General features: G+C 36.5%; 1 pseudogene; it reads right to left on the bottom strand.

Annotated features, from left to right (window-relative positions):
* Positions 1 to 34,879: 34,879 nt before the first annotated feature.
* LOC132430733 (peptidyl-prolyl cis-trans isomerase A-like) lies at positions 34,880 to 35,442 on the bottom strand (annotated as a pseudogene).
* Positions 35,443 to 72,089: the final 36,647 nt, after the last annotated feature.

Consider the following 72,089-nt stretch of genomic DNA (forward strand, 5'->3'; position numbering starts at 1 on the left):
TGCTATTCTCAGGGGTAGCTTCACTTTTTCTAGATACAATGACTTGATAAAATTTCTTCCTTCGATTTTCATGAAGACAAATTAGGTTAACAGAATAAATTTCATCTCCAATGACATCCCTCTAATTTTAACAGAGCTGTTTCTTGTACCATCTCTCCAAGCAGACCAAGGGCATGATGGAAAGATCAAATAACCTTAAAATACACATTAATTGGTCTCCATTTATCAGCTATATTTCTACTTGAAAGTTTCTATAAAATAGTGACCACTTGGCTGAATAAAAACTAAGAGTGTGTGCACATTTTAATTTTTAACTTAATCACATTTTGATTTTAAAGCCACAGAATTAAAATAATTTGAGCCCCTTTATGATGGTGAGGGAAAATATTATGACAGTTGGCATAGAAGCTGTTGTTAAAATAGGGATTTAAAGTATATTGTCTTCTTTCCCAGAAAGTGATTTTATTTTTAAATTACATATTTTACCTAATTCCAAACAGAATTTGAATTGGCTTACAGTCAAAAGCAAAAGTGCATAGAACCACTGACAAAATAACAAAAGTCATGCAATCATATTATACAAGTTGGGAATAGATGCTTATACTAAAAAAATCAGGCTGAGGAGAGCTATTGCATTAAGTTCCTTGGCAACAAAGGTGACACAAATCTAATTAAATCATAATGGGAAATATTTCAGTTCAACAGGAATAGACATTTTGTTACATTTTGTTACCACAGAATCCAAACTTAACCCATAATTAATTAAAAATTAGCACCAGACTTCCACGTAAAAATGATAGATTTCTCCCTCCTTTATTATAAAAAATAATAACCAGAAGAAAAAACATTCACCAGTCCACAAACAAGTAAAGAAGGGCACAATGCAATGTGGACCTTAGCCACAACCCCACCTTATATAAATGGTACTGAGAGTTGATTAAATATTGACAATTCTCACACACACCATCAATTTTGATTGCTTTTTTAAATTCTGAATGAAAGAACATGGTGAAGTGGGCCTGGAGTAAGTGGAAATCGCTCTTACTGCACAACATGCTTAGACTCCAAGCATCCTCCGTAAACTAAAAAAATGATCCAAAATTCTGGAGTAAATAAACTCTCTTCTCCAAACTCCTACCACCACCTCTGTGGAAGTAGAACGTCTGGTCTTTACCAGGTAAAGAAAACATTTGCACAGGAGTAACGAAATTCTCAAAAGAGCCCTTTCTTGCAGTTTAGAAACACACGTCAGTCAGAGGTGCAAGGGGAGTCAAGGAGAAGTCATTCACTATATATTACGAGAAATGAACTCTCTAGATCCAGTAAAAGTCAAAGAAATGCTCTCACATGCATGCAAAAATACTGAACAACCCTTCCAAAACTCTATATATTAAAAAAGAACAGTTTTTTAAAAATGTTAGCCAAAAGCCAGAGGAAATGTTCCCACTAGTGTTTTGCAATAAGGGAGAAATTAATGCGAACAAGGATTTAATACATAAAAACTCAAATACAAGATGATAAAACAATAGAATGTGATGAAGAGGTTACACTAGAGCCAATGAAATGAATTGAGGGTCAAAATAATACTATTACAGAAATAAAAAAAGTTAGAAATAAAGTACAGAATAGATATGCTTTAACACTGAGATGATAATATAGAAGAATGACTTGAGATAATTAGTGAGTGCAGACAAAAGACTAAGCAATCAGAGCAATTTGAGAGAAAATAATAGATATTGAGGCAAGACAAAAATGGACCATCGTAAAGATAACTGGAACTCTTACAGAGAGAATCCAAACAATTGAGCAGAAAAAGAATTTGAATATATAATATTAACAAAATTCCCATTTTTGGATTGGGTTGTTTGTTTTTTTGATATTGAGCTGCATGAGCTGCTTGTAAATTCTGGAGATTAATCCTTTGTCAGTTGCTTCATTTGCAAATATTTTCTCCCATTCTACCAAATGTAAAACCGATAGCTAGTGGGAAGCAGCCGCATAGCACAGGGAGATCAGCTCGGTACTTTGTGACCACCTAGAGGGGTGGGATAGAGAGGGTGGGAGGGAGGGAGACGCAAGAGGGAGGAGATATGGGGATATATGTATATGTATAGCTGATTCACTTTGTTATAAAGCAGAAACTAACACACCATTGTAAAGCAATTATACTCCAATAAAGATGTTAAAAAAAAATTCCCTGAAATGAAGGAATATCTAAATTGACGGATTAACAGGACCCACCTGCATCTCAGAGAAGGATTAGTAAGAATTGGTGTATAGTTTGATGACCTGAGATTCAAAACTAAAGAGAAAGAAGATAGCAGAACTCTAAATTGCAGTACTATGAAGGTATTTTAATAGGCAGATAAAGAATGACTGCCCCCAAATCATCCTATGTATAAGATCTGGACTGAGATTCTATAAGCCTAAGATCACCCCAAAGGCTATGGAGCATTTAAACAATGGTCATCCAAAAGACAGTTTTTAAAGACAAAATTTGAATGAGAGTGTATGGTAAATACTGTGATTGGCCTTTTCCAATTTCTTTATACCTCCCTTCTGGGAAAAGTTCACCAGCTACAAACAACATTCCAGAGGAATTCTGCTTCTATCATGCCCAAGTAACTGGTGTTAGACTTATTTTCTTGTAATAAACGAATAGAAAACTGGAAAGAATACATAAAACAACTGTTTTCAGACATCAAACAAGAGGCAGTGTAACAGGGGGATCAGCTCGATGCTTTGTGACGACCTAGAAGGGTCGTCACTGCCTCTCTTTTATATATATATATAAAAGAGAGGCAGTGTAGGAACTCTGTGATATCTGAGAGAAGGGTAACAAAGGAGATGAGTCCTACAGTCTCCCTGATTTTCTGCCTAGAGGCAGTTTCCAGAGAACAGTGCAGGAAGGGGTTCCCAAGATGAACACAATCTCTTCTTTCACCTACAATGTGATCTCTTAGAAACCTGGTCGCTCTGAGCTTCAATTTCCTGACAATTATAATAACCTTGTTTAGATTTGATGCAAAATTTAAACATGCTGCACTGGAGTCACTGTAAGTGCCCAGTACAATTTAGCTATTATTACTATTAATTAGATATATCACAATGTTTTCATTTACCGTGAGGTTACCAGATTTAACTAAAGAAAATTTAGAATTTCATGAAAACTCAGCGCTTATCACAAGACCACAGAATTGGGAGAAGCATGTCAAAATCCACATAAAGGTAAATCATAGTAAATGGAATTTTTTTTAACAATTAGACTTTTCATGGGATATAAAAATAGAAATATTTTTAAATGTTTGCAATTGTGTTGTACAGTTTATGAGCTGATTAGTGAGGGTGTTTGCTTAGCAAAGGAGCCTAACAAGAAAAATTCATACTACGTCGTGAAAATAAACTGCATCATCTTGAACAAAACTCACCTGCTGTGAGTCACAATTTGTAACTGAAAACATCAGAGGAAGGCCCTTGTGGAGGATCTGTGCATGAAGACGCCTTAGGGACGCCATTCCTCTTAATTAGCCCAAGAAAGTGAGGGAAGATCTTTTACATATTACTCTCAGGTGTTTGACAATGCTTGACGGACTGAAGAAGCTGATCATATGAAAACTTTTATCTTCTAGGGGAGATCATTATCCTTCACAAATTGGTTGCTCGAGAGTAATAATTCAACATTTAATTGAGTTTCCTTTATTTCTCCTAAGAGATAAATCTAGGAAAATCTGAATTGCAGTGTTGTTGAAGCTTCAGTAGACTTTAGCATCAGAATAATGTTCCCAAATGGCATCTTTCCTATTATTAGTCAACAAGAGGAGCTTTGAGTATTTGAGTGCAACATTTACAGGACGTGGTGCCATAAGGTAGTACAGCTTTCGTCGTCTCCCCTGTGAGGTTTTAACAGCTTTAAAGTAGTTCTGCTCTCTGGAAGCAGCAGAGCATACAGACAGTACATATATTGTGCGGTGGTGAATACAATCCTAGGACAATCACAGTGGTAGATTGCAAAATGGCTCTAATTCTTTACTTCTTCCTGTATTCATGCTCTTTGCCATGTAGCCTTGCAGGGCCCTCCCACTCTGACTCTGGGGTCAGCCATGTGACTTGCCCAAACATAGGGTTGAATATCATTGGCACAATTGGGCTTCTCTCCTGTTTTCTGTCATCCATGAGAAGGACATGCTGACGTTAGTTTGTTGGAAGATGAGACACGTGGAAAAGAGATGAGCTATCTCAGTCAAGGCCATTCAAGATCACCCCAAAGCAAGCCCACCCTAGACATCTGGGAAAGCCTAGTTAAGAGAAGAATAGTGCCCCTTCCCCCAGCTAACCTACAAGTTTGTGAGCTAAATAAATACTTTTTTCTTAAGCCATTGAGTTTTGGAGAGGATTGATATCCAATATTTATGGTGACTAACTCCCATCAAAACCAATCTCTGTAAGTTGAATTAAATGGAAAATACGAGTCAGTTTCTTGGGGTCATTTCCATCTTCAGAAACGAAATTCCTACAGGCTAGCCTGGCTTACTTAGGTGCTGGGTATAACTCAGGTAATCTGCAATAAATGATGTGGCAGAACAAATACCTTCTTTTCTGTGTATCTCCCAACTTGATTTAAAAGTGTTTCTATTGGCATAAGGAAATCTTTTCAAATGAGGTTAAAAATAAGCTGGATTACATTTGGAGAGAGCTGGGTAAACTAAAGCTGAGAGATCTCAACAAATAATCATCAAAAGACTGTAAAGAGTCAGCCGGATGTCAAAACAATTATGTGGATTTTGGCACTGACCGAAAGATTTTAGTTTCCAAGAAAGAAGACTTTCTCATTCACGACAGAAAGTTACCTCTCCATTTCCAAAAATCTCGGGTGATTAATGAATGTGCCTAAGTAACTATAGAAATTTTGTGAATTTAAAAAATAGTATCTTAAAATTAAATGCTATAGTTAAACCATGCACTGGCTCACAATTTACATAATTTTAATACTTGATCTTACAGTGTTTGTAGCTAATTTTTTAATATCTTTGAGCATTTATCTTTCAAAGATAAGTATGGGTGATATGTTCAATATTAAAGTTACAACACATGTCTTTAGCAAGTACAAAACATAAGAATATTTCTCAGAATTTGCATTCATGTCCTGCACATAAAGGTTAATCTTACTTTAATAGGCAATTATGTTTCTCAAATTATTTGAAGTCTTATTAATTTTCATTCCCTTATAACTACTTAATTTCATCTCTAAATGGAAGTACCAGAATTTTATCATTTTGATTTATAAACCACGTGACAGTACAGCTAAAGTATGTCCAGTGTCATTGAAAATTCTTAAAAGAAGGAAAGTGCTTTTCTCTGGAGATCTGTTCTCAAATTAATAAAATTATATGCTGAAACCCATAATCTTATGTTGCCGCTCTTCAGGTTTATTTATTCTTTCTTAATAATATTTATCATTTCCTTTTTGTCCTCTTTTGTTGGTTAAAGATACTCCTAATATATATTTCGTGTTTTAATACTACAAACATGCAAAATGCTCCAATTTTCTTAATTTTAATAATCCTGTATTTTTCACTACATCTCCTTAAATATAATAGAACTATATGCCAAATAAAAGTGTATAACTAATATTTTAGGAAATCTACCACTTTCTTGAGCACGTATAGTGAAATAATTTCAATTAATGAGAAAATGTATATAACAACATCTATCTAGAAGTCAAATTTTAATTTTACATCATTATTTGCCAAATGATAATAAAATCTAAGTGTACTCTCTCCCCACCCCCAGAAAAACACATTAATTATATCTAGTTTACCATATAATATACTCAAAACCATTAGAATAAATTTGTTAGGACTTTCCTCAGATAGCTGTAAATTATAAAGTTTAAACCCTTGATATGGAGCTATAAATATTCCAAAATTTAGGTTTCTTACAGATCCATGACATTAACCACCACTTACCCAGAACAACATCACATATTGGGTAGCTTACCTTTACAACTTAAAATCTAATTTAGAGCAGGTATATATAGTGGAATATGTTTCAGGGGTCTGTAATTATCCAACAAAACGTATGCATTGATATGTCTGGTTAACTTGTCCCATGATGTGACATAGTCAGGAACAATCTCTACCATCTCATATCGGCGGATATAGAACATAGAAAACTAGCGGTAATTACAAGTGAGTCTTCAACATTTCTGAGCCAGTTATGTTCATTCTAACGAGGCTTCCATAAAAGACAATTATCAGAGAATATTAATGAGATTAATGAGAAAATTAAAAGTTGAGCAAGATAAAAGATGGTCTACAAATACCTTGATAATATATTGGAGGGAATCTCAGTTTTTAGAACTGATAGGACATAATCCTTTAAGAGAAAATTTATATATATATATTCAAATACTACAGAAATTTTGTATATTATAAACTTGGTACTTCAAATTAGTGTAGGGGGTAGGGGGAGGAGGGAAGAATGAAATTATTCAGTAAGAGGTGTTGAGCCAACTACATTCTAGTGGAGTCTCATTTGGAAAAATTAAAGTTGGATCCAAACTTCCTGTACTACAATAAGAAATATCCTCAGTAAATATTTAAATTTAGTAAGTGAAGTCTAAAAAACCTAGAAGAAATCATGCCTGAATTTTTTTTTTAATCCCCTAGTTTTCAAGGTCTTACTAATTATGATAAAAAGCCCAGGAAACATTTAAAAATGATTGATACGACTGCATATAATATGCATGCAGAAATCAACAAGTACAAATTAGAAGAAAAAAATGACAAACAGTAATAATATGTATGGAAATATTATGAGTGCTCTCCCAATACAAAAATTCTCACAAACCGATAGCAAATGGCCATAAAAGTATGAGCAATAAATAAATAAAATAGTCACGTAAGTTAAAACAAAAGTGGGTCTCTAGTTTATTGAAAGATACTCAACCTCATTAATAACTGGAGAAATGCAAATAAAAACTATACTGCATCAAACTGGAAAAGATGAAAAAACCTGATGAAGCACTATGTTGGAAAGTCTATAATAAACCTTGAATTCCCGTGCATGGTTAGTAACTCTGTAAACTGGTAAGAGTCACATATAACACAGTTTGGAAATACTTTTGAAATTATGAACGCACATATCCATTGGCAATGCATTCAGAATTTATTACAGAAATATGCAAGCAGAGATATGAAGTAACATGTATAAGGCTATTCATTACCTTTTGCCACCTGTCATAGCAAAAGGTTGTTAACAAGCTAGATGTACAGCAACAGGAGATTCATTAAATCATCAGAGTAGAACTACACAATGGAACACTGTACTGATAAAAAGAATAAAGAAGCTTTTATGTATTTCTATGGAAGAGCACTCAGACATCCTTTTAAGTAAAAAAATGTTAAGTCGAGAGTAACATCAGTGAAAATGACAGAGCGGGGACCTCCAGCGGCCTATCATGCCTCAGAAACACCAAAAATTCTGGCAAAAAATGTGTAGAAGCAACCTTATCAGAACTCTAGAATAATATATAGTCCGAGGTTTACAGTAAGCACGTGAATGCTTAATCAGGAAAACAGTGACTGAAACCCAGTAGGAGACTTGTGTGGTGTTTTGACTTGCCTTGGTCCCTTCTCCCCTCCACAGCTTGGCAGTCCCCATTTCCTGATATTGGTTCTGGTCTGGAGAGAGCAGAGAGAACCTTGTTCTCAAAAAACAGTGTATCTCTTCTGACCTCTCTGGGAGCCCCTGAAGGACTAGTGCAAAAGGCTTGCCTTTATTTTACCTAACTCAGAACTCTCTCAGAGGAGCAAGGGGGCTATATGCAAGGAAATTCCTCGAAAACACTGAGAAAGGAAAAGAAACTAGCTACTGAGACCTGAGGCAAAGGATAGCAGTTGGGGCAAACAATGGACATGCTGAAAATTCCAGCAAGAAAAGCTGTGGAGTGAGATACTTTGGGGAATAAGGTCTTCGAAACGTTCCCACGTATCCCAGGTAATCTAGAAGACGGCATGCAACAATTAGGCTGTTTCATTAGGGATTAGTAAAATGTCAGTGTCAGAAGATCTTTTTTTTTTCTTGCTTAACCATTTCTTCAAAGAACCTTCTGGGACTTCCCTGGTGGCACAGTGGTTAAGAATCCGCCTGCCAATGCAGGGGACACGGGTTCGAGCCCTGGTCCGGGAAGATCCCACATGCCTTGGAGCAACTAAGCCCGTGTGCCACAACCACTGAGCCTGCACTCTACAGCCTGCAAGCCACAACTACTGAGACTCGTGCTGCAACTACTGAAGCCCGGGCGCCTAGAGCCTGTGCTCCGCAACAAGAGGAGCCACCGCAATGAGAAGCCCACACACCACAACGAAGAGGAGCCCCGCTCACCACAACTAAAGAAAGCCGGCGCACAGTGACGAAAACCCAACACAGCCAAAAATAAATAAATAAATAATTTTTTTTAAAAATCCCCTTTTCAAAAAAAAAAAGAACCTTCCAACTCTACCGTACTGTCTTTTATATCTGTGTTCTCTGTTAGACTGCAAGCTCTAGCCATATCTCTGCTATAGAGCCAGTGTCTAGCATAGTAATTAACTCAGAGTTCATATACACATTCACATGAAACAGACAAAATCAGAAAGATTAGAGTTAAAAGTGAATAAAATAAAGAATGTGGGGCTTTCCTGGTGGCGCAGTGGTTGAGAGTCCGCCTGCCGATGCAGGGGACACGGGTTCGTGCCCCGGTCCGGGAGGATCCCACATGCCGCGGAGCGGCTGGGCCCGTGAGCCATGGCCGCTGAGCCTGTGCGTCCGGAGCCTGTGCTCCGCAATGGGAGAGGCCACGAAGGTGAGAGGCCCATGTACCGAAAAAATAAATAAATAAATAAAAAATAAAAATAAAGAATGTGGGTCTTTTTCCTAGGTAAACTATCTCATGTAGTAGACATGGGTTAGAAGATAGATGAAGGAAGAGGGATTCACTTGTTACCAGACTCCTAGCTCTTCAATAAAGACCCAAATTAAATGATATTCTGTTACCTTTAAAGCAAGTGTAGGGTGTATAAAAATCACAGATACAGAGGAATTAAACTGGACCACAAAAAAACACATAAACCTGAGCAAGAACGTGGAAGGGACTTGTGATTAAAAAAAGGAGAGAAAAACTATGTAGGTGTTTTGTTTTTGTTTTTTTTTAATTTTTTTTTTTTTGCGGTACGCGGGCCTCTCACTGTTGTGGCCTCTCCCGTTGCGGAGCACAGGCTCCAGACGCGCAGGCTCAGCGGCCATGGCTCACGGGCCCAGCTGCTCCGCGGCATGTGGGATCCTCCCGGACCGGGGCACGAACCCGTGTCCCCTGCATTGGCAGGTGGACTCTCAACCACTGCGCCACCAGGGAAGCCCCTGTAGGTGGTTTTTTAATCAAATGAAACTAAAGCTGCACATCAAAATATTAAATAAAAGTTAGACCCAAAAAAGGCATATAGAAATTTAAATATTTTCCCCAAATGCTTATATATTGAAGAAGAATTTAAAGCTGAAATTATGCCTTTTAATGCAATTACAAGTAAGACATTCAAGGAAGAGGAAGAATTAAGAAGGATTTTGGGGAAGTGTATGTTGAGAATTATAATTTTTTTCATGTAATCCAATGGTCCAGAGTCTCAGAGAAACAGATTATGAGAGTAGAAGAGTAGATGAGTATTTATCAGACATGGGAAAATGGACTGGAGTATATTTCTCACCAAGCTCTAGTCACGGAACTGAGGAAGGGATCCATACATTCAGCTCAAGAAGATAGACTACAGAGCTAAGGGACCGTGGGAAAAATCTGCACAGGATTGAAAAGAGAGAACAGAAAATTAACAGGAGCCTAAGAAAAATCCCTGCAGAAACAAAGAAAGCAAGCATCATCCTGTAGGCTCAGAGAAAATGAAAAGCTGACACTCAAAATAACAACCCATGTTGTCATTAATGGATGAAATTAAGAGAGAGCCATTCACAGACATAAAAGATTTCAGAAAAAATACTGCTTGCATGTTCCTTTTGGAAAATAATCATTAAAACTGTATCCCAAATAACTGAGAAGGGAAGATATCAAATCTGCAGCAAGCTTTGAATCTAGTCAGTAAGTATAAAAAATTTATGAAAATAACTGCAAAACTGAATTCAAAGATTTTCCTTAAAATATTTATGAAAAAATATAATATCAGAGTTGAAATGCCAAATTGTATAAATAAAGACTCACATAGGTGTTTATATCACTATAAACAAAACTTTGCAAATTAAAAATGGAAAATAGTAAAACTGACAGATAATGGAATAAAAAGAGCCATTCTCTATATCTGAATTAATTATACTTTGCTTGCATTACTTCAAATCAGTAGGGAGATGAATTTAGTGCTGGGAGAACTGATTAAAATTTTTGGAAAAAAGTAAGTCAGATTCTTACATCATAACTCACACAGGAATAAATTCCAGAAGACAATATTGAAATGCAATAAAAATAATGGTATTAATAATAATGTTGTTGTTGTGGGCTTCCCTGGTGGCGCAGTGGTTGAGAGTCCGCCTGCCGATGCAGGGGACACGGGTTCGTGTCCCGGTCCGGGAAGATCCTGCATGCCACCGAGCGGCTAGGCCCATGAGCCATGGCCGTTGAGCCTGCGCGTCCGGAGCCTATGCTCCGCAACGGGAGAGGCCACAACAGTGAGAGGCTCGCGTACCGCAAAACAAAAAAATAAATAATAATAATAATGTTGAATATTTTACAGTATTGGAGAATGGGAAACATTTTTAAGAAAAGTTGTAAAAGTTATTCAAAGATAAATGTTTAATTTCATTAATATCAAATACATTTTCTAAATAAAAAACAGAAAAATCTATAGAAAATAATGAAGACTGAGGAGCAAATTCACACACAAGCTCTCTCTCCATCTCCTTCTGTCTCTGTCTCTCACACACGCTCACACACACACAGACGCAGCCCCAAACGTGAAAGCTCACTGGTAATCAAAGAAATAAATGCCAAATAGAAACAACCACACAACATAATTTTCACTTAAAGCGAGGCCAAAATGTATAAATGATGTTGGTAAGAATCTGAGGAAATGTGATTTTATACTGCTGGGAGGGAAAATTTGTGGATATTTTCCAAAGACCAATTGAATAAGGTCCATAAAAAGCTTTAGAATTGCATATGCTCTTTGACAAGAAATTTCATCTTTAAGACTTTATCCTTAGAAAATTGATGAGAATATATACAAAGATTTATTATCAGGAATACTCATCACAGTCTACATAACAAAGAATATAGAACTGGCATAACTAACCAATAACAAGAAATCTCTTTTTTAAAATTAAGTCATACAAAAGAATACTGTATAGATATTAAAATTATATTGTAGAAAAATAATGAATGATATGAATAATGATTATGACCTATTTTTAACTAAAAAAATTCTAAAAATAATATGTACAGTATAACCTTATTATATTTTAAATCTTAAATGTAAAAAAATACAGGAAATATATGCACTATGTTATTAAGATTAAATTAATAACATTGTTTTCTGGGTTGTGGGTTATAATTTTTTCGACTTTTCAATGTTTGCATTTTATATATTTTCTAAAATATATATTTTTTGTTAAAAGAAATATAAATGTATAATATATATCGTATGTATGTGTAAACTTATGGCTGTTTAATTAATCTCTTCTAGGCATTTATCTAGAAGAAATTACCAGAGGTACTGAGAATTATTTGGCTATAATTATTTTTGTCATGAGATTATTCACAATAGCCCAAATTTGGATATATACTTAATCTGAGAATTTGTTACATAAGTTATGTTGAATCTATTTTATAGTATACATGCAGCCATTAACGTTCATATTCTCCCATATTTTTTCACGACTTTGGAAAATGCTAAAAAAAGTAAATGAGAATAAGATAAATTATTATAGATCATATGATCCCAACCTTATATAAACAAGAGATGTGTATGTGTGTGTGTGCATGTGTGTGCGTGTGTGTGTGTTTAAAGAGAGAAGGGACATGTAGCTATTAGTTAGGAGTGAGCCAGGAGAAACAGTCACACAACTGGTTCCGTTCTTTGAATCGAATTGCATGTGCTTTCTAAATTTTCTAAGTGAAAATTAGTTTTTAAATTTTCTGCAATGAATGTGAGTGTGTGTGTGAATGTGTGTGTATGTGTGTGCATGTTTGTGTTCAGAGCAAAACTTTAACGCTGAGGAAAGGTGTGGAAATAGTAAGAGAGTACACATATGCTTTAAATGAGTCCAGCGTTCCAGTCCTAATGATTTACATCATAGAATGATGAAAGATTCACCAGATTCATTCAATAAATTACCCAATTAGAAAAACTATCAGTGATGAGAGAGGTAAAATAATGCTAGAGACCGAATGATATTGATTATTGTTCATTTCCAACCTGAAGAGAGATGTCTAGCATGTCAGCCACCTGTATATAAAGCTTTGATTTGATCTACTTCTTTATCAGTAGGGTTTCCACTATTATACATTGTATTTTAAAACATCAGATGTCCCAATGCTGAGATCAAATACTAATATATAATATAATACATATAATATAATATAATAATATAGATCGACAACTCTCAATACATGAGCAATGACATAAAAGTAATATAAAATTTGACAGATAAAAATATGAAATCCTAGAATTAAGTTCAAAATACATTAGAGCAACTACATGATGAGGAAACCTGTTTTAACAACAAGTCGTTCCAATTTAAAAAAACTCAAATACGGGGGAAGGGATAACTTAGGAGTATGAGAGTAACAAATACACACTGCTATATATAAAATAGATAAACAACAAGATTTACTGCAATATCACAGGAAACTATATCTTGTAATAACTTGTAATAACCTATAATAATAACCTGTAATATCTTGTAATAACCTATAATGGAGAAGAATATGAAAATATATATATATATAAAACTGAATCACTTTGCTGTACACCTGAAATTAACACATATTATAAATCAACTATACTTCAATTTAAAAAAAACCTCAAATATTGTCATTGAATTCAAGCCCAACATCCAATAGGACACCAAGACTTTTCCAAAATGAATACAATTGTATCCTGCATTAATGGAAACAGTGTCCACAAGAGGGGGAAATCCCATAATTCTTTACAACACCTAGAATAGCATGTCCTGCTCTGAGACCACTTTAGGATGCTGTGAACAGAGGAGAGTGACCAGGATGATAAATGTTTGGGAAAACAGTTATCAGGAAGGCTTGTAGGAACTGGGTGTGTTGAAATGGAAGAGAGAAGTTTTATGTGAAACACAATGGCCATTTTTAAATATTAGAAGGTTTGTCCAATGACCAGAATGACTAAGCAGTCAGTGCAGGCCAGGCAGCAGGAGTAGGGAAGTTAAAAGGAAGATATAAAAAAGCTGACTTCGCTTTGGTATGAAACAGAACTTTCAAACTGAGAGACTAGGACAATCCTGAATCCTCCCTCTACCTCCACAGTATTTCCTCACGCCCTCAGCTGCCAGATGCTGCATCCATTCCGTGGATGATAAGCACTGATTAAAGGGATTAGGCCTCTTGCTCTGGAAAAACAACCATTAGAAGATGATGAAGTCCATTTCAAGTTAACAAAGATGTATGCACTAAATTTCAAAAATAATAGGGCCTCACCTATGAACCAATAAATTTAAAGAAAAAAATGATTGTGTTAAGAGAAAGCTTTTGCTGAACCCAGAGTATATTCCAGGAACAATTCTAAAGGCTTTACCTAAATTGTCTTATTTACTGCTCACAAGAACTCAATGTGCTAAACAGTTATTTTTATTTTATAGATTAGAAAAATAAAACTGGGAAATGTCACGCAGGCTCAGCGGCCACGGCTCACGGGTCTAGCCACTCCGCGGCATGTGGGATCCTCCCGGACCGGGGCATGAACCCGTGTCCCCTGCATCAGCAGGTGGACTCTCAACTACTGCGCCACCAGGGAAGCCTGCTCATGTTCTCTTTACTTCAACATTATGTCCTACTGGCACATAGGAGGTGGAATTAGAAAATACATTAAGGCATAGGCAAAAACATGAGTATCATTTTTGAAGAAGATAATGAAATCTAGAACATAGATTAGTGATTTATTCTTTGCAAGAAGTTTCTAGAGTACAAGAAAGTGACCTTGAGACTTTTACTTCTATCATTTTCTCAGAAACAGCACATATAATTCTATTTATAAAGCACTTTACATTAACATACTTTTTTTACTTTTAAACATAAAGCATATTTCTCAGAGAATCTGAAAACTCTGTTAACTGACACTCCTGCATATTTACCATAATATGCCATGAGGTCCCTGAGCTTTCTGTGTGATCTTGAATTGCCTTCTGAGTCATCCAAAGAAAGTATAAATTAGGCGTAGAACAGGATTATTATTAGGTATAGTCTACTATACCCTTATTTCTTGAATGTGTGTAGCTTGAATTTTTTTTTCTGGTAACCAGAATACTTTATTACTCAATTATGCAAAATGACACAAAATTTCTTGTAGTACTTTCCCCAGCAGGAAGCAAACACACCAAACTCTTTACTTCAAGAGATAGCAGAAGTGAAAAAAAAATTACAAAGGAAAAAAATAATTAAGTTTAAAAATCTAGAGAAGTTCACAAACAAAAGAAAGAAAATATGTTGTAGTAGGAAGCTAACCTATTTGAAATATATTCTTTAAAACTGAAGTGATTATGAGGCAGAATAGACACATTCTTGGTCAGAGAGAGAAAACTTGATTGCACAGAATATCTTGGACCTGACCACATGTCTGTGTTTTTTTTTTAATTGAAGTATAGTTGATTTACAATGTTGTGTTAGCTTCCGGCGTACGGCAAAGTTATTCAGATATATATTAATATGTATACACATATATGTCTATATATATACATATTCTTTTTCATATCCTTTTCCACTATGGTTTATTACAGGATATTAAATATAGTTGCCTGTGCTACACAGTAGGGCCCTGTTGTTTATCTATTTTATATACAGTAGTGTGCATCTGCTAATCCCAAACTCCTAATTTATCCCTCCCCGCCTTCCCCTTTGCTAACCATAAGTTTTGTTTCTATGTCTGTGAGTCTGTTCCTGTTTTGTAAATAAGTTAACCACCTGGTTTATTTTTATGCTCTTACTTTTACAGGTACTCTGAAACTTGATGATCCAGGCAGTGTCACATGCTTGCTATGGACAGACTTCAAGATCATAGGAACACATCTGGGGAACTCTCACCCCATGGCTTCTAAAAACAAAAACAAAACAAACAACTAACTTTGAGAATTCTTGTAGATAAGCCATAAATACACATAGACTCTAGTGACTACCTCCTTCCCAATATTAGATTTTCCCACTTGAACAGGAGAAGGGTTTACGAACGGAAGGTCTTTTCAATTAAGGCCCCCAGTTGTAGGAAACACAGAAAAGTCTGTTAACTATGATCAGGGAGTTTCAAAGAGTAAAAGATAGAGATCAGGACTGGAAGGCAGTGCCAAGAGGAGCAGCATTAGGACAGATCAGGGGCAGGAGGCCTAAGGTGAGGCTGCAGGAAAGAGGAGATAACAGGAATCTGTATACTGGGTGGTGACCAGAGATAATAATAATATGAGCCCTAGTGGAGTAAATTTACCACAGGTTGTCAAGTGATTTAATCCCTGCAGTCTGTTGATGGGTGGAGTATAGATGTGGGGAGTACCAAGGCCTTTCCAGCATCAGTCTGTGGCCTTGCTCACCAAAGGATATCCTGTTTCTGGTGGACAGAGAGACTCAAGTTTCCTTAGAAAGATCCAGCAATGACCTGGATTGACTTGACTATGAATACACTTATCTCTGTGTTTTAGAAACACCATTGATATCTCTCTCAACCAATGGTGAGGTCGGGGAACATTCTGCATTCATCTTGGTGCCTTTAGTACACTGCAGGAGCTCAAAACTATTCACTGAATACACCACTGAAGGTGAAAGACAAGAAAGATGCGAAGAATTCAGAGAACCATAACTACTCACACCACAGCTTCAGAAAATAATGACATTCAAAACTAGGAACAAGACGCAAGAGGGAAGAGATATGGGAACATATGTATATGTATAACTGATTCACTTAGTTATAAAGCAGAAACTAACACACCATTGTAAAGCAATTATACCCCAATAAAGATGTTAAAAAAAAAAAAAGAACCAATAAGTGGCTTTAGGAAGGTTGCAGGATGTAAAATCAATATACAAAGATCTGTTACTTCCAAATACTACTAATGAACAGTTCACTATTGACATTTTTTTAAATTCCAGTTACAATAGCATTAAAAAGTGTTATATTCCTAGGGATAAATCTGGCAAAACATGATTAAGGTCTGCACATTTAAAACTATAAAACATTGCTGAGAGAAATGAAAGGCCTAAATAAATGGAGTGATTTACAAGTTTCATGGGTCAGATAATTCAATATACCAAATATGTCAAATTTCCCCCAAATTAATCTGTAGAAAAAAAAGCATTCCCAATGAGAATCCTTTTTGTATAAACTGACAAGCTGATTCTGAAATTCATTTGGAAATATAAAGAACCTAGGGAAATCAAAACAACTTTGAAAAACAGGAGGGAAAAAACCCCAAAAAACTAGGAACAGCAGAAACTAACACAACATTGTAAAGCAACCATACTCCAATAAAGATTAAAAAAATAGGAACAACTTTGAAAGTCCCAATAAATATTAAAAAACAAAGGTAGAAGGCATAGATCAAAAAGCTAAGGGTTATGGTATTTTAAGGCATTAGTAATTAAGGATATGACATGATTTTGAAGTGAAAGCTATTTGCTCTGGGAGACCCTTTTGGTTCTGATGGGAACTGATGTCAGAGAATAGAAAACAGATTCCAGGGCAAGCTCAGAAGTCTCACTAACAAATCGGTTCATGCTGTGGTTGTGGTAGTGTCTACAAAAAAATTAATCAACTATCAAAGAAAGAGACGGAAAATTTTATTTGAGCCAATCTGAGCATTATAACCTGGGAGCCAGTCTTTCAGAAAGCTCTGAGGACTGTTCCAAAGAGGTAAAGGGGGAGGTCAGCACACATGTTATTCTGGCAAAGGGGGTACATGCAATCAAGCACACATCTCAGTAGAAGGTTGCTGCTAGTCATGAGAAACAGACGTCTTCATTGACCATTTTAGTGCTTCTCCAGGTATGGCAAGATGTAAGAATCCAGTTTCATAAAAGATTTCTCCTAAAAATATCTAACTATTTGAAGGCCTGTTCTGTCAGTTTTCCCAGAGCACAGATTACCTCATCCTGATCTTCACCCCAAGTTCCTTTCAGAGTGTCTGGTAGGTCAGTGACTACAGTGGATGATAATTTGATTATTGTAGAACAAGATGGTGGGCAACATTCTTTATAATCCCTTCCCTTTCGCTCTTAATTTCCACCAAGGTTTGGGAGGCAGTTCATAACCAATTTGTCCCATGGCACTACGAATGCCCATTCCCAGGTCAAGCAAGAATTTCGTTGATAAGCCACTCGAAGTGCTATTACTGGACTGGCCCTGTTAACAGGAGCCAAAAGCTTTTGGACCGCCTGTCCTACTAGTTTGTTAAGGTTCAGGAAATGGTTCCCTCTGGTTGCTTCTTCCCATATCTAGAGTTACACTATTATAATCATTGATCTTATAGGACTATATATTTGGTCAATTGTTTCAAGTCACCTAATCACATTAGTTTTATCTCAGGATTAGTCACACATTTGATAATGCAAGAAACAACAATCTTGTAAAATAGGCAAAATACAAGTAACATAACTAGTAACATTACTAAGGTCATAAGTAAGTATTTAAGCTGGAAAATTCTATTAGGTGTGGCCCAGTATCTCCCCAGGTCATCTGACCAGTCTGTTCTGCACCAATTGCTATCTCTAAGGGAAATGATATATTGTCACTGTACATAAAGTTCACCAGAGTCATCTGCACACACAAGGCAAGTGGTGGGTCACCATGATCCCTACAAGATTGAGAAAGGAATGTTATCTCCTAAGGAGTTTCATGACTAGCTCCAGAAGAAGAAAAATGGATCTTTATGCTTAAGCAGCTATTTCTGCCATTGGGGGGTCTGGCTGACGCATAATGCAGATGCACAATGCACACTAGAGGGGAGGGAGGAGGCCCAAACTGGCAGAGAAATATTTTATGTTTAAATTTTCTTGTCTTGCCTTAAAATAGAAATTTTTATCTCATTGGCAGGTAAGTGAAATGGTGATTGGAGCAAGAGTAAGAGAAATTCTTTGTTGTAGTTACTTTTTCTCCCTCTAATTTCCTTGCTCCATCTTCTCCAAGTAACAACTGTGTAGACAAACCCCCTCACCCTACAGTACACACTTCCCTAAATGTATTGTCTTAAGTTTGCTTGAGTGAAACACATCTGCCACATCTCTGCCCTGCCAATGGTAATAAATATTTCTTGCCTCTTCAATTTTTAAATCCATTATAAAATCAGCCTCCAAAATGATTTTTAGGTCAGCAGGGGAAGGGTATGTGATTCCTAACAATGACCGTAACAGTGGCACTCCTAATAAGTGAATTGGAGCAATTAACTGATACTCGATTTTCCTGTTTTCCTCAAGTGTAAAAGAAGGTTAAGAAAAATACCTCCCCTCCCCTTATGAGATCATATATGGGAATCACAGGGTAAATTATAAAGAGTTTAAAAACATTAGCTACAAGTATCTTGCTGGTTACACTTCACCACCTGCAGAAAGGCCTGTTAATCCCTGTCATCCCATCTGCTAAGGACTCCAGATACTGACTATAGACCCGGACTCTTGACCAAAGGTTTGAAGTGGAAAGTCATTCAGAAAAAAAAGAGAAAAATATATTAACCACTGGTTTTTATAGAACTGCAGGGGACAATAAAAATTTTGTTCCCAATCAATTACTTGAAGTTTGCCATCTTTGCCACTGGCAAGCATGCAAACATTTAAAAAGTATCTAATGAGAGCAAGTGATTGCACAGACCCTGCACACTGCTCGATTGTTCTCTGATGTGCCCTAAATGTGCTGACACCAGCTTTCCTTTATCTGTGAAGGAAACCTCCAGGCCAGGAACCTCAGATGGCTCCATCAATAGAAAGTGCATTGTGCTTATTCTAATTCAGTAAAGATGCACAAAAGACCAGAATCTTGGGAGTAGTGAAAAGTACTTCTCAAATGTCAAGAAGAACATGGAAGTGGAAATATAAAATAAAAGCCTGATCAAAAATAAGCTTTGGATGGTTTCTTTTGTATTAAAATAGTATCAACCATGAAGCAAATCTGAAGGCAAAAAATGGACACATCTGAAGTGTTGCTTATTTACTTGATCTCATCCTGAAACTATCATTGACCTGCAGCATTTTTCTCTCCTCCTTAGATTCAATTCCATACACTTTGTTCATTCATTCACTCAGTTTTTTATTCATTTAAAAATTTCATTAGTATTCAATTTTAGGCATTGCATTAGTTGTAGTATCACATTCACGAAGCAATTATTGTGTCCCAGGTATCCTAGTAAGGGCTTTCTATTAATTATCTTATTTAACCCTGCTAACAACTCTGTGAGATAGGCCCTTTATTCTGTCCATTTTACAGATGAGGAAACTAAGACCCAGGCAGGTCACATTACTTGTCCAAGCTCATCCAAATAAGCTAGTAACTGGTGCACCACTAATTCAAACCAGGTTTGTGTACCTTCAAAGTATGAGTTCTTAAGTTTTATATTAAAATGCCTAGGTGTTGGGGCTCTAAGCACTGAGAGAACAGGGTCCTACTTGTTCGTTCTAGTAGAGGAATACACAGGAGGGGCTGGGAGACTGGGGGAAGGTTGCTGAACCTCCCCTGAGGAGAACAGTGTCAGGAGAAGTGAGAGAGGTAGGGAGGGAGGGAAGGAAAAACCTTAAAAATTATGGTAAAGAGTTTAAATTTTATACTGACAATTATGTAGGAAATCTGAAAGATTAGCCATTTTTGAAGATTGCTGTGCCAGATTTACGTTGGCAGAACTGGAACAGGGCATGGTGGGAGACAAGGGAGCAGATAAGAAGGCTATTGTGATAATTCAGACAAAAAATAATAAGGACTTAAGGCAATGGCTATGAGAATGGAGAAAAATGGGATTTGAGAGACACAAAAGGAGCAAAACTGCTAGGTTTCAGGGACTGGGTGTATATGATGAGAAAGAGGGAATAATCTAAAATTCCCAAGTTTTTTTTTTAGGCTTTCTCTAGTTGCTGCGAGCGGGGGATACTCTTCGGTGCTGTGCACAGACTTCTCATTGCTGTGGCTTCTCTTGTTGCGGAGCACAGGCTCTAGGTGCGCGGGCTTCAGTAGTTGCAGCACGCAGGCTCATTAGTTGTGGCTCATGGGCTCTAGAGCGCAGGCTCAGTAGTTGTGGTGCATGGGCTTAGTTGCTCCACGGCATGTGGGATCTTCCCGGACCAGGGTTCGAACCCATGTGCACTGCATTGGCGGGCGGATTCTTAACCACCACGCCATCGGGAAGTCCCTAGAATTCCTAAGTTTTTGCTTGGTGAGATTAAGTGGTGCATTTACCTGTAAGAGGATCAGGGATGTTGCAAATTTGGGCGAAATGAGATGTCAGCTGAGGAGCCTCTGGCACAGCAGAGGTGCCCAGGAGAACAGCCCTGAAATCCAGCTGGGAGCCACTGCCATATACATGTGCTGATGCAGAGGATTATTCTCAGAGGCCAACTCTAACTAACTGATGCAGTGGCCACCTGGAGCACTGTGCCATTTTGGAGCCTAGAGAAGAGAGATTCGATAAAAGCATTCAAGATGGGGGACAAGATATAAAGATTTGCAGTCCTGAATGAGCACATAGCCTTCTGTTTCAAAACAAAAAAATCGATCTGTCTAGAAAAAGAAACATTTGGAAAAATATGGAGAGTGGTGTGAAATCAGTAATGCTGGTAGGTATAAATGCAGTAGGGTGGTTAAGAAAGTGGGCCCCAGGGTCAGAATCTCAGTTCCCCATTTACTGTTAATGTGACCCTGGGTTAGCGACCGAATCTCATGGTGTCTCCAAGTCTTTACCTGGAAAACAGGCATAATTACAATAATACTTCAGAGAGTGCTGTGAAGAATTAGCTATCCATGAAAAGTGCTTAACCATGTGAAAAAAACCAAGGTTTTTCATTTCATAAAAAAATATATGCACTAAAGATATATATAGTTATATAGGAGAATCTTAAGTACCAGACAGAAACTCAACAGATACGATAGAGGCACTAAGTGCATTAACAGGAGTATTGTGAAAACACCTGTCCTTAAAAAGAACATTTTTCCTCATAAGAAATAATACAGAATGACTATGAATTAGAGATTGTTCGATCAATTTTGTTTTCTTTAGACAGTAAATTTGAAACCCAGAGATGTTCAATGACATAACCAAGGTCACACCCAATCAAGCCAGAGCCAAAATCAGCACTATTTCCTGATCCCCAGTATGATGAATTTTCACTACATGATGCTAGATAATTTTTTAAGAAAACTATTAGTTGAATAAAAATCTTTATAACATCTGTGCCTCATTTTTTTTTTAAATTATCACTTATCTATCAACTTGCTCTTAACATGTAAACTCTCTGAAGCATGGATATTTTACCTTTCCAGAATCAACTTTTCCTGACACTGAACAACGTACTCTGTATGCAGTAGAAAACTTAAAATATAATAACGAGCATTTTGTTCATCTGACTGAAAGGGAGTGAAAGAGTATTTGTCCTCTGGTGAAAATCACACACTGGTAAATTTCAACCTTTTTGTTGCCTATCTCTAGAAAGTTTGCATTTCCTATAAGGCATTTCTTTCAAATTATTTTGGAAGGATTGGAAAGATAGAATCAAAGAAGATGGGGGACTGAGGATGAAGAGGTCAAATGAAAGATCTGGGAAAACCAGTTGTCTCATTTCATTGCCACCCTTCCTTTTCCTTCCCTCACTGTGATATTTCTGTAATTTGTGATTAAATCAGGTTAGAGTACCTACTAAATATAGAATATGAATTTTACCTTGGTCAAGCTCAAAGTCCAAACACTCGTACTTCTTATGCAAAGATTTAACTATGTCTAATCAACTACCATGAACTTTGGAGAGTCTCACTTTTCCCATGACCCAAGGCAAGGTTTTTTTATGAATGTAAAGAATGGGAAATGCCACTTTGTAAAATGTCGTTTCAGGGTTCAGTATTTAAGCTGATTTTTATTCTTACTATATTTTTCAATATTTCATACGTCCCCAGCGGGGCTTGCTCTCTTTATATTTTACACATTAGATTTATGTAGTTCTTTATAGATTAAAAAAATTCAAGGATGTAGGTACACAAGTATTGATTGGACAGTTTAAAAGCATAATATTATATATCCCTCCCTGGCTCAACAAAGAATTTTAGGCATACAAATGGGGCAAGAAAAATGTAACCTAGAAACCTAGGAAAATCATTTCCAAGAAATTCTAACAGTCACTGTTAAGGAATGACCTCTTAACACTTAGTGCTTTTCAGATGCTTCAAGCAATTATTAAAAGAAAATGAGAAATCATCCAATTATGAGATAATTCAGAATAAATAGTCATGAATAAAGAGAACCCACGAAAATGGTTCTTAAATGCATGCTTAAATAATGAAGCATTTATATTTATAGGAAAGGCTAGATGACTTGACTTCGATAAAATTGTTGTTATTATATGGCATTTATCTGGCACTTTCCATCCTAGAAGTGTACTACTGTTACTGAATTAAGAAAAACAGTTTCCAACACTTTACGTGAATTACTCTCACCCAGAGATTATGCATGACTATAAAGTACATGAGAAAGTTGCAAAGAAATGCTATTGGTAAGTTTCATTTCTTGCTAAGAAAAAAGAAAGATCGTGAATTTAAGGAACGGAATGTTGATTTTAGAGAACTATGGGATGGGGGCCAGGAGAAGCAAAAACAGATCTTTCAATTGGATTACAAATAATGACACAAGAACCCATCTGCCTGTGTTTTAGGGTGCAGAATGCTCTGCTGATTTGATGGGTAGGAGGGAAGGTTTGGTGGGCTGAAAAGATGGAGGAAAGCCAGGGAAGCTGGCTGCCTCAAGTTTAACATGAAAATGTCAAATTAAATGTGTGTTCTCTTCCTGAAAAATACCCACCCTCATTATGCATCCATGTGTCGATGACTGATGCAAATGAATTTTTCAAGTGCTGCGTAAATGAGTCGCCTACCGATGTTAGCCTAGTGAGAGCCAATCCCTAGTAATATACAGAATTATTATTTTTAGCCTTAGAAAAAAACATACAGACATTAAATGTTTACAGGTTCAGTCTTCCTTTCCTCTTTACTATATTCCAATTTAATCACTGAACTACTAGAATTGGGACAGTCGTGGCTTTGGATTGGAAATAATTTGAATTCTGGCTATCATATTTATGGGGAAAACTAGGCTACTGCTACTTCCCTAAGGCAAACACATCTGTGGTTTAAGCTAATCAGTCCCTGCATGTCACAGTTGCTTCATACAAATAGGGTAAAAATAGCATGTCTTTGAAATGAGGAGCTATAATCTTAAAGACAAATCATACATTTTGAGTAAAGCTCACCTTAATGGATGAAATATTTGCATATCAATTAGTGGCTGTCCAACTGAATAAGTGTTTTAATCAATGAGCATATGCGAATATTTTGATATACTGTCCACCAGATATAAAGCCTGATTATTAATTCTACATTTTTAGTTTATAAAATTGACTCTTCAAGGCAAAACTGAGAAATGCTTGCATTGTGTTGTTTTAGTGGCTCAAATCACAAATTAACTTTTATCAAAAAGTAACTGTTTTATTTTAGTGAGTACTAATGTAAACACTGGAATACCAGCACAATAAGACATTTAACATTTAACACAAAAAAGCATTTAAAGTAGATAATTTCACAAGTTAAGTGGCTTGTTTTGAAATTAATAAATGCTTAGAACTGGAGAAAGTAACAATGACAACAAACGCAAATGCAAAACATCAAAGAAAAAAACTTCAGAATATTTAATCCAAAAATTGTCTTGAAAAAATTTTTTAGTTCCAAGTTTACTCATAACTATCATCATATATTTATTTTAATAATTTCAGTGTTGTCCTTCTCAGCCATATGTTTATTCCAATTATTAATGAAATTACATAATAATAAAAATATTTAGTAGCAATTCTAACATCATATACTAATATAGTGATTATTTAATCTTTAAGAAAAAAACTGATGCTAATTTGATCTGGGTCCTTTTTTCATTTTCTTTATAAGCATGCAACAAAGTATAGTCCTGTAAATGTAAATACCAATAACATAGTATCTCATTGTTCTTCATGGAAATTAGTAATGTGTAATAACGCATGTCATTACTGGTAGTGAAAACCATTGGAGAAATCACTACTGCATTTTAATGAATGAGTTAAATGCCTGGGATTGTCAACTATGCTAAAGGAATAATGATCTGAGAAAAATTAATTCTGGCATTTGGTAATTACAGTAGAAAAAATGTAAACTTCACTGAAAGAACATTTTGTCTAAAATATTTTATGCTATCTCAAATGCCATAGCCACAAATTGCAATGTATACAGAAAATACCTTATTACACAATCACAGACTATTCTGGGTCAAAGGAATATTTTAAAAGACCTAAAAAGTATCCTTATCCAAGTAATGATAGCACTAATAATAACTATATTTTCTATTGGAGGTAAATATTCATAACTATGACAAGATTACTTGGACAATTATTTTTACTGTATATAGTTTTAAAGATATATGCAATAAAATATGAATTAAATGTTTGTTGACAGGTTTTCTGAAGTTATGCGGGCTGTAAAATGGCATTTTAAAAGTTTACTCCTCACAGATTTTTTTTTTTTTTTTACCAGACTTGGTATTACCAAATACATGCAGAGAAATTTTTACCTTTTTTACTGTGTTGACATTTGTACTGATGGTGCAAATTCAGTGATGGGCAAAACTGCTATGGACTGAGCAGGAATCAAGGTAGTAGCACTTGTGGTCATTGTGGTCTCACACACGTGTAAAATAAATAAATAAATATTAAAAGGCAATTTCTCTAAAGAAGTCTTAATAAAGTAGTAAAATTTGTTAAATGTATAAATCTTGGCCCTTGAGTACACATCCTTTAATATTCTGTGTGATAAAAAGAGAAGCATAGAGCACTTCTGCTACATATTATAAAGTCCAGTAGTTGTGTTGAACAAAAGCACTTGCGAGCCTGAGAGTGGAACTAGCCACTATTACCACAGAATATAACTTTTACTTGAAAGAACAACCAACAAACAAATTATGGTTATTCAGAAGTTGGTGTTTGAAGAACCAAAGCAATTTTGAAAAAGGACAAAGTTGAAGGACTCATCCTTCTTGATTTCAAAATTCACCACAAAGTTATAGTAATCAAGCCAGTGTGGTACTGTCATAAGGGCAGTACCCTTATGGGCATATAGATAAATGAAATAGAACTGAGAAGCTAGAGATAATCCATTTAATTATGGTCATTTGATTTTTGACAAGGGTGCCATGGAGAAAGAAGAATCTTTTCAAGAAATTGTGCTGGGAGAATTGAGTATCCATCCATATACAAAAGAATGAACTTAGAACCCTGCCTCACGTCATACACAAAAATTAGCTTGAAATGGCTCATATGCTTAAGTGTAAAAGCTGAAACTGAAATATCCATAGAATAAAATATAGCAGTAAATCTTTGTGACCATAGGTTGGGAAAGGCTTCTTAGATATGACACCAAAAGTACAATTGACAAAAGAAAAAAAGTGATAAGTTGAGCTTTATTAAAATCAAAAACTGTTGTGCTTCAAAGGGCACCATCAAAAAACTGAAAGGACAATTCACAGAATGGAAGAAATATCTGTAAATCATATATCTAATCAGAGTCTAATATCCAGAATGTATAAAGAACTAAAAACTAAACAGTAAAAAGACAAATATCCCATTTTTTTTAATCGGCAAAGGTTCTGATTACACATATCTCAAAAGAAGATATATAAGTGAACGATATTGCATGAAAAGATGCTGAACTTCATTAGCCATTAGGAAAATGCAGTCCCAAACCAAAATGGGATGCCACTTCATATGCACCAAAAAGGCTATAATAAAAAAGACAGGCGGGCTTCCCTGGTGGCGCAGTGGTTGAGAGTCCGCCTGCCGATGCAGGGGACACGGGTTCGTGCCCCGGTCCGGGAGGATCCCACGTGCCGCGGAGCGGCTGGGCCCGTGAGCCATGGCCGCTGAGGCTGTGCGTCCGGAGCCTGTGCTCCGCAACGGGAGAGGCCACAACAGGGAGAGGCCCGCGTACCAACAACAACAACAAAAAAAGTCAAGTACTGACACATGCTGCAACATGAATGGATCTTGAAAACATTATGCTAAGTGAAAGAAGCCCGTCACAAAAGACCACATATTGTATGATTCCATTTATATGAAAAGTTCATAATAGACAAATCCATAGAGACAGACAGTAGATTAGTGATTTCTAAGATTTGAGGGTTGTGCTGAAGCTATGGTGACTGCAAATGGATGTGAGCTTTCTTTTGGGAGTGATTAAATTTTCTAAAATTTATTGTACTGGTGGTTGCTCACTTCTGTGAATATACTGCAAACCAATGAATTCTAAAAGTTAAATTGGTGTATTTTATAGTATGTGAATTATATCTTAATAAACTGCTTTTAAAAAAAGAAGTGAGTATTTGGCAGATGTTTTCTCAAAAACAAATGAAGTCAGTCTGTCACTCCAAAGAAAACAACTGACAGTATTTGTTGCCAGCGATATAATTAAAACGTTCAAGCAAAGTACAAATTTTTAAGACTTTTACGAGCCACTATGTGTCTAACAGCTTCCCAGTGTTGGATTTTCTAAGGAGACTAGCGGGCATATTAACAAATGTGTTTTTTGATATTTATGAAATATGCAGAAGATCTGCACAACTCAGTGAACCAATACTTTTCAAATGGCCAATGAATGATGATACAAAACCATGTATGCATGGGTAAAAGACACATTTAAAGTGAAAAAGAAGCCAATGGATTTAAAAGTAATAGAGCGCATCGTTCTGATAGAATATTAAAAGATAGGGCTGCAATTAATCTTTAAGAAACTACCACTTACTGAGTTTTGATATAGTTTTAAAGATAAATTATCTGAAAAGGCAATTAATGTACTCCTTTTCCCATGAACTGCATGAGGCTGGATTTCTTTTTTTTATACTTCAACCAAAACAGCATATTTTAATGGGTTGACTTCAGACCAGATATGAGAATCTAATAAGAATCTAATTGGCATCTAATAAGACAGAAATTAAAAAGATTAAAATTAAAACAACACAATTCTTCTCACTAACATCTTTATTATTGGTAAATATAGTTTTTTTCACTAAAGTATATTATTTATGTTAATATGTAGTGGGTTTAATATTATTATTTTTAAATGAATTAATAAATATTTAAAGTTTTCCTCAGTTTATTTTCCAATATGGTAACTAGTGATAGCTGTAACAGACCTAAAAAAAGCTCTTTGAGATACTCAGTAATTTGTAAGTGGGGAAAGGGGCCCTAAAACTGAAGTGTTTGAGAATGCTGCTCTAATGCTTCGCTTCACTTTCTAGAGGGGAAACCACTCCAGGTATTGCTCTGGGAGGCTTAATATGGAGGTAATGTGCTGGATACACAGATCAGATAGTGGCATATCTGGAGTATGGAGTTTCCAAAATGTTTTTAGGTCTAGTTTTTACATAAGAAAGCCACATGTCTTCCGTGATAATGAATAACAAGAGAAAAAAAACTTTCTCTGCTGTTGTAGATAGCTGGACATGTGGTTATAAAAAGCCCAGCCTAGGATATAATGATAGATGTATAATATATGAAGAGAGTACTTATGATAAAGCAAATGGAACAAAATATTAAAAACTTTTTGAATCTGGATAAATGGTATATGGAGTTCTTGGTACCAACACTGCATCTTTATGGTAAGCTATAAACTATTTCCAAATAAAAGATTTAAAAAATAGTATAGTCAACGTTACATGAAGGAGTTATAAATAGCCCAAAGAAGAAATTGTTCTTTAATAATTTATAGCATTTATCTTAGTACAAACCACATAGGGTTTGTACAAAGTACAAACTACCCACATAGGGTACTTAAATGTATTGAGTGCCTTTTATGTGCCAGGTACTGTGCAAAGTGCTTTATTCGCTTTATGTAAATTCAATTCATATTTAACCACATTCTTGAGAAGTAGGAATTATCATTATTTTATAGTTTATTTCATACATGAAGAAACTTAAGTAACTTGTGAGTGACTGTAAAGTTTATAAGTGCCCCAACTCATGTTCGAACCTAGAAGGAGCTGACTCTAATAGGTAAGAAAATTAATGACATAGTGAGTAAATAGCAAACTAGGATTCAAACCCAGATGATTTACATCCTATTATTTCATTAAAGCAGATCAGTCATTATCACTTACTAAGAGTAGGTCAGAAGTTAGTTCAAGTGATTTTGTAGATAAAAGCAATTCTATTCCTTAGAAGTATTTTTGAATCAAGAATTTGGTAATTTAAACATAATCAACAATATTTTAGTAGAATTTTATGTCTTTGAGAAAAATCTTTAAAATTCTCTACTGTAGAGGTTTGAAAGCATTTGATTTCAACCATTGTAGAAAAAGTCAGCCTAAATAACCCAAAGATTAGTGTCCAAAAGCAGAGAACAAAGAATTCTCTCAAATGCTGAGAAGGGCAGCTTCCCCTTAAATCTGTTCTCTTCCCTTTTACCCATGTATCTTTATAATTCTTTTCAAGCCCAGGGCCAAAAAAAATAAGTCATTCAACCCTGGTGCTGCCAACAGGAACACAGTGGATGGCAGGAGGGCAGGAAACCACATGCTTCCCGTAGAAATGGGGCTGCCTTTACCAAGGAATAGCTTTCAGGATTATCTACTGTTGGTCCTGCCCTGGGGCTAAGTTTCAAGTCTTCTTTCTTGACATTTTGCCCCAAACTCTACTTTTTAGTGATGGAGAGAGAGGTGAATATAGATCAAGAATGGTTCTCTCTGCTGTGAGAGAGAACAAGCTTCTTTCTATCACACTTGGTCTTGGAGAATAAGATATTTGCTGATTGTGTGATTCTTTCAGTGAAAGAATATGGCCTTTTGTTTGTGCATCAAAAGTAACTATGACAATCTGCCTATGAAAATTCTGAACTTACATCTGTAGCATTTATGAATTAGCTAGCATTTGCTGCATCCTTGCTACGTACCTTGGCATGGCGCTAATCAATTACACAGGTAGTAGTTCAAGTAACTGGGATTTAAATCCAATGATATTGACTTTCGCTTAATGATTAATTTATATTTCTTCTTTGTGAAAAGAGTCAGGAAGGATACAAAGTTAAATCAGACATGGGCAACAGTCTCAGGAAGATTACAGTCTAGTAGTGGACTTAATGTATATACATAAATAGTTACAATATACAGTAAAATGTACTAAATGTGGTAAGAAAGGGCTATGGGATTTCATGAGCATGAGAGATGTCAACTGATAAGAATGAGATAAGATCTTATAAAGGCTGGGAAAACTGAGCTGAGCTATTTCAACATCAGATATAATTAAATGAACAAAATACTCGTTTAAAAAACCGTAAGGAAAGTGTGACTGCTGGAAAACAGAAGATAGGTTTGAGAACAGCAAATATTTCACTTCGGATAAAATACTGATTGCATAAAAAGCAAAGTTTGAAAACAGTTTATGGAATTTCTTGAATGTTTAAGATACTTTATTGGTACATTTTAAGCAGAACAAAGGTACATAACATTTTGAGTCAAGGAGGGACATGGTCAGGGCTGTGCTTGAGAACTGTAATGTTCAGTGCAGATGCCACCAGCACAGGTAGTTGCCTAAGTTTAAATTTAAATTAATCAATATTAAATAAAATGAAAAAGTCAGCTCCTCACTTGCATTTGCCATATTTCAAATTCTCAGTAATGCCCAAAAGCTAGCAGCTTCTGTATACAGGACAGGAGAGATATAGAACATTTCTATCATCACAGAATGTTCTATTGGACAGAGTTGCTTTAAAAGATTAATCCAGCAGTGCACTATTAGTGGATTGGACGGGAGAGGAAACCATAAATGGGAAGCTGATTTGAACAATCAAGGTTAGAAGTTCTGAGTAGCTGTCGTAGGGAATAGAATTTCACTTATAAAACGCAGAATATTACCTTGTACTCTTCTGAGTTTTCTACAGATACTCATGATAAGAACCATTTATGCATACTCCAGGGACACCAGTCAGAACTTAGATTTCTTATATTCCTCTGGAGAAATTTTCTTTGGCACGCACGAGAAAAGAGAGAAGATGAAATGACTCACTGGATTATGAATATCTAGAGATCCTCACTTCCATGTGGAAGTGGGGGGAATTCAAGCAGATGGGCTTCCTGAGATTCATCTCATGTGGGGTTTGTGGGTAACAACCATCTGGCTCCCAACTTGGCTTGAATTTCAAGGGAAGTCCAAAATCATCCAGTTTCTCTCTAAAGTTTGTTTATACACGGAGAAATTCCATTACGAATTTACACTTTTCTTTTTTTTTCTATTTTTAGTCTTATCTTTGAGTTTTTCTGTAATCATTACTGTCTGGAATGGGAGACTTTCTCATTTTACGTATAAGGAAACTGAGGTCAAATTAAGTGATTTGGCCAAGATCACACAGCTAGTTGTTTGCAAAGCCAAGCAATAACAGGTGTTCCGGGTTCTTTCACCTGTACTATGGCATTTTCAGAGTAACTTAGAACAATATGCTTTAATTTCCTTTTCATATCCTTAGGAACTAGGGCAGTAGCTATGGTTCTGTAATTTAACTTATGATCCCAACACGGTCACATTTAATTATATGTTTAATAAATATTTTGTTGAGCAGTTGCTTGAAACTGGAACATCAACACCTAAATCTTGTCAACTGCCAAATGGATCCAGAGGAAAAAACAGTTTAAAGACCCGTGTTCTAGGTAAACAGGACTACTCTTCCTCTGGCGCTGATTCTCTCAGAGTCCCTACAACATGTTAATGGCCCTTATTTGTTTTCCTGCCTGTCCTTCTCTACTAGATGATGCTCTTTCAGAATAGGGTCCACGTCATACTTGTCTTTGTTCACCAGTGCTTATCCCAGCTCTCAGCACACAGTAGAAGAGCTGATGAATAATGCATGAACGATATATGGGTAAAGAGGTAATTTGGAAACTCTGCTTGTGTGTACCCTTATTAATCTCGTTTCTGACCTTTAGAGCTACACAGGCTTGCCAGGGGCACAGAGGAAAATCAGGCTTGTCTTTCTCAGCAGGCAATTCAAAACCACACAGTGCAGCAGGAGATCTACAGAACAACACTCTTTCACCCACCGAAGCAGTTTACCAAAGCTGTATTCTGGCATTCCTAGGTCCCTTTAATACAGGACTCAGTTTTGTGGAAGTTCATTTAATTGACTCTCTTTTTCTTGGGAATAAAAGCCAGCCTGCCAAAGGCTGGCAAAGGTGAGTCTGAAGGCCTCTGTGGGATCCTCGGGGGGCCTGGAATCTGCCTCCCTGCAGGGGAGGGAGGCTGGCTGTACTCTCCACAGCTGTATGGCTCCGTTCCTCTTGTATTGGCCAGGATTGAAAGAGATGAGTCAGAAAGCACCCCTTAATCCCACCATTCCTATCTGTGCCCTAAAAGAGCAGGTAGAGACTTCAAGTTGAATCAAATGGTTTGAAATTTAAAATACTCTCTGTGAACACTAAAATATGAAACAAACCAAACAAGATAAGTATCATTGCCGTATTCATACCAAAGCATCAAGTGACAGTGCCCAAGCTAGCAGCAACACTTCGTTTCTTGCACCAACAGGGCAAAGAGTTCATTCACACTGCAGATTCCCTTATGATCCAAAGAACAGCGATCCAGATACAAAGAGACAATGTTATCCTTTGTTTTAGGCACTGCCATCTCATCACCTCCCACCCGCTCCTTCCCTCCCTCCAACATAATCAGACTTCTGGTGACATATCGTAATTAGATGCATAAGCTGTCAGATACTAGAACTCCCCAAGCTCCTTTTGAACTTTGTGTCTAGTTATTATTGTTTTTCATGTTACAATAAGGAATCTGGGGTGCGGTCTTTATGTTTTTTTTTACAAGACAGTCCTTTTGTGGCAATCAATGTTACATAAAGCTTGTCCTAAAAATGTTCTTCCTCATCATATTCCCATCAGATGACATTAAACAGCTCGTATCACAGACAGCTTATTCTTTATGAATATTTTCCAAATACCTCATTAAAAACATACCTACCCATCCCAAAGCTATCAAATTTTGCACCACTGCCTTAAAACTACCATTTTGTTCCTGTGAGAGTATATTCTTTATTTGTATTACCGCATTCTAGGCAGCTCTAAATCCCACATGACTAACATCCACGTTAACCCACTTCATTGCAACCTGCGACACGTGCCGTCACCAAAGGGGCTGAGGACCTCTTGTTAGAAGTGGCGTGAACTGACTAGTTTAGGCTCGATGCCTTTAACACAATTTTGTCTATTGGATAAATATGTAGAAAGTCAATTTTTTTAATCTTTATAATATGTTTTCTGCAGAGAGCAGTGTTACACAATAGCAAAAGTGTTATTCTGAGAGGAAAAGAATTCCTGAACACATGTGAACATGGGCACAGAGTCAAATACCTAATAGCTTCTTATTTATTTTGAAAATGAGTCCAAAGTCACACTTTGTTTCAATTACCTTGAGAAAAATTTTACACATAAAAACACTGATTGACTTTCAGTGAATTTCATGGGCAGTTTTGCCATTACATATAGATATATAGGTCCCTGAAAATCACTATGCTATGCAAAAATCTCACAACAAAAACCACAGGGCTTATGGGGAAAATGGGTTAGGGGCATAAGGCTCACAAACGTCACCAGTGACACATACATAAAAAAATAGGAGTCTGATAAAAGTGGTAACAGTTTTATGTATGGTCCAGAAATTCATAAGTAGCATAATAACTACTATGACACTTCACTTTGAAAGTGATTTAAGGTTGCTTGTGAGCATCGGAGGGGTCCCAGCTTGCAAGTTTTGTGAAGTGGTAAAAGTGTTTCCTGAAATTGGAAAGTTGCAGCATCAGATGTGGACGGGCATGTCTCAAAGCACAAAGAGAACCGAGGAAACTGCTAGATATTTGATGTGTGTGTCTGAGTGAGTTTTCTTTTTCTTATCTTAATGCATTGAATAAAACACCCAGTACAATACTAAATAAAAATAGTGAGAATAGGCATACCTTTTTTCCCCTGATCTTAAGGGGAACATTTTTAATATTTTACCATCGAATATGATGTTTGCTGTCGGTGTTTTGTAAACATTCGTTATCAGATTAAGGAAATTCCCTTCTATAAATCGTTTGCTAAGAGTTTTATTTTATCAAGAAGGGATATTGAATCAAAAGCTAACGATGCATCTATTGAGAAAATCATATATTTTTCTCCTTTTCTCTGTTAATACTGTGAATTATGTTCATTTTGAAATGTGAAATTAGCCTTTCATAGGTGGGGTAAACTCCACTTTGTTGTACTGCATTTTCCTTTTTGAATACCACTAGATTTAATTTAGATGTTCTGTTAATAATTTTTACATCTGTATGGGAGATTGTTCTCTAATTTTCCTTTTCCATAATGTCTTTGTCAGGTTTTGGATTATGCTGGCATCACTTAAAAAAACTCCTTCCCCTGTTTTTATTATCTGGGAGAGGCTGCATAAACTGGGTGACTGGGTGTTAATTTCTTCTTTAAATATTTGCAGCTATTCAAGCACTTTCTTTGTGGGAAGATTTTTATTTAAGGAAAACCCTGAACGAACTTTTTGGCCAACCCAGTAGTAATGGATTTCAAATTTCTGGTAATGATAATTTGATTTCCTTTATTTTTGTTAAACATTCTGCTAGAGCTTTATTAATTTTATTAAAAGTTTTTTAAAAGCTTTTAGCTTAGTTGATTTTATCCTTCTATTCCATTTGTTTCTGATCTTATCTTTATTTTCTTCTCTTTTCCACAGGATTGATATGTTGTTTTTCTAGCTCCTTGAGATGGAATTTTAAATTATTAAATTTTAACCTTTTTTCTAATATATATGTTTACAAGCATACATCTCCCTGTAACCATTGATTTCACTATGCTTTAATTGCAACCCTCAAGTTTAAATATGTTGTAACTTCATTACGATTTAGTTCAAACTAATTCTCATTTGATTTCTTAATTATTCATATATGAGATGTTTTCTTTAATTTCCAGACAGTGGGGCTTTTCTTGTTATCTTTTTATTGACTTCTAAGTTAATTGTATTGTGATCAGAGAATATACTTTAAGCTATTCAAATCTTTTGAAATTTCTGGCAATTCTTTATGGCCCATCAGATGGTTGACTTGGTAAATATTTCATGTGAATTTAAATTCTGTCTTTGATGATTGCAAATGTTTGTGGTTCCTCAAGATTCCAATTTGCAGCTCCAGATCCACACAATAGCAAAAGGCCTTCCTACTTCTCTCTCCCCAGCAGAGGCTCTGCACAGGGGCCAACCCTGACCCTCAGTTCACACAAGAACTGGCAATTCCTCCGCAAGAAAAAAATATCTGGTGATGCAAAGATCATTTGTATACAGTTTCCCTCTATTTTTTTTTTAAAGATAAAACACAAGTCAAATTTATTATTAGATTTGTCCACAGTCAGCAATGGTGGTCTTCTTGCTGGTCTTGCCATTCCTGGACCCAAAGCGCTCCATGGCTTCAGCAATATTCATGCCCTCTTTCACCTTGCCAAAGACCACAGGCTTGCCATCCAACCACTCAGTCTTGGCAGTGCAGATGAAAAACTGGGAACCGTTTGTGTTGGGGCCAGCATTTACCATGGAAAAGATGCCAGGACCCCGTACGCTTCAGGAGGAAATTCTCATCATCAAATTTCTCTTCATAGATGGACTTGCCACCAGTGTCATTACGGCGTGTGAAGTCACCACCCTGGCACATAAATCCTGGAACTATTCTGTGAAAGCAGGGACCTTTATAACCAAAGCCTTTCTCCCCAGTGCTCAGAGCACAAAAGTTTTCTGCTGTCTTTGGAACTTTGTCTGCAAACAGCTCCAGTCTGTTAACATAACTTTATGGATTGGATGAGCAGTCACTTCGTGGTTTCCAGGTCCCTTACCTCGAAGGAGACGTGGCCCAAGTGCTCGCCATCGACGGCGCTGTCAAAGAACACGGTAGGGTTGACCATGGTCGGGCAGCACAGGAGGTTCTGGGGTGGCGGCGTCTGCCTCCCCCTCTATAATTTTATTCCACCTAGTCCTTGTTGATTCCGTAGATTTCTGAAACCTTTTAACACTACAATTTTGCAACTTATCCACCTTCACATTGCTACAGTAGGAGTATTGGCTTACTGTAACCTACTACGTCCTACTTAGAACATAAAATCAGGACTCCAAATATTTATTTAAAAAAGTAAAGTTTTTTTTTTTTTAAAGAATCAATCCCAGAAATTTTTGCAACAAAGAATAGAGCTTCTGGAGCTTTAATTTAATTTGACAAACATTTATCGATTATCTGCTGGTCACAAACACCATATCATGTGCTGTGGAATTAATAATGAGTTAGACAATCCTGGTACCAGATGAACTTACAGTTTACAGAGAAGTCAAATATGGAAACAGATAAACTGCAACGCAATGTAGCACATGTTATAATAGGGAGAAAAACTATCTCCTGGAACTCAGAGGAAGAAAAGATTGCTTGCCCACAGGATTCAGGAAAGGGTTCACAAATAAATAAAGTTACACTTGATCCTGAAGCCTGAGCAGAATTTGTCAGGCATAAAAGGAGGAATGATATTCTAGGCAAAGCGACAGCATTTGCAGCCACTTAGTCTCATGAAATGATACGGAATATTTGATACGGAATATTTATTGAAGGATGAGACATAAGTGTTCCTGAATAGAGTCACGTGAGTAGGTCTATGGAGTTGAGATGCATGTGTGAAAATAAGGTCATAGAGGTCATTTCAGGCCACATGAGGAGGGGCATTGAATGCCTAGCCAGAGGCTTTAGTATTGTTTCCTGAAAGCCATCTGGATTTAATAGAAATGTGCAAGTCATGGGAAATAAATAATTAGATAAGTTGCTTAAGAGATAGAGTTCTGACAGCAGTGACGAGAGCAGAATCAAAAGGAGAAGAAGGAATGTTTGCAGAGAACTCAATAAGAAATTTTTCTAGAATGTTATTTATAGATTAATTATGAATATACTAAACCATGAAAATAACTGATAAAGTCACCCTCTAAAATTTATTAATAGAGACTACAATTGGCCAAAACACGAAGCTTACCTCACTCTCTATATTAATGTGTGATTTGATGCCACTAAGTGAATAAGTTCCCCCTCCAAAGGGAGTTGTTTGTTTTTGCAGTGTGACTCTGATTTTCTTGGAGGTTCTGAGAGAAATCTGAAAAGCATCCTTTTAACCTCTGTCTGTTTTGTGTGCCATGTTTCTTAGTATCATTTTACCTTAATTAGCCAAACTAGTTTCTTTCACTTAACCTTTAGGTATATAGATATATAAATTAAGAGAGAGAGAGAGTGACAGAGTGAGAGAGAGAGAGAGTAAGAGTGAGAGAGAAGGAGAGAGAGAGAGAGGGTGAGAGAGATGGAGGAGGAAACAAATGAGAGGGCCATGATGTAATACAAGAAAGCCTAATTTCTGGTAACTAGCTCTGTCACTTATCCTGTCCTTTCATCTTGTGCATTAGAAATATCTTGCCAGCAAGAAGACCTAAATAGACATTTCTCCAATGAAGACATACAGATGGCCAACAGGCACATAAAAAGATGCTCAACATCGCTAATTATTAGAGAAATGCAAATCAAAACTGCAATGAGGTATTACCTCACACTGTTCAGAAAGGCCATCATCAAAAATTCTACAAATAATAAATGCTGGAGAGGGTGCCGAAAAAAGGGAACCCTCTTACACTGTCGGTGGGAATGTAGATAGTTGCAGCCACTATGGAGAACAGTATGGAGGGTCCTTAAAAAACTAACAATAGAGTTACCATGTGACCCAGCAATCCCACTCCTGGGCATATACCCAGAAAAAACTACAGTTTGAAAAGATACATGCACCCCAATGTTCATAGCAGCACTGTTTACAGTATCCAAGACATGGAAACAACCCAAATGCCCATGAATAGATAATTGGTTTAAGATGTGGGGGGTGTGTGTGTGTGTGTGTATATATATATATATATATATATATACACATACAATGGAATATAACTCAGCCATAAAAAAGAATGAAATATTGCCACTTGCAGCAACACAGATGGCCCTAGAGAATATTATACTAAGTGAAGTAAGTCAGACAAAGACAAATATTATATATCACTTATATGTGGAATCTAAAAAATAATACAAATGAACCTATAAACAAAATAGAAACAGACTCACAGACACAGAAATCAACTTTATGGTTACCAAAGGGAAAAGGGAAGGGGAGAGAGAAATTAGGACTATGGTATTAACAGATACAAACTACTATACATAAAATAGATAAGCAAAAAGGATTTACTATATAACACAGGGAACAATAGTCAATATCTTATAATAACCTATAATGGAAAATAATCTAATAGATATGTGTATATATATCTGAATCACTTTGCTATATACCTGAAACTGACACAATATTATACATCAACTATACTTCAATTAAAAAAAAAATCTTGCCAGCACATTCCTATATACTAATGATGAAAAATCTGAAATGGAAATCAAGAAAACACTCCCATTTACCATTGCAACAAAAAGAATAAAATATCTAGGAATAAACCTACCTAAGGAGACAAAAGACCTGTATGCAGAAAATTATAAGACACTGATGAAAGAAATTAAAGATGATACAAATAGATGGAGAGATATACCATGTTCTTGGATTGGAAGAATCAACATTGTGAAAATGACTCTACTACCCAAAGCAATCTATAGATTCAATGCAATCCCTATCAAACTACCACTGGCATTTTTCACAGAACTAGAACAAAAAATTTTGCAATTTGTATGGAAACACAAAAGACCCCGAATAGCCAAAGCAATCTTGAGAACGAAAAAAGGAGCTGGAGGAATCAGGCTCCCTGACTTCAGACTATACTACAAAGCTACAGTAATCAAGACAGTATGGTACTGGCACAAAAACAGAAAGATAGATCAATGGAACAGGATAGAAAGCCCAGAGATAAACCCACGCACATATGGTCACCTTATCTTTGATAAAGGTGGCAGGAATGTACAGTGGAGAAAGGACAGCCTCTTCAATAAGTGGTGCTGGGAAAACTGGACAGATACATGTAAAAGTATGAGATTAGATCACTCCCTAACACCATACACAAAAATAAGCTCAAAATGGATTAAAGACCTAAATGTAAGGCCAGAAACTATCAAACTCTTAGAGGAAAACATAGGCAGAACACTCTATGACATAAATCACAGCAAGATCCTTTCTGACCCACCTCCTAGAGTAATGGAAATAAAAACAAACAAATGGGACCTAATGAAACTTCAAAGCTTTTGCACAGCAAAGGAAACCATAAACAAGACCAAAAGCTGAGGACCAAACACCAAAATGTTTTCTAATTTTGATAGATTGAACGCTTCTTGTATGATTTCAATCCTCTCATAGACAGAAGGAATCTTATGCTGACTTTGTGTACATTTATACTCAGCAGGTATTGAATGTTACAACATTCAATAAATAGCATTAATATTTCACTTCTTCTGATCTCTGAATCAAACTCATATAAACACATGTCATTTCTTTTGTACTTGAGTCCTGAGGTGATTTTTATCACGAAAAGTGCAATTTTGAAAATCTAATAAACTGTCATCTGTCTGAAGGGCAGCATTTTGCTGACACAGGTAATATCTGGAATTGTGTTACCAGGTTGCGAAGGCTATATGACAGCAACCACTTGCCAATACAATAAAAACATTTCTAAGTTCTTCTTTACAGAAGCTTAAGTATTTGTTTGTCTGTTTGTTTTATGACCCTGAAGTTTACTTGCTTGCCCTCATTTCAGAATGAACCATATTCTCCTGGCCTATCTTGAGGTAGGTTTGGCTATATATTTTAAGACAATTTCTAATTACTGTTCTCTTCTCAGACAGAAACATATGTAACCTATAAATTAAATTTTTAAATGTTCCCAAGACTTCCAGTTTATTGGGATCATCTTGTTTGCAATATTTAAGAAAAATGGACTCAAATCCTGACCACATATATGGTGGAAAACCTGCAGTATACACAATATATCCAAGGAGTCATAATTATCTATATTATTAGTTATCAATTCTCGGTTTCTATATGTAACCTACGTGCAACAAGCTTTTCTGAGATTCTGGGACACTGTAGAGATTTATATTCCAAAAACATTATAGCAGGTAATTTTTTATTGAGGTATAATAGACATATAATGTTATATTAGTTTCAGGTGTACAACGTAATGATTTGATATCCATATATATTACAAGATGACCTCCACAATAAGTCTAGTTAACATACATCGCCATACAGTTACAAATTTTTTTCTTGTGATGAACTTTTATGATCTACTCTCTTAGCAACTTTCAAATATGCAATAAATATTTGAATATTAACTATAGTCACTAAGTTGCTTATTACATACCCATGACAATTTATTTTATAGCTTAAAGTTTGTACTTTTTGACCCCTTCATCCATTTCACCCACTCTCATTCCCCATCTCGGGCCACCACCAATCTGTCCTTTGTACCTATGAGCTTGGTTGTTTTTTTTTTTAATTCCACATATAAATGAACCAATAATTCCACTAAATGCAAGTGAGCAAATAATTATACATGTAAGCAAATAATTTTACATTGAATTCTAGATGGTACTTATCATAAAATTATTGAACACTCTGGTCCCTGAATTTTCACTGATAATCTTTTTTATTAGAACCATAATGTTGGGCCTACCTTCTCTATTTCTTTTGACCTCCTTTTCTTTTTTGCTCACTAATTCTCCAAATACACATTTATATCTCATAGAGGGGAGTTTAATTATCTTTTTATCTCACTTATTTCCAAAATTGGCTGAGATCTGAAAGTTAATTCTGTAAGCAAAATAGTAGGTCAATTTCGAAGATAACCCCCAATGACCCAAACCTTTATATAATCCTCTCCCATGAGTGTAGTTGAGACTCTTGCTTCCAACTATTAGTTGGAATGAGATGTCACCCCTGTGATAATTTATATTAAATAATGTCACCCCTGTGATAATGTTATATTAAATGGCAAAGATAAAGGGATTTTGCAGATGTAATTAAGTTCCTTAACCAGTGAACTTTAAGTTATCAAAAGGGAAATTATCCTCGGTGGGCCCGACTTAATCAGGTGAGTCCTTTACAAGAGGGTCTAGAAGTCAGAGGCAGAAGTCAGAGACTCTCTCTGTTTTCTGGACTTAAAGAAGCAAGACACCTCAAATTTTAAAAACTTAATGCAATGAATTCTGCCTACAAACGTGGAAATTTAGAAGAGGACGCCAAGACTCAGATGAGATCCCTGCCCCAGCTAACACTTTGACTGCAGCCTTGAGCTCCAAGCAGAGAACTCTGTTAAACTGTGCCTATACTCCCAACCCACAGAAAATGTGAGACAATAAATGGAAGTTGTTTTAAGCTGCAAATTTGTGGCAATTTGTTACACAGCAACAGAAAACTTATAAAATGTCTTTTCCTAATTCTATGGGGATCTTGAACCATTTCCTTTCCTTACTGCCATCACCATAACTTTTTAGGACTGGTTTGTTTGGAGTCCCCGATGGTGGAGCAGAATCAATGAAAATCAATCAGCTTGAATATAAAATGAAACAGGGGTGAGCATACCTGAGGAATAAAAATAATCAGCCAGTCTGCAGAAACTTTTATGATCATTTCATTATGAGAATTTTTAAGAACTAAAGAGTGGTTAGAACATTGATCTCCATCCAAATAAGTTAACAGTTGGCATTTTTCATTGAAACACGAATATACACAAACTGAAATAGCTAGATTTTCCCTTTTCATAAGGGATATTCCCTTATGATATGAGATAATAATATGATATAATATGATAATAATATGATAATAATCCCTTATTATGAAGGGATTATTCCCTTCATAATCTTCATATACAAAAAATGCTGCAATAATGTCATCAGGATATTTGATTTAAGAAGTTTCTCAATAATGTTTATTACATCAGACTCACCTACTGAGTCCCACTATATGACTAATCACTGTTACCTCCAAGCTGAGAAGCCAGTGTTAATTTCTAGCCTCAAAACAGACGGAAATAAACAAACCTACTTTGGGGCCAAGTAAGAGAATTTAGTCTTTTCAGAGCCATAGAAAACTGAATTAATTTATAGACCCTTGTTACCCAGGTAGGTGATTGTCTCATAGCTATGAAATCTGTCCTTAGACGTATGGGATACACATTCTCAATTTTAATTATATATTAGGGTTGCCAGATTTAAATCTGAATTTCATGAACAGCACATATTTGGTCAGTATAAGTTAGTATAAGTATATTCCACACAGTGGAACTCAAGATTATACATTTTTAGTGAGTATCCTGAGTGATTGTTTGGAACTTCAGGATCTGAGAACAAGCATACTTTATATCAGATCCTGTGCTCAGCTCTGGGGATGCAGAAATAATCTAAGATAGTCTCGCCCCTGCAGCTTCTCATTGACAAGCACTGGATGTGGGGAAATACAAAAATAATTACCTGATCTTCCTTCCTCCTTTTACTGCCCTGTAAAATATCACTAGTTTTCGATTTCATTAGTTTTATGATAAGAGTTTTACAGGATGGCATTGTCAGCCTATGACCTTGCTCGAATTTTAGAAATACAATTGATGCTTTTTAAATATTCAGAGTTTCAGAGTGCCAAGCAGTTAGCAATGAAGCATCTGTTTCTTTGTTGTTTTCAAAATATCCTAGTTGCTCTGTCCTACTTTCTCTAAGTTGGTTATTGTTAAAGATGAAAATGTCCCCAAGAAAGGAACATGCTCAAAGTGTTCTTAACAAGAGATTTTGAAATATCTGACCTGTCAGAAACAAGGATTTCAAAGGGTGACAGTTAAGTTCATCCAATTCCCACACCACTGCTGTGCCTCAGAATTCAGTACTACTGCCTTTATACTAAAAGCAGTAAACACTATATGTAAGACATAAGAAAATTCTTTCTGCTGATTTGGAAGTCATTCTCTGCTTTAAGAATATGCATGTCCTTATTTGGAGTGTTAGCATCAAAGACAAGATTTATAACTACTATAATTCCCCCCATTTTCAATCCCCCTTACCCTGATATATTTTTTTCCATACCACTTATTAGCTTGTGGCATACCGTAAAATTTACTTGTCAATTATCCTTATTGCTTATTATCTATCTGTCCCCATTAGATTGTAACCATCACAAAAAGCAGAGATTTTTTTAAGCAGTTTTGTGCACTGATACCTCTTCAGTGGAGGAGAGCTAAGTATATAGAATATATTCATTAAATTTGTTAACTAAAGTTAACTAATAAAATAATACTCCACCACTCCTAGCCCTAATTTATCTCCAAGGGATGAGGCCATTCAAGCACTGCTGTGCTGGCTTTTGTCCAGTATGTCCTTTGTGTATGGAAGGGAGCTACTATTCAGCCAACTATAGGTCCCTCCCTTTGACCTCTGATAATTGTAGGACTGAGTTTATGCGGATTCACTCCTATCCTCTCACCGGGAGATAATCTGACCAATGACCAAACTCTGAAAAGACTGCTGACACGGGTTAAAAATCAATAATGTACAAGGATCACAACAAACTTACTGGCCCAGGGAGTAAGGTCCTAACAGTGCTCTCATTAAAATCTTTCTGCAAGAATATCATGTTTTATATCATTTCTTTTACTTCTGCAGGACTTACGAAGCTTAACATATAGTCAAAATAGAATGCATTTTCAAATATCTCTTTTATATTAGAGAACACATTAGGGGGAAAAAAACCCCACTATAATTTGGAACTCTTCCCACAGTAAATCTTTTTTTTAGATCACGCTTCTGTCCAATCATCCTCATCCCCCTCGTGTAGGGGCGAATGTGTTTGGGGGGCTAAAGCGTAAAGAGCTTTACTGTACTGTACAAATTGAGCCCTAGATAATTAGTAAGCAGTGTGTACCTCAGCACATTTTCTCAACTTCTTCTCCAGTCATGTGCACAGCATTAAATACCACAATGAAGTTGCCATTTTAATGGCTCTCCAGCTGTGAGAACTTGGAAAGAGCGCTAGATTTACAGCAGAATACAACTTGAAATTCAGCTCTGCCTTCTACTAGCTGTATTACATTTACAAATTACTTAAATTTTCTGAGTCTCAGTTTTCTCTTTTGTAAAACTGTTAGAGCAACATTTCCTAGACAGAGTTCCTGGGAAAGCTCCCAGCGTGGCAGGTGGAATGTACTAGATCCCTCCACCTGTACCTTGGACCCTAATCCTAGGTGTCTCTCAATAACTTTGCTCCAGCAAGTCTTTCTCCTGACAAGCATTCTTTTGTATCATTCCAGCACACAAATATGCTTCTTTCTCACTTTCTTAAAACAGACACACACACATACTTTTCATTACGGTGCTCTCCAACTAACTATCACTCTATTCTCTCATTTCTTTGAGAGTAAAACTGCTCAAAAGTTTACAGTCTCTTCCCACTCTCTCTTTTATACATGATCAAGCTCTTTCCCCTCCGCCCCACCCCTTTAGCCCCACTTCTGTGGATGTCACTCCCATCTATAAATCCAATCAATGGGCACTGTCAAGTTGCATCTCACTTGACTTGTCAGCAACATTTAACACAACAAGACTGTATGTTCCACCTGTCTTGAAATACTTTCTTAATTTCACTCCAGGACATGACACTCTCCTGGTTTTCCTCCTATCTCGTAGCCACTCAGCCTCCTTTTCTTTTCCTTTGTTTCTCATTTTTCAAATATTTTAATCACAGTTATTGAACCCCTCATCTTTTCCAACTACACTCATTCTCTGGGTGCCCTCCTCCATCCCAGGACTGTAAACACCGTCTGCACACTGATGACTCTTAATTTCACGTCTCTAATCAAGATCACCCTGCTAACCTCATGACTCGTAGACCCAACTCGCTACCTGATTTCACCTCTTAGATGTTTAGCTGGCTTCTCCAACTTAACTTTTCCAAAATAAGTTTCTAATCTACACAAACCTGCTCCCTCATCAGACTTCCCTCTCAATAGCAACTCAATCGTTCTGTTTGCTCAGTTCAAAACCTTGCTATTATCCTTGATTCCTTTCCATCAAAAAAACAAATATTGGCTTTAATTCAAAGTATATCCACATACCGACCACTTCTCATTACCATCTCTGCTACTGCCCTAGTCCTAGGCACCGTCATCTCTTGCCTAACTGGTCTCCCTGCTTCCACTTTGCGCCTCTGCAGTCTGTTCTTAACATTACAGCACAGTGATCCTATTTAAGATGTAGGTCAGATTATGCCATTCCTTGGCTCAAATCCTCCAATACCTCCCATCACATTCAGAGTAAAAGTCAAAATTCTTACAATGACCTTCAAGACCTTACATGATCCAACTTTTCATGATCTCTCTGACTTCATCTGCTACTCTCATACTTGCTGACTCACTCCAGCTACAACTGTCCTCTTGCTGTTCTGGGAAGACTCCAGGCACACTCCTGCCTCAGGACCTTTGCACTTCTTGTCCCTCAAACTGGAATGCTCTCCTCCCAGATATTCATGTGGCTCACTCTCACTCTCTGGAAGTCTTTGTTCAAATGTCTCCTTCTCAGAAAGCCCTTCCCTGGCTCAACTATTTGAAACTGCAGACCCCAATGCCTGGTACCCCCTCTGCCAATTCCCTGCTAATTCCTAACACACTATTCAATTTACTTATTTATTTTTTGCTTTTCTCTGTCCACAAGAGTGGAGGCTCCATGTGGGCTGGTGGTTTTGGCTGTTTTATTTTCTGATATATCTCCAGTATCCAGAATAGGGTCTGACATATAGTAGGTGCTCAATAAATGTTAAAAGAATGTCAGACATTAAGAAAAAAATTTTATTAAATAAACAGGGCAAAGGTCATATATTCACCTACACAATTCAGTCTTGCTTATAATTTGAATAAGTAAAATGTGTAAATTCTTCGAGTTTTATTCATACATTTATTCAGTAAACATTAAAAACCAAACTCTGGAGAGTATATTGTCTAAAATTTTTGAATCACTATGTTGTACACCTAATATAACTAATATAATATTGGAAATCAACTATACCTCAATAAAATAAATAAATAATAATTTTTAAAAGTACTATGCCAAAAAATATAAACAAACAAACAAATAAATAGATAAATAAGATCATACCAACTGAAGGAGATTATAGTTTAGGAAAAGAGTAAAGATACATGCACAAATAATGATAATAAAATATTATATATTTTATATTAAAATATACTATAGAATAGATAATAATGAGATAGATTTAATTAATTTCTGAATTAATAGAGATTATATCATTAATTAATTTCAAGGCGCTTTTGTATGATTGTATGACTGAACAAATCTTTTGATTATAAAACTCTGCTTCTTTGTAAGCTCATAAAGACTTACTTTTTAAAAAGTAAGATAGGTGTTCAAAAAATAAGACCAAAACTGATAAGCAACTGCCTCTTTTTTCATTTTAAGTAGAAAACTTTTGTGTTTAGGGCCATTATGTGTCACTATATCCTATAAAGAAAATGAGCAACAATAAAGGAAAATACTCTGAATTCTTCTCTGGCAGATTAGATCACTAAGACCTGGATATTTTTCTCTGATCTCTGTATTTTGCCTACTTCAATTTCTGCTTTGCTTTTGTTTTATAGGTTAAAATTCAATATAATATATGAAGCAACTAAGTTACCAAAGTAACTCAAAAGATATGATCACTTTCATTGTAGCGTATTTCATGTGAATGTTAATTTTTTTTAGTTGAGAAGCTTATAAAACATTTTTGTATTTTTATATGCAGTTAGGTTCAGAAAGCTAAAAAAATCAGGTGTCCATTGGAAAATTTCAATATTTTCATTTTATAAAGGAGTTTGAACTTACTTCATAAGTTAATTTGAAAGTAGTATGAAATATATATGCCCACTTAAAACATGTTCTAGAAAACTTCCATATTAATGTCATTTATAATTAGAAAATATGGGGCTTTTTAAACAGACTTTATTTTTTAGCACAGTTTTAGATTCACAGCCAAACTGAGTGAAAGGTACAGAGATTTTCTGAATACCCCCTGCCCCCATACATGCATAGCCTCCCTCATTATCAACCTCCTCCACCCGAGTGGGACATTTGTTACAACCGGTAAACCTACATCAACACATCGTCATTGTCGCTATGTAATGCCCCTCTTTATTTCTGATAATTTTCTTGATCTGAAATCTACTAAACCTGAAATGAATATAGCTACTCCTTCCTTTTTTGGTTAGTGTTAGCATGGTGTATCTTTTCCATTCATCTACTTTTATATGTGTCTTTTTACATTTAATGTGTCTACATTTAATGTAGACAACATAGAGCTGGGTCTCATTTTTTGATTCACTCTGTCTTTTAATTGGTGAATTTAGACCCTTGATATTCAAAGTGATTATTGATATATTTGGATTAATATCTATCACATTTGTTACTGTTTTCCATTTGTTGCCCTTGTTCTTATTTTTGTCTTCTTCTCTTTTTCTGCCTTTTGTGGTTTTAATTGAGCATTTTATGTGATTCTATTTTCTATTCACTCTTAGCATGTCTGTTGTACTGTTTTTTCACTTTCAGTTTTTTTAGTGGTTTCCCTAGAGTTTGGAATACACATTTACAAGTACTCCAAGTCCACTTTCAAATAACACTATACCAATTCACGGGTAGTGTTGAGTACCTTATAATAACAAAATAATCCTAACTCCTCTCTCTTGTCCCTTGTATTATTGCTGTCATTCATTTCACTTATATATAAGTGTACATAAGCATAGATAAGCATACATATGTACATAATATATGTACATAATTAAACACATTGTTGCTATTATTATTTTGAACTATTATCTGTTAGGGAAATTAAAAATAAGAAAAATAAAAGTTTGATTTGCCTTCATTTACTTCTTCTCTGATTCTCTTCCTTTCATTATGTAGATCTGAATTTCTGACCTATATCATTTTCCTTCTTCTAAAGAACTCCTTTTAACATTTCTTTCAAGACAGAATACTGGCAACAAATTTCCTCAGTTTTGTTTGTCTGGGAAAGTCATTATTTCTCCTTCACTTTTAAAGGATAATTTCTCAGGGTACAGAATTCTAGGCTGGTGAGTTGTTTTCTCTCAAACTTTAAATATGTCACTTCTTTCTTCTTGTTCGCATGGTTTCTGAGGAAAGTCAGATATAATTCTTACCTTCTGTCCTCTCTAGGTAAGATGTTTATTTCCTCTGGCTTAAGATTTTTTTGTTTTGATTTTCTATGGTTTGTAAATGATATGCCTAGGTGGGGGTTTTTTGGCACGTATCCTCTTTGGTGTTCGCTGAGCTTCCTGGACCTGTGGTTTGGTCTCTGACGTTAATTTGGGGAAGTTCTCTCAGAGCTGTCCACAATGAACCTCCAGCAATTTGTCAATTACTGTTCAGATTTTCCTACCCTAGGACTGATTCCCATGGAGATTTCAGCTTGTGGGTTCTGATCTAGGAAGTTATTGATACAATTCTCTGTGTTCATCTGTCAATTTGTCCAGCTTTGGGGACAGCAGTTTCCCCTGTGACCTCATTTTTGTTATGAATCTAAAGGTTGTAGCTTTTTTAGTTTCTTCAGCTTTTTACTTGCTCTTGTTAGGACAGAGTAGTAACCTCCAAACTCCTTACATGCCAGACCAGTTGCAGGAGAGGGGGGTTACTTCATTAAAAATGACATCAGAAAAACAATGTACCATTGATCTCTGAAAATCTTGATTTTCTTTTAAAGCAAATCTCTGAGAAATGAAACTTACAGATATAATTTCAAATTGGCTGAATAAACCTTATGCCAAGATTAATATGAAAGATAAAATTAACTATATTATTAACTAAATATAGTTTCAAATTAAAATGATTCTGATTTTTTCAAATACATATTCTACTTGTAAAGAATTCTTTGAGTAAATTCAAAGCATCCTGAAAGTTCTACACTCCTTCTTCTCTCAAATACAAAGACTTTGTATCCCTGAGTTAGTAGGCAATTTGATAACGGAAGTATGGTTTTGATTTCTTTAGAAAATTTAGGCATTGTTCATTTATAATTTGGGAAATGCAGATTTTGTTTAGAAAAAAACCTGAACATTAACAGATGAGTTGAATAAATCTTATTTAGGCATTTCAATAGAGAGTCACTAGCTAACTTATTAGTTCTTTATCAATTCTTTCTTGTGATAAAATTGAATAAAAATGCATAGGGAATAACAATTCTGGCATATACCTATTAAGGTATTTATTTGTTGGCTGATATTACTAAGACCAGGGACCTCAAGTTTAGTCCATTAGAAATATTTATACTCTCCATATCTTACCCTGTTGAAGAAAGGTCCTGAGTCCTTCCAAGCATGCCCTGGGCTGACTGTTTGGAATTTTAATGCTCCTTAGTCGAGATGGTCCATGGACTCAAGGCGCCACTGGTTTTAAACATTGCTAACACGCCAAGAGCAGTGAGCAATTTCCCTAGAGTTTTCACTGCTGCTCTTGAACATATTTGTTTATTTTTCTTTAACCACTATTCACACTTAAATAGCACTCAATGTCCAGCTTGTTATCCTCTTCCAAATGTGAAGGTTTGTTCCCAGAGATGACTTGGCATAATTTTGATTAAAGATTGTTTTCACACATTTAAGAAAATAGCACAGTTAACAATGGAGACGAAGAGTGTGGCCCAGAGGATTCATAAAGACCAGTGAATACTGACAAATGAAGCATATTTGTTGTTTTCCTATTATTCACTCTTATTCTGGAAGTAGAGGGGCTGCCTAGCATCAGCAGAAGATGAAGTCTAGTGGGACTTAAGCATTAAACAGACATTGCAGCAAAGAAGTAAGAAATAAACAAGAAACTAGAAATAAAATTGTTGCATAGTGCAAATGCAGCTTTCACAAAGAATTAAAAAGGGACAATTTACCTATGGAGCTTTCACATACATCTGCTTAATTCAGCATGATAAAATTTCTAATACAAATGTACTGTACTTTTTTTACTAAACAAAGTGCAGATCTGTCCTTAAGCAGTATAATAATTACATTAAATCTTTTCTTGTCATCATTTATAACTACTTAAAGCCTCTTGCAATATGTGATTCTATCAGGAATGTACTGTTCTCAACAATTCATTCTAATTTTTAAACTTTTTATTTTCCGTGAAATTAATTCATGATTTTTTTTTTAATTATTACCAAATGCTTGCAATATTATTTAGATCACTCCCTTACTACAGTCCTCTCGTTCAGAGATTTTCAAACTTGGGTATAAAGACAGGCTTTAGGAGATTTCTAAACACAGTATTTTAGGTAACTGAGCATTTTTCTCAGGACTGTCCATACCATTTTCTAGGTCCTCAAAGCTGCCAAATGCAAAAATAAAATGCGAAAACAAAGAACATTAAGAATGTATTTAAAACATTTAAATTGACTTACATTTATTTAAACACCTGGTCTGATGCTCAAGGCAGTAAACTAGAATGACCCTGCTTGTCTAAGAAAAGAAAACATTCATAATAGCAAAAATACTCAGTTCTTGTCAGTTTAAAGACATCATTGCTAATTTTAAAGTAAAACAAACCATATTCTACTCACTTATTCTTTTTTTTTTTCGATATTTGAAAATGTCTCTGAATAACAGAGGCAGAGTGGGAGTGTGGGAAAAGTAAAAGCTGTAGGCTCGTCTAGGGCCAGCTTCAAACCTTGCAAAATGCTGTGGTCCACCCTTGGGCCAACTACTTGACCAGACAAGCTTTTATCTTCCTAATCCAAATAGTGTCTATCATAAGATAGATGTGGTATCTCACACATGCTAACTGTCCAATACATACTAGCTTCAGTCTGTTTTCTTTCAGTTGCTGTAAAAGTGTATAAACAATATCATATTCCCATTTTTATTTGTCCTCAGAAGTTTTAGTTATTAGTTTTAGTTTAGTTTTAGTTATTCGTAACAGAGTATAGTGACTGGCTCTATTTTTCTCAGCCTTTAGAACAGAGAATGTGACCGGAAAAAAGGGTCAGCGCTTCAGGAATTCACCAAACCAATTTGTATCTTGGCCAAATGAGTTTTTAAGAATACTGAAAGCAAATCAATTGGGCTTGCCTAAATTTTATTTATACTGTAGATATGACAACACTTTGAAAGAGCAGAAGTTTGATTTAGAGGTGACCCTGAAGGTATGGCTCAAGCACCTCTGGTAAAGGAATTGGAACTGTGGTGATTCTGCAATATGGGACACCTCTGCACAAGCTCAGGGACACCAGGTCACCGAGGGTCCTGAGGAAACGAGAAAGCTGGACGGCAAAGACAAACTTCCAATTTCTCACTATTATCCAGGACAATTTCACTCAGGTCTAGTCCTGTGGAAAACTACTGAGAAGGCTGATTCTCAGGAAGTACTGGGAGTATTGTTCGTGCTGAAACTTCAATACTATGTGATTCTTTTACCATAATGATATTCCCGAAATTCTTATCAAGATTCAATAACATGACAGAATTCCCTGGGAATATCAAACAACAGAAATATCTTATAGTTTCTGAAAAACAGAAATGAGTATTAGTGGTGAGTTATTGAAAGGGATTAGATGACCGGCTGAGGCAATATGTAAGTCTGTGATCATTTACACTTCTCCCAATTAACCCACAGCCGTTCACAATATATGGGTGTTATTTATAGTTAGAATGCAATCCAGTGATGAATTTAAATACTTTGTATTACATATGAATTCACCATAACATTTTAAATAATAATTAATCTGAATTTTTTCTACTTAATTTTCATTAGCTACATTTCTTGATGTGGAAGTTATATTGAAACAATGTAAATATTTCATTAAGGAGAAATTTTTGCACTTTCTTCAAAACAATGCCTTCTGTACATCAACTATTTAATGTCATTTTAAAATTACATTTGTATTTTTGTAACATAAATTGCTTTAAAAAGATGCAATTTTTGTTCCATTACTGAAGAACACAGACAGTACAATAAGTCAATTAAACATAAAGCTAAATATAGTGTCTAGCACTCCATACAGGAGTAAAAGTGAGATTATCCTTCGTCTTAAATATTTCCAGCAGAAGATCTACTACAATTATTATACTGACCTTGATCAACAAGAGTTCAATTTATGAAGATTATTAGACCAGCAGGAAATTAACTCAGAATTGGAGACTGTTTAAACAGCAAAAAACTATCACTTACTCAAGTGGGATAGGAGATTCCATAATATATGTTTAAAACTTGACTATAATACCTAAGAATCACTTTACCAATATTTTCTAATTTGGGTACAAAACAAGTAGCCTCCGAACAAGGTGTATAAGAAAAAACAAAAGAGAGAGAGAGAAAGAGGAGGGGGGCGAGGGACAGAGAGGTAAGAAAGCTTTCCTTCTCTTTTTTCTTTTGTTTCAATTGAAAAAGGAAGAAGGAATGAGAAGAAGGGAAAAGCCCTAGCAGATTTCCAAAACTCAGGAAACCTTTGTAGGATGACACTGCCAATGGTAAAAAGCCCTGGGGATGGAGTGAATGAAAGAATTTTTAAGACTAGGGATGTTCAATTTAAAAATATTTGGTACTGGCTGGATAACTGCCACCATTATGCCAGCTTCTCCTCCATTCTACCAGATCTTCGGTAAAGTCTCCTGTACCCGTAAGCTTTGTGAGATTGATATTTTTATCCCCTGCACTCCCACTCCTAATTCCAGAAATCACATTTCCCATTTTGTCTGGCATGGTACAAAATAGAAACAGAAAGAGTGGGACTGAGAAGTATTTCAGTAGGAATATAGCTCAGCACTAGGGATAACTATAAAAATATAAGTTCTACAAGAATTTGCAGGGAATCTTGGGGAGTACGTTAGAATGCCCACGTGTTGTAGGATCGTATTTTTATTCAATCTTACAAGATCTTAAGTAGCAGAGTGATTTCTGCTAGCAGGCATGTTATGATGGTGAGGTAGGCAAAACATGGGTCCCCAAAGATGCCCACGTCCTAGTCACTGGAACCTATGAATATGTTACCTTACACGGCCAAAGAAAATTATGGTTGAAGATGTGATTACATTTGATTATCAGCTGACTTAGAGATGTGGAGAATATTCTGCATTACACAGCCTCTGGGTCAGTTCCCTCTGAACCAGGTATCATTCTCCGAACAATTAGCTGAGGCCAGGAAAGGGCCAAATTACATCCTCTGAGCATGACTATTGAGGTCAATTTACTATTGGCTCAGAAACGTATGTTAAGGTCTGGTCAGATACTCAGAACTGTGCTGTTATATAACAGAATTTAAGTTAATAATAGATAGCATATTAACTCTCATTTCCTCCTTCATATGCCTGTATGCCTCAGTTATCCTTAAAATCCTTATCCACAGGAACCCCTGCCCCCAACAACTTTTCCATTCCTATTACTAGGCTGTGAATCCCACTAAAAATGGCCGCACAGTCATACAGACTGGTATCATTAGCAAATTTGTAGTCTCTGATCTCTACTTGGTTTGCTCCTCCTACCACAGCCCAAGGAGACTATACCAAGCACCTAATCACCTCCCGCACCTCAGGATGTCTCTGTCCCATCATCTCTCATCCATGATAAACACAGAGTAGAAATTAAAAGCCAAGAACTACCTTAAGGCCCTTACTTCTCTCCCTACTAAACACATATGTGTATCTACTCCTCTTAAACTCTTTATAACCTCAGAAGGAAGTGGCTTCCTTCCCTCTAGTCAAATATTATCCATCCATCTGGGCTCTCAAACTGGGCTTTTAAAAGGCTGTCCTCTCTCTACTCTGTTATCTACTCTTTCTACCCTGAACCTTGTTCTGTCAACTGACCCATGCTTCTGAATGCAATATACATAAGAAACTCCCATATTAAAAAACATATAATCTATCCTCCATTAGCTCATCTTTATCTTCCATAATTAGTGGCCCATAAATCTTTACCTTTTGCTCAGACTAGACTAACTGAATTATAATTTATTTGATGATCAATTTATGAGATAGTTTTAGGAGATTTCTCTCTCATCTTCCACTTCAAAATAAGCACTAAGTCCTATCCATACTGCTTTCCAAGTATCTTCTGAATCTGTACACTTCTATCTCCATGCAATAACTTGATCTGGACCATTATTTCTTACCTGTACTTTTGCAACTGTCCAACTACTATACCAGTATACTTGCATCTGTACCCATATACATTTCCCCTTTTGTCACAATGGATAAATTTGTCCAAGTTTCTTTGTAACACTAAATTCCATTTTACAATGGATCCCATATCCTCTAATTATTCAAGGTCTTTAATCATTTTTATCTCCTGCATTTTCAAGTTTGCCCTCTTGTCAGATCATTTCCATTAACATACAAACAAGCTCTCCTATCTTCCATCTTAAAAACTAAAAACTGGCTTAGGTTTTAGGAATAAACCTACCTAAGAAGGTAAAATACCTGTGCTCAGAAAACTATAAGACACTGATGAAAGAAATCAGAGATGAAATAAACAGATGGAGAGATATACCATGCTCTTGGATTGAAAGAATCAATATCGTGAAAATGACTATACTACTCAAAGCAATCTTCAGATTCAGTGCAATCCCTATCAAATAACCAATGGCATTTTTTACAGAACTAGAACAAAAAATCTTAAAGTTTGTATGGAGACACAGAAGACCCTGAATAGCCAAAACAATCCCTTTTTTCCTTTTTTTGAGGGAAAAAAGCAGAGGTGGAGGAATCAGACTCCTTGATGTCAGACTATACTACAAAGCTACAGTAATCAAGACAATATGGTACTGTCTCAAAAACAGAAATATAGATCAGTGGAACAGGATTGAAAGCCCAGAGGTAAACTCATGCATCTACGGTCAACTAATCTATGACAAAGGAGGCAAGGATATACAATGGAGAAAAGACAGTCTCTTCAATAAGTGGTGCTGGGAAAACTGGACAGCCACATGTAAAAGCATAAAATTAGAACACTCCCTAATACCATACACAAAAATAAACTCAAAATGGATTAAAGACCTAAATGTAAGACCAGACACTATAAAACTCTTAGAGGAAAACATAGGAAGAACACTCTTTGACATAAATCACAGCGAGATCTTTCTTGACCCACCTCCTAGAGTAATGGAAATATAAACAAGAATAAACAAATGAGATCTAATGAAACTTAAAAGCTTTTGCACAGCAAAGGAAACTATAATCAAGATGAAAAGACAACCCTCAGAATGGGAGAAAATATTTGCAAACGAATCAACAAAGGATTAATCTCCGACATATATAAACAGCTCCCATGAAGCTCAATATTATAAAAACAAACAACCCAATCAAAAAATGGGCAGAAGATCTAAAGAGACATTTCTCCAAAGAAGACATAGAGACAAAGAGACACATGAAAAGCTGCTCTACATCACTGATTATTAGAGAAATGCAAATCACAACTACAATGAGGTATTCCCTCACACTGGTTAGAATGGGCATCATCAGAAAATCTACAAACAACAAATGCTGGAGAGGGTGTGGAGAAAAGGGAATCCTCTTGCACTGTTGGTGGGAATGTAAATTGATACAGCCACTACGGTGAACACTATGGAGGGTCCTTAAAAAACTAAAAACAGAATTACCATATGACCCAGCAACCCCACTACTGGGCATATATCCAGAGAAAAACATAATTCAAAAAGACACATACACCCCAATGTTCATTGCAGCACTATTTACAATAGCCAGGTCATGGAAGCAACCTAAATGCCCATTGACAGATGAATGGATAAAGAAGATGTGGTACATATATACAATGGAATATTACTCAGCCATGAAAAGGAACGAAATTGAGTCATTTGTTGAGACGTGGATGGACCTAGAGACTGTCATACAGAGTGAAGTAAGTCAGAAAGAGAAAAACAAATATCGTATATTAACACATATATGTGGAATCTAGAAAAATGGTACAGATGAACCAGTTTGCAAGGCAGAAATAGAGAAACAGATGTAGAGAACAAATGTAGGGACACCAAGCGGGGAAAGTGGGGGGGGGGTGTGGGGGTGGGATGAATTGGAAGACTGGGATTGACATTTATAATATTAATGTGTATAAAATAGATAAATAATTAGAACCTGCTGTATAAAAATATTAAATTAAATTCAAAAAAAGTAAAATAAAATAAAAATACTCAACAACAACAACAAAAAAAGCATTTTACAGTACCTGTAAAGATGCAATGGAAAGAACACAGCATCATTTCTGTGACATTCCACCCAAAAACATGCAATTTGTGTCTAAGCATGAGGAAACATTGGACAAAGCTAAACTGAGGGATAACAGAGACAACACTGATCTATAACCTTAAAATTTATGTCAAGGTCATGAAAACAAGGGAAAGACTTGGGAACAATTGTTTTTTAAGAAAAGAAGCTAAAAAGACATAACCAGGTGGAACACATGATCTTAGACTGGATTCTTTTGCTATAGTTGATATGATTGAACAGTTGAAGAAAGCTAATTGGGTCCCTGGACAAAGGGAATTTGGGACTGACATGTACACACTGCTATATTTAAGACAGATAAACCACAAGGACCTATTGTATAGCACAGAGAACTCTGCTCAATATTCTGTAATAACTTAAACGGGAAAAGAATTTGAAAAAGAATAGATACATGTATATGTGTAACTGAATCACTTTTCTGTACACCTGAAATTAACATGACAGTGTTAATCAACTATATTCCAATATAAAATAAAAATTTTTAAAAAGCAAGTATAAAGGCAAATCACAGACGGGGAGAAAATACTCACAACATAGGTATCTGTCAAAGGACTCATCTACATTATAAACAACTCCTACAAATAAATTAATAAAAGACTAAAACATCTTTAATGGAACAAAGATTTAAATAGATACTTTAGAAGATATTCAAATGGACAGTAAGCAATGGAAAGTTGCTCAAAGATTTACTTATTAGAGAAATGCAAATTAGAACCACAATGAGCCAAAATTTAAAAGACTGATAATACCAAAAGCCAGCAAGAATGTGGAGCAAATAAAATGCCTTTATATTGCTAGTGTGGATGTAAAATGGCAGTATTAGATACTGGCAGTATCTAATAAAGTGAAACACATGTCTAATTAAAAAGAAAAAAAAAAGGATATATTTGTGTTCTTTGTATTACCTTTACAGCATTCTTGTAAGTTTGAAACTATTGGTTTGTTTGTGTGTTCTTTAACTACATGACTCCAAGGTCAAATCTACAAAGCTTTAGTCTCTTCTTTTTCTTTGATTTCGTATTTTGATAGAAATGTGAGAAAATGCTAGCCAAGAAGCCATTTGAAACCAGAACTGAGTTTATATGCATTCTTTCAGGAATTTGCCTTTTGCAGCAAGAAAGGTATATCTGTATTTTACAAACCACATTTCTGATGTTTCTTTGAAATAGGTATCTCACATAAGAAATAGGGAACTGTGGCCCCCCCCAAAAAAGAAAATAAAATCATTAGCAAACAAGAAAACCACCCTTTAGTTATTACTCATAAGACACTGACAAAATTTAAAATGATACTGCATAAGTCCCTACAATTTAAATCAAGGTGAAAATTAAATTGAGGTATATACAGTTTGAGAATTTTTTAAAAATCAGGATGAAGATTTTTCCATCCATTGCCTGAGTGACTTGATGAGTTTCTGGAACACCTTTTGACTTGAAAAAGCTAAAATTAATATATTTCCAGATACCCAGACCCCCCAAAGTATTATTTCCAAGCAGATGAATATAATTTGAATCAGCAATGTTCCCAGCAAGTCAGCTAAGCCACTCTCTTGCATTATAGGATTTATGTCATGAGTATTAATCCACCCATTAACCTGACTTCAAGGATTTTACATTATACGATTTCCTTCTCTTCTCTAAAAGCTTATTCTGTCACTCAAACCTTCTTAAAATGATGAGGTTTTCATATCAAAACTTGAAGAAATTATTTTTCTGTCTAGAATGTTAAGTTGATTAATACCTTATTTTAAGACGAATAATCATAAAATTGACCCATGTTCTCCGTAGGATCTACCTTTATTTATTCATAGATACTTGGTATTACTCCTTTCTGCTGTCTTCAAGTTTAACTCTTCTTCCTCATTTATTCATCATAAAAGCTCCCATTAATTTATATTTTTCTAATTGTTTCCCCAGATTTAATATAATTTATTTATGGTTTAATACAATACTCAAAAAATGAAAGACACATTCAGGAAATAATATAATAATTTAACCATTTATGTTGAACTAAATTCCCAGATTGCTGGAGGGATTTATTATACGGGCTTATGCTTCCTTAGCTAGAGACCACCAGATAAACTAATTGAGCTGATTGTATTTCATTTTTCTTTTTAATAGACTTGAAATACAGAGTTTCTAGTTTATAGATTTGTTTATATTGAACTAACTTCAATTACAGAATATTAAAACTCAGAAATGTTTAAAATTGGAAGTAATTCTTTTAAGATTTAGGCATAACTCCAAAAATACATTATTGCAACAAAATTACACAATCCGGAGGAAATGTAGACAGAAGTTGGACTCAGATCTCTTGAGCTGGGTCTCAGTTATGCAGGTGTAAGCGAAATAACCTCAGAAGGACCACAATCTCTCAGTGACGTTCCTTGTCTATAAAATAAAGATAATAAAATTTTCCTACATAGATTTTTTTTTTCAGGAGCCATCATGGAAAGAGCATTTGACTGTGTCCAATCTCTGTCCTGAAGATTTTCATTTGCAAAGAAGACTATTCTAACACCTGGAATAGCAGGGATTTATCCTGCTATTTATCCCTAAAGTCAGGGATAAATCAGTGGACAAACATCCCACACTGGATGAATCTTAAAGAATGATACAGAATCATCTCCCTCATATTTATCCTCCACTGGGAATAATCCCTAGAGTACCTGAAAAGAGTATTAGGAGTTCACTGAACACCCACTATGTGCAGGTCTCATCCAAGACATTGTAATCATCAAAGAGAAGGTTACCATTTGGGGGTTAAATGAGCTATCCTCATGTAGAAACCAATTCTCTAGTGTTGATTGAATTGGGGTGTCATATTTTCAAGAGAAATTTCCCCTTTGAGTGAAAAAACTACTCTTTAAGCAGAACATTGGTAGGAAAGGCAACAGGATGGAGCCAGTACCAGTAGCAGAAGAGGAGACAGTAGTGGATTGGGCATGTCATCCACACAAAAGGAAATGCATGACTTTTCCATCTTTGTATCAACACCCACAAAGGAGGAAAGTCAAAATGCAGCGACAAAGATAAGACAGGAGTTGCAACTCAGGTAAAGACAGGGAGTCAACAGAAACCGCTTCAAGGTTGGCAGCCATCTTTTATCAAATGAATATTATATTATGTATAACATTAATATGTAAAATGAATGAAAATAAGAAATAAGGTCCTCAAAACATTTAGATATTCACTTTGTGTAGGAAGTGCTTTCTTGTTTGTGATACTGAGATGTCCTGGCCCAACTACGAAAATTAACAAATAAGAAGGAAAACAAGAGATTGAGCCAGAATTATTTGTTGCTTGTTTATACTTCCATCGTAAAATGCAGCACATAATTATACTAGAACTGGTCATAAAGAACTACGAGAAGCTGGTGTCAGGACACGTAGGGAACACAGAATTTCAAGGAGAAAATGATCCCCAAGTCAAATGCAATCGAGAAGTCCAATATATGACTGCAGGTCACAATGACTCTGAGAGCAGTTTCTGAGTATCTGTAAACAGGCACAAGGCCAGACTGTAGTGGGTTGAATAGGAAATGGGAAGCGAGAAAGTGAAAGAGTACGTATGAACCATTTTATCTTGATATTGAGGAGAAATTAGATTAGCGAAAACCAGGGACAAGAGAGTCGATCCATTTTTAGAAAAAATAATCTCAAATTTTTCATGAAAACATTGGTTGTAGAACTTAAATGTTCTATTTAACACTTAGTCATGCACAAACTTTTAATAAATTCCTTCCAAATCAGTTCCACTTACTAATCAACTTTCACCTTCTCATTATAGAAATGATCACACAATGAACGGCATTAACTGCATTACTAAATACCCAAGTGATCAAGTGACTCCCGTATGCCTCTGCTGTCAGGGTTCCCACACGCAGCCCCATTCAGTTGAATAGTTTACCGACTTTCATGAGTTAGGTCTTATCCCCTAGAACACACACACCACACTGAATAGTAAAATGAGAAGTGATAAATTAATTTCAATCTCCAAATTCAAATTCCCATGAATGTTTTATTTTCCTATTTACTTTTAAGCCTAAAGAATTCTCCTTTTTTCAAGATCTGTTAACTGTGTTTCTGTCATAATAGCCCTTGAATAAAGAACATCTTACGTGAAATAAAGGGCCCCATTCTAATGTTAACTTTACCATTCCTTATTCATCTTAATTAACGATTCATTTATGGCCTGTGCTACATTTTATGCGACCCTAAGATTCCATTAAACCTTTTAAAATTACCAGGCTTGTCAGTATTTCTTTATACCAATGAGTTCTGGGTCAAGGCAGACACCGAAGCGTTCTGGGCTCGCCTCCCTCCACGGGCACACCGAATCTGCAGCTAAGTATAAAACAACTTCCTCTGAAATAAACCTCATCTCTGAGCAAATGCTATGCATCAGGTGAATGAGAGAATTAAGTCCCACGTGGAAGAAGGTAGAGGAGCCTGGGGCACATCTCCCCATAAACCCCACCCTGGAGCAGAGCGATGCGCCATCGGGAGGGAACTCAAACCCCAGAGCTTCTCCCTGAGGAGCATAGGGTTTGACGCCCACATTGGAGACCCCAACTTTTAAGACCAGCCCCTGACTGCCAAGTTCCTAAAACATCTAGCTTTAAAAACCTCCAGGGCTCGGTCCACATTACCCAAAAGGTTAAAATAAAACGGTCTAATAAACAGCCTTAAAGGGCTCCAGCGCTCGGACTCACCAGCTCCAGGGCTCATGGTGGACGCATAGGATGGAGAGGGCCCAGACTTCTGTAAATGAAGCTCATTTGCTTATCTTAAAGCTGTTGGCAGGAGGGGCAGTCATCTAATTTAGCACACATCTGGAGCCTGCTGGCTGGCGGGCACCGTCTTCACATTCTCCCTGTGCCTTGCTCTAGCCCCAGACACTATATATATATATATATATACACACACACATATATATATACACACATATATATATATACACACACACATATATATATATATATAAACGCTAAAGTTTTTTTTTCTTTTCTTTTTTCTTCTTTTTCCTGCCGATGCTAGCTATGCACTCTCCTTCTGTCCATCTCCAGCTGGCAGGCGCCGTCTTGGCGTGCTTTTTGGCCTGCGCCATCTTTATCTCTCTCCTTCTTCCTGGCCACGCCATGTATACCCTCCGCCTCACCTCCACCCCAGCGGACGCACCGCATCTTCACACTCTCCCTCTGCAGTGCTCCTGAGCGCCAGTCTCCTGGAGGGAAGCTTTTAAGTGCATCTGGTGCCCTGGTTTTTGCAGCTGCCACCCAGGGGACACCTCTGGATCACTGACTCCGTGGCCGACGGGACTTAAGCCAGGGTCCCACAGGACTGTATATATTTGCATATTTTCAAAGGTGCTGCCTGAGGGTCTGGCTTCCAATCTGCCTGAATCTCGGTGCTGCCTGAGATCCTTCCCTTTGGGACACTGATAGTTCTAGGAAAACCCTCAACTACTGGGAGCCGCTAAAACTAAAATAGGCCACTTGGACAGTCACAAAGGTTTGAGGGACAACCAAGAGCCAGGGCAGGGTTGAACAATGATGCTCATCTCCTACCCAAGGCGTCTCCTTTAAGACTGGGGCGGGGGGTGCTTCCCTGGGGGCGCAGTGGTTGAGAGTCTGCCTGCCAAGGCAGGCGACACAGGCTCGTGCCCCGGTCCGGGAAGATGCCACATGCCGCGGAGCGGCTGGGCCCGTGAGCCATGGCCGCTGAGCCTGCGCGTTCGGAGCCTGTGCTCCGCGGAGGGAGAGGCCACAACAGTGAGAGGCCCGCGTACCGCAAAAAAAAAAAAAAAACTGGGAGAGGGGGCTGTTTATCTAATGCATAGACATCAACACAGAGTCAAGCAAAACGAAGAAATCGAAGACTATGTTCCAAACAAAAGAAAAGGTAGAACCTCAGGAAAAGCCCCTAATGAAATGGAGGCAAGTAATTTAACTTTATATCAATTTTCTTAAATTTACCCTCATGGTCTGTGGATCTTTGATGTCCTGAACACTTTAGAACCAAATTTCTCTAATTTTTAAAAAAAATTCTCCAGGAATACAGTCTCATCCCTTCCCATACACTTTGCCATCTCCCAAAGAAGGAATAATCAACAAATCTTCTTTTCCTACGTGGATTTCAACAGGATTTGTGGGTAAATAGTAATAATAACAGGAATAAAGATGCAGACATAGAGAATGGACTTAAGGACACAGGGAGGGGGAAGGGTAAACTGGGAAGTGAGAGAGTGGCATGGACATAAACACACTACCGAATGTAAAATAGATAGCTAGTGAAGCAACAGGGAGCATCAGCTCCCTGTTGCACAGGGAGATCAGCTCGGTGCTTTGTGAATAGCACAGGGAGATCAGCTCGGTGCTTTGTGACCACCTAGAGGGCTGGGATAGGGAGGGTGGGAGGGAGATGCAAGAGGGAGGGGATATGGGGATATATGTATACATATAGCTGATTCACTTTTTTATACAGCAGAAACTAACACAACAATGTAAAGCAATTTTACTCAAATAAAGATGTTAAAAAATCTTTTTTAATTTAAAAAATAGTAATAATAATAAGATGATAATCCACAAAGGATTAAGGTGCTCCTACCTTCTCATCTTGGGCCTTTGCCAGAATGACCATAAACTTTATCATCCAAACTAGGAAACTCTGAAAAGTGAAAGGGGGTGTTTTTCATAACTATACCAAAAGGTAGGCTTTGACTAGGACAAAATCAGGGAAACCTGACTTTTTAGCTATCCTGTCACTCAAATTTTTAGCTATCCTGTACCAGGAAACAATAAATACTGAAGGAACTACAGCAATTTTGGGTAAGGAGTGGGGATAGTGGAGGTCTGTGTCTTGCTCTTACAGTTCCTATAAATTCCACTCTTACTTTGACGTGCACCATTGCTGCAGGATAATGCTGGCACTATCTGAAAATGGCTGACCTTAGTTATAAACCTCTATCCTGGACCAATTCCTTAAACTACATTCTAGCTGCCTTTTTCTCCAGCTTTCCGACTTCATTTCTTTCCCCCCATTCTTGAGCTTGCCTCATTCTTTGGACTTGCTGTATGTAGTACTGTTTTTTGACTGCGAACTTGGTTTCCTTTCAACTGTGACTTGGATTCTCCCCAGGCTAAACTGGGCTCAGTTCCAACATGAGACAACATAAAATGCTAAAATTACTTACCCAAATTTTCCTTTACCCTTTTATCATGGAAAGAACTATGGGAGTCATGAATTAATTCATTCTCAATTACTTTGAAGGCCATAGTTCTGGATCAAAAAATAATCTTCTCTCAGAATATGACCCAAAACAAGTGTAATGTTAAATATTAACATATTTTCGTCATTTCCAGTTGTAATTATTTCAACAGAAAACAGATGCAAACAGATCATTTTATAAGCAGTCATCAAACTCATGGAGTTGACATTGGTTGCTAGTTTAGAAAATAAGCTACTAAACCTTCTTCCATTATTATCTAAATAGCTCTATAAATAAATATGTCATTTGCAGTCTGAAAGAGTTGGTTGGCAAAGTGAGTGACATCCCAGTTTATTTTAAATCAGGGCTTCCAGTTTGGCAAGTTTGGGAGTTTTCTTGTAAATAATTGATTTATGACAATTCTTATTTTTGTACTTAGTGCCAATGGGAATGCAAGGAAGTTTAGTGTATATCTCTGTTTTAATGCATCTGGGAGACATACTACAAATTAAGATGACAGATGGGAAGAACCACCATTGACTTTAGGACAATTCAGAGAGGGTTTCCAAGAGCCCATTAATTTCTGTGTTCCAGAAGTTTAGGCACTAGCTTGAAAATAATAAATTAACTATGCTAGCATAATGAAAAACCTTTGCTTTTGTATAATGGGGAAAAGCACAAAAAACATACATCTACATAATAACACCCAACCTATTGGCTGTTTAGCCCTTTTTTAATTCCCGAGCAGTTTATAAATTATGATACCACCACTCTGAAATGGAAATTTGTGACATTTGGGAATTCTAGAGGACACTTCTGAAGCTGGAATTATTCCAATTTCCATCATGATATAACATTTCTCCAATCTGAGAGACGTAAAATAACATATGTTTTCTGTGTGAAATGCCTGTTCTGTAGGTAGATTCAACCAACTGCTTGCAGGACCATTATTCATTTGGGGTGGATTAAATGTAGTAGGTGATCAAGGAATGGTGGATAGGGTGAGAGATCCTAGTTGATAAAATGCTGGGAAAACACTGCTTAAACTGCATTTTTTTTTTTTTTTTTTTGCTGTACGCGGGGCCTCTCACTGTTGCGGCCTCTCCCATTGCGGAGCACAGGCTCCGGACGCGCAGGCTCACTGGCCCAGCCGCTCCACGGCATGTGGGATCCTCCCGGACCGGGGCACGAACCCGCGTCCCCCGCATCGGCAGGCGGACTCCCAACCACTGCGCCACCAGGGAAGCCCTAAACTGCATTTTTAATATAATTTTTAAAGGTTACTTTCCATTTGTAATTACTACAAAATATTGGCTGTATTCCCCGTGTTGTACAATACATCCTTGTACCTTCTACTCCCCCACCTCTAAATTGCCCCTCCCCACCCCACTGGTAACCACTGGCCTGTTCTCTGTATCTGTGAGCCTACTTCTTTTCCGTTATTTTCACTAGTTTGTTGTATTTTTGAGATTCCACATATAAGTGCTATTATACAGTATTTGTCTCTGTCTGACTTATTTCACTTAGCATAAAGCATTTAACATAAACAATGCCTTCAATAAATAAGCAGTAACTTCTCAAATATCATTTATTTTATTCCCCAAGAATGTATTTATTTTAAAATTCATAGTTACATGAATTTATTATTGAGGAAATTGACCTGTGGGTTTTAAGATGTTTTACTTTAAATCTGACACACACCCCACAGACAAATGAATGTTTCATATCATTTATATTGAATACATATGAGACCTTATTTCTGAAATCTGAAAAAGGCAGTTACACTTATCAAAAGGGAAATATATTTCAGTGTCACTTACTGAAATGTTACCACATAATTTCTTGCTCTAAAATGAAAAGACTCAAAATCACCAGATGAGTTTTACCTTTTTTTTTTTTCCAAAACAAAGCTTGTGAAGAAATCAAGTATACAAAGAGCTCTCCTGAACCGTGTTCAACTCTAGTCCCCCTAGTGGGATAGATGTAAAGAATGAAAGACCCCAGTTCACCTTTGAGAAGAAAATGGGAGGATAATGCTGATGAGGCAGCAATAGGACCTTTCAAAATAAAAGTGCCAGTGTTCAGATCCCTGGGGACCTCAACCAACATCCAAACATAGACAATCTCTCCATATTATTTAGGAATGTGTGTTCTCATACACAACAAAATCAAAAATAAATTGTGCCATCTCTCCCTTGTATGTGTTTGTGTGTGTGTGTACATATATATGCATACCCATTCTGAGAAAAAGAGCACTTATAAAATGTGAACTGTTAGGAGAGTTCTCTGGGATCTGCCAGGAAAGCTGGTCAAAAGGATAATGAGAGGAAAACAAAAACTAACTTCAGTTTGTGTAGTGCAAAAGCAAAGAAATAAGTGTTGGCTCTTTCCAACACTCATGGTCACCCGCTCAGAATCTAAGGGGAATGCCAAACCTGTATCATGCCTTTATACAGACCTTGACTCTAAGTCTTCTCCAATGTCTGAGTGCCTTCAGTCAAGACTGCTCATCTAATTTGGTTAAAGCAGAGCACAGCCATAATTTCAAAACCATTAAGTTCCAGTAATCAAAAACCTAGATTGCATTCTCGTCACAATTAAACCTCCCTTCCAAAAATGCAAGCTCTTTGACAAAAATGTCCACAGAAGCAACCAGAAATAAAAACTACTTCAATTTCCAAGCATTCAATCTACCATTTACTACCATTTCACTCCTACCTCTAGTCTAAGTAATCATTAACACTCATCCAGGCAAGTTATCTGCCTCAAGAAATCTTTTTACTGGGTCTTTACTCCTCCTGTTGTTTCTCTTTCCAGTCTCCACAAATATTAACAAGTGCATCAAATCATATCACTTCTCTGTTTAAAATACCCTAATGTCTTCCCCCTAGAATTAGAACAAAATCCAAAGTCGTTACCATGGCTGGGAAGCTCTGCATAATCTGGCCTCTGCCTATCTCTTTGACTTCATCCCCTGTATCTTTCTCTAGTTTGCTCTTCTGTATCCACATTGGCCTTGATGCTGATCCAGTGTTCTCATGACAAAGCATTTGCCCTTGCCTGTCTCTCTGCCTGCACACTTATTCCCCAAAGGTCCACATGGCTCAGTTCGTTTAGGTATCTGTTTAATGCCACCTCCTCAGTGCCCTTCTCTGACCAAGTGGTCAGAAAACCCTTGCGTTTTCAATTCTTTACATCTGATACATTGTTCAAATCATATGACCTTTCTGGGATTCAATTTCCTCATGTATAGTTTATCTATTGCTGTATAACAAGGGCTATAGACTAAATGTTTATGTCTTCCCCAAACTCATATGTTGAAGTCATAAACCCCAAAGGTAACAGTATGAGGAAGTGGGGTCTTTGGAAGGTGATTAGGTCATGAGGGCAGAGCCATCATAAATGGGATTAGTGCTCTAATGAGAGAGACTCCAGATAGCTCTCTTGTCCCTTTCACCATGTGAGGATACAATAAGATGCCTTATGAACCAGGAAGTGAGTCTCACCAGACACCAAATCTTCTGGCACCTGGATCTTGGACTTCCCAGCCTCCAAAACTGTGAGAAATAAAGTTTTGTTGTTCATAAGCTACCCAGTTTGTGGTACTATGTGATAGCAGCCTGAATGGACTAAGACAACAATTTACCCAAAAATGTAGCTGCTTAAAAAAATGAATATTTATTATCTATTTTTCTCTGGTCAGGAATCCAAATGCAGTTTTGCTGGTGCCTCTGGCTCACGCTTTCTCTCAAAGCTATAATCAAAGCGTAGGTCTAGTTACATCAAGGCTCTACTGGATATACTTCCAAACCACCTATATGGCCGTTGGCAGGCCTCAGGTCCTCATTGGCCATTGACTGTTGATATGAGTTCCTTAACACATGGACCTCTCCATAGGGCAGCTCACAACACAGCAGCTGCTTTCCTTCAGAGCAAGCCTATGAGAGAGAAAGAAAGGAAATGGAAAACGGCAGCTACCTTTTCTTTGTAACCTGATCTTGAAAAATATCCCATCACTTTTTCCATATTCTGTTCTTTAGAAATAAGTCACTAGGTCCAGTCCACACTCAAATAATCAGGAGAGAACTGTGGCTCATTGGAGGTCACCCTCCAATGGGTGACTGCCTGCCACACTCGAGTATAAAGTGGAAATAGTATTGCCTGCCACACAAGGTGGTTGGTTATAAAAGCACAACATAAATATATTCTCACTGACTTATTTGCATATACAGTTTGTTCTTGGTATCCATGGGTTCCACATCCTCGGATTCAACCAAACACAGACCAATAATATTTAAGAAAAAAAAAATCCAGAAAGTTCCAAAAAGCAAAAGTTGAATTTGCCACATGCTCAGCAACTATTTACATAACCTCTACATTTATTTGCAACTATTTACATAGCATTTACATTGTGTCAGGTATTATACGTAATCTGGAGATGATAAAAGTATACGGAAGGATGTGTGTGGGTTATATGGAGATACTATGCCATTTTCTATGAGGGACTTGAGCATCTGCAGATTTTGGTATCTCTAGGGGTCCTAGAACCAATCCACTGGGGATACTGAGGAATGACTGTAACTTATTTTAAGTCTTTGTTGTAAACTAATATATGTAAGTTCAACAGAAAAGCTCTCTTGCAGATGAAAAGATTTAAGGGAATTTCTCACAGCATGGAAATTACTGTTAGAGTTATGACCAGAATTCCAAATATAAAATGCCATTCTTTTACCTACTTACTTATGCTTTGATTTCTTTACCCATAGAAGTGTCAAGTAGTATTTTTTAATGCATCCTCCAACAGAATTCTAGATGCCAAGTATAATTACTCTAAATAGTTAGAATCCTCATAGGAAAATAAATGTACTTCCAGCATTAAAAATGTAATGAGCTTAGCCACAAATATTTAACTCACCAAGTTAAAATAATCATAAGGCTTTAGAGTACGTATAAGGTCTGAAATACTTGCTGGGAAATTAAACTAACTTTAGGAAATTAATCTATCATATATTTTCACATAGAAAAGTAGTTTATAGATGTTATTTTACAGGAATGACCATTTCATTCCACTGAAATAGTAAATATCAAGTAACTCAGACATTCTAGGAATAAAGGCATAGACAAGTTATTTTCTACAAGTGTCTATAAGACTCAAGGACCCAGAACTTAAAAGGTCCACAAGGGAATAACCTAAAGATCATAAATCTAGGACACTTTTCATTCACAATCCACTACACTTTTCACTCTAGCACAAAAAAACTTTCAATAAGCGTGCGGCAGCCTACAGTGTGCAAAATATACCGTGCAGAAAAGTGATTAATAATTTAAAAAAGACAAGAATACCCCTCTAACTAGAAACTCAAAACCTAGATGAAAAGATAAGGCATGATCCATAAAACAGTAACTAAACATAATGCCCAGTGTCCACTTGGATCATCCTACCCCTCAAGATCTGTATACAATTAGCTTGAACCCCCAACTCCTCGTTCAGTGGGAAGATGACTGTCTCCCTCTGAATTTCTGAAAATTCTCTGCCATTTCTCCCAGCTCTCTGGCTCTGAGTTCTCCCTTCTTAATCCTCCATTTTCTGCTCAACTTCTGGTGGCTAGGTATTCCTCCATCCTCACTGCTCTTCTTTAATCTCAACACAGATCCCCACCCATTTAATTTGATTCCCATGAAAACCACTCATGTCAGGCTCTTGTGTGTGTAGCAGCCATCAGTGAGTATTCAGGAAGAAAAAAGGAGTTTATATCACAACCACACAGATGCCTAAAAGTTCAGTCTTAGACACCTTTTAGGCCATTTCCACTAGTGGCCAGCCTCTCCCCAAGATGTGTGGTTCTCTGTTTCTCTCTTCAGTCTCCCCTCCCCAGCACCTCCAATCTTGTTTCGAATTTGTTTTCTCTTTGTGCCTCGGTGACATTTATTCTCATAGGCTTATTTTCTCTCTCCAAGCAGACATCAAAGTATTTCCTTAACAAGAAACAGTCTTCTCTCTAGGAGAAATTCTGGTGCCAGTTCCTCAGAAAATAACTTTTTTGCCCTTTCGCACCACTTTATGTACTGAGAATACACAAGGCTCAAGCCTTTTTGTCCAATTGCTTGTGGTCATTTTCTAATTTAAGATTCACTTTCTTCAGCTCTTTGTCTAAATTAGTAATTGATTCTTAGACTTCAGCATGTGTAGGGATCACTTAGACTGCTACTTAAGAATGCAGATTCCTGATCTGCACCTTGTTATTCTGAATCAGGATCTGTGAAGTGGATCTCAGGAACTGTGACCACCAGCTGAAGGGATTCTGACATTGGCGCTCCAAAGGACACAATTTAAAAATCATTGATCTTATTCATTAATAAAAACATTAAATAGCATTGATTTAGTCCTCACCTCCAAGGAGCACCATGAACACTGTATCCTCAGATTGAAAATAATTCATAGTGATTTCTTCAAAAAGTTATGCAATCTTTAAAATTCTAACATTGGTGAAAATTTTTGAAATTTTTACTGGAGGTTGAGGTGAAAAGGATAAACTTGGGTATAGACATACGTACGAAAATGAAAGGCCCATATAGGCAGAGATTTTTATCTGTATTTCACTGTTGAACTGTTAGCACCTGGACCACTCCCTGAAATAGGGTAGTTCTTAATCCTTATAAGAATATTAAGTACTATAGCAATCAATTATGGACACAAAAAGGAAACTTCTGAGGTTACTTCATTATAATTTTTGAGATATTCAAGAGCCAAAGCAAATAAAAGCTAAAATATGGAATGTGGGAAACCAAGTAGCAAGGTGTTTGAAATTATGCTATCCTCTTAATATGTTAGAGAAGGAAAACATTAAAGGCTAAATTCAAATTAAAGGAAAACTCCCACCGATTCCTCTATAGGGTATCATCACATTCGCATGAAAATAATCTCCTATTACCAGCAGAAACAAATTACTGAAATGTACCTGAGATAATTAAATTTCAAGCTGGAGCAGACTCTGCTGGGAAAACTGAGTTTTAAGTTAGTTTGTATTCTTAATGTATTCTTTGTCACAATCTGATGTCCTCCTTCAAGGGCAATTTTCCAGGGGCCAAAATCATTGCATTCTGTCTTCACCTCATGAAATTTTAAAGTGTGTGTTAGGGCAGAGGCTTTATGAAAAATGTCCATCGCTTAAGACAGGAAAACCTATGGAGACAGCGATTTCATTTTATGGCAAAAATATCTGATTCCAACATCATCCTCTGTTCAGAAATTAGTTTATGAAGCAAACAATTGGCAATCTGAAATATTTCTCCACTAGTAACAACAATGTAGATATTTGGTAGAATAAATGCAACCATTTAGACAAGAACAGGGTTCTCTATTGTATGAATACTCTGGTAGAAACACATCGTGCATGTAGCTGAGTTCTGCATTTGGATTGTGCTGTGTGTATTGTAAGTGAACATATTTTGCTCCAGTCCTTACTCCTTTGACCTTTTAGTGTCTTAATGAGACTCCCAAAGCAACAATCAAAGCACAGTGTTCCATTCTGGAAGCATTCAGAAAGCAATGCACTGTGGCTAAATTTACTTGTAGCAGTCAGAATTTAAAAAGACATCTGATGACCATCTTTCTAGGAGACACACAGTCACTCATTTTCTATTTAAATAAATTGTTAAAATAGTTGCTGCTTCTTAGCTCACTCATGTAAAAAAAAAAAAGTCGGGGTGGAGGGGGCCCCGGGGAACAATAACAAAAACGACCCATGTGAGGATTTTAATGACTGCAACTCAGGCATACTCATATTGTAAGACACAGAACAATGGAAACTTTTGTGCTCATTTGAAACAATTCTGGCTCAGAAAACACAAATTACAATTAAAATTGAGGCAACAAAATTAGAAGCTGAAAACATTGAGAATTGCTCATGTTGAAGAAACAGTGTCTGCTTTATCAAGAATTATATTTGGCACAAACTTCAGAAAGTAAGTGAAAGTTAGGGGGGGAAAAGGAAACTCAAACTTCAAAGTAGTATTTCATCTCCTAAATGATAACATGCGAAATATCATATATCTTTACGCATTCAAAAGTTTATTCATTTAAGCAATAGCCCTGATTTTAAGATGTATTTTGTTTATGGTACTCGGTCTGGATTTTTTTTCTGGGTAACATAATCTAAAAGAGCACAGCAAGGCCCAGAAAGTCAGCTCTTCGCTCCACACTGTTAAATTACACGGTGGGGATAAAAACTTGCCAGATTAGAGAGCCCAGATGCATTTTGGAAGTTTAAGCAGAACTCAAGTGCAATCTAGCCTTCTCCACTGGAAATCTAGATTTAAAAAGCAGCTATTTTTTTCTTTAATTTTATTTTATTGTGGCAAGAACACTGAACATGAGGACTAGCCTCTTAACAAATTGATAAGTGTATAATACAGCATTTGTTGTCTACAGGTGCAACATTGTACAGCAGCTCTCTAGAACTTATTCATTTGCATAACTGAAACTTTATGCCCATTGATTAGTAACTCCCCATTCCCTCCTCCCACCAGCCCCTGGCAACCACCATTCCACTCTTTGGTTCTATGAATTTGGCTTACTTTATATAAGTGGATTCATGCAGTATTTGTCTTTCTGTGATTGGCTTATTTCACTTAGCATAATGTCCTCAAGATTCATCCATGTGATAGCATATTGCAGAATTTCCTTCTTTTTTAAGACCAAATAGTACTCCATTGTATGTATATACCACATTTTCTTAAATAAATAAAAAACAATTCTCTCAGAATTTACAAAATTGTAAATGAAGAGAAAAGCCAGCCTGGCTTCTGAAACGGTACAGTTGTCTGAGGGCCTCAGTGCTGGGATACATTTTCCAGCAACACAGAATCCAGGTTGGAAGGAGGAGAGTAAAGAAAAGGGATTAGGAAAGTCATCCCCTACTTCTACCCTCCTGCCCACGTGCATCTATCCTGAACTACGGGCTGGTGCCTATGGCTGGTCAGGTCTGCTGGGGGAAGCTCAGGTAAGAGAACAGAAGGAGTGTGGGAAGGAAGGACACATGAGAGGAACATGGAGCTCACCCAGACCAGCTTCTTTTACC

This window comes from Delphinus delphis, chromosome 9, assembly GCF_949987515.2.
Source record: "Delphinus delphis chromosome 9, mDelDel1.2, whole genome shotgun sequence".
Taxonomy (NCBI): Eukaryota; Metazoa; Chordata; class Mammalia; order Artiodactyla; family Delphinidae; genus Delphinus; species Delphinus delphis.